At 42.4% G+C, this 72089-nt stretch overlaps 1 protein-coding gene and 1 long non-coding RNA gene across 2 annotated transcripts; one reads left to right on the top strand and one right to left on the bottom strand.

Annotated features, from left to right (window-relative positions):
* Positions 1–16312: 16312 nt before the first annotated feature.
* LOC129695400 (uncharacterized) lies at positions 16313–51144 on the bottom strand. The gene is made up of 3 exons (XR_008723154.1): positions 50809–51144; positions 41091–41254; positions 16313–23466 (listed from the first exon to the last, which is right to left on the bottom strand). It is a non-coding gene; the product is annotated as an uncharacterized LOC129695400 (long non-coding RNA).
* Positions 51145–53158: 2014 nt separating this feature from the next.
* hand2 (heart and neural crest derivatives expressed 2) lies at positions 53159–56147 on the top strand. The gene is made up of 2 exons (XM_055632313.1): positions 53159–54403; positions 55391–56147. Exons 1-2 carry the CDS (start codon positions 53858–53860, stop codon positions 55487–55489), a joined length of 645 nt encoding a protein of 214 aa, XP_055488288.1. The 5' UTR covers positions 53159–53857; the 3' UTR covers positions 55490–56147.
* Positions 56148–72089: the final 15942 nt, after the last annotated feature.

Genomic DNA, 72089 nt, shown 5'->3' on the forward strand with positions numbered 1-72089 from the left:
CTGTGATGGAGGCAAAAGTCTTAGGTCTGTAGTCTCTTCCCTCCTCTTCTCTCTCTGCGCTGGGGCGATACCCCCCCCCCCCCCGGCGATGTTAAGAACAGTCCCGCGGCTCAAACACCGCGGCCTGGGGTGGTTGAAGCTGCCGCCCACCAGTCATATTTCATGTCAAGACCCTTCTTCGGACTGAGATTTGTTAATCGGTTTATTGGCTTCTGTAAATTTCCCCTAGTGTGTAACTTGCGAAAGTAGGATAACATCGAACTAGTGAACAGGTGATCGATGGTCGGTGTGGGCTCGGTGACAGCAAAGGGTCTGTTTCCACACTGTATCTCTGAACTGAAATAAAATAAAATAAAATCCGTTCTTGATAGAAATTAATGTTCACCATTTGTGTGGACTTTGCCAAATGTGCTTCTTGATAACTGTAAAGAAATGAGACAACAAATGAAAATAATTGCTTGTTGTAAGAACAACTCATCAAAAAACATCTGCAAATATTATTTTTAGTTTATTTTAGCGACACAGTATGGAAACCGGTTCTTTGGCCCACCAAGTCCATGCCGACCATCGATCACCCGTTCGCACTAGTTTTATGTAATTTCTTCATTCCTTCATGAGATGTTGAGATACCCATCCCTTAGATACATCGAGAATCATCATAATCATTGTTTAAAACATCAACGGGCACGGTGCCTTACAATGCTATGTACAACAGTGATCGCAACTTCTACCGAAGTGTGGATGGCCGTTGGTTTGCTAGAAGCTCATCTGCCCTTTGACAGGTCTTGTTTTTGGTCCTGTTGGGGATCCACAGCCCCCTCCTCACCTGGCAAACCAGGTGGGGGAGACGGTTTAGTCGCTGACTCTCCGACCATGGAGCAGGTGGCACGGGATTTCATGGCACCCGTGGCTGGGGGAACTCCACCCGACCTGACTAATAAGAGAAGGTAATGATGAGCTGCATTGTTTCACCATCTCAAAGAGAAGCTTCTATAGATTTTAGAAAGCATTTTATTAGAATGCATTATAGTATTCAAGGCTACAAACCAACCTTCCTTCCATTGACTAAATATACACTTTATAGTCTCTCGACTGGATCCGTTCATCTGGACTGGAGGGTAGCCTATGTAACCCCACTTTTTAAGAAAGGAGGGAGAGAAAAATTGAGGAATTATAGACCAGTTAGCCTTACATTGGTAGTAGGGAAGATGCTTGAGTCAATTCTTAATCAATCAATCAATCAATCAACCTTTATTGTCATCTTGCAAGCAACAGTTGTACAGTGCAAAATGAAAAGACGTTTCCCAGGGAATAGCGGAGCATCGCACATGAAATTTAAAATGTTTCACACATAATAACACTAAAAACAATCCAGTCCCTGATGGAACAGTATAAATAGTTAAAGCAGGTAAAACACAATGTTAAAATACAATAAACCAATCATAAAAATGTCCGGGGCAGCTGATTTGAGTGGCCAGTGCCAGTTATTAAAGTGTCCGTGCCAGCCGCAGAATCAAGTGACTGTGAGTGCAGAGTGACTGTTTAGCAGCCTCACAGCCTGTGGTAGGAAGCTGTTTAGCAGTCTTGTAGTCCGGGCTTTGATGCTTCGATATCTCTTGCCTGATGGCAGGAGATCCAGGTGTATGTGGAGGGGGTGCAGTTTGTCCTTAGCAATTCTCTGAGCTTTTTTCAGACTGCGGCTCTGGAACAGTTCTTGTACCGAGGGTAGGGAGACGCCAATGATCCTCTCTGCTCCCCTCACTACCCTCTGCAGAGCCTTCCTGTCCGAGCAGTTGCAGGTGGAGTACCACGTATTTATGCAGTACGTGAGTACAGACTCCACCGTACCCCTGTAGAAAGTCCTGAGGATGTTGGTGGGGATTGAGGCCTGTTTTAGTTTCCTCAGGAAGTGCAGTCGCTGATGGGCCCGTTTGACGGTCCCAGTGGTGTTCCTGGACCAGGTGAGGCTGCCTGTAATTTGCACACCGAGGAACTTTATGCTCTCCACTCTCTCCACTGTGGTGCCACTGATGTTGAGGGGTGTATGCTTTTGCTGTGCCCTCCTGAAGTCGACAACCATTTCCTTCGTTTTGTCGACATTTAATTCTAGATTATTTTTGCCGCACCAGTCCACTAGTTGTTTTACTTCCTCCCTGTACATTGATTCGTCATCTCCGCTAATGAGTCCCACCACTGTTGTGTCATCCGCGAATTTTATGATCTTATTGTCCCTGAATCTGGCAGCACAGTCATGTGTGAGCAATGCGAACAACAGCGGGCTGAGCACACAGCCTTGAGGGGAGCCGGTGCTCAGCGTGATCGAGCCTGAAGTGTTCTTGCCAACACGGACTGACTGCGGTCTCTCTGTCAGAAAGTCCAAGATCCAGTGACACAGGGTGGTGTTGAGGCCCAGCAGGGTTAGTTTCTCCACAAGTCTCTGTGGGATGATGGTGTTAAACGCTGAGCTGAATTCAATGTACAGAATTCTGGCGTATGTGTTATTGTTTTCCAGATGCGTGAGTACTGTGTGCAGCGTGGTAGAGATGGCATCCTCTGTAGGACGGTTGGGGCGATAGGCAAACTGGAGGGGGTCTAACGATGAGGGGAGGCTGGCAGTAATGTGGGGTTTCACCAGGCGTTCAAAATACTTCATTATTATTGGGGTCAGGGTGACAGAGCGGTAGTCATTTAGGCAGGCAACCACTGGTTTCTTCGCTATGGGGATTATCATGGAAGTTTTGAGGCATGTGGGGACAATGGCTTGACTAAGGTAGATGTTAAAGATGTCTATTAGCACATCTGCTAACTCCTCAGCACATTCCTTGAGCACACGTCCTGGGATGTTGTCGGGTCCGACTGCTTTCCACGGGTTGACCTTAGACAGGATTCTCCGTGTGTCCATTGAGTCTATGGTCAGGACTGGCTGGTCGGTTTGTAAGCAGGGGCTGGCTCTCCCCTTGGGTGTGGTGTTTGCTGCATCAAAACGTGCAAAGAAGTTGTTCAGTTCATCTGGGAGAGAAGTGTCCGTGTCGGTTACCTGCTGCCTTGTCTTGTACCTCGTCAGTGTTTGGATTCCCTTCCACATCCTCCTGGTGTCTCCTGTGTCACAGAGGTGTCCCTGGATTTTCCCCGCGTAGGCACGTTTCGCTGCCCTGATTCCTTTTTCCAGTGCAGTCCTGGTAGATCGAAGAGCGGCTGTGTTACCGGCTCTGTAGGCTGCATCACGAGCCCTCAGCAGCGAGCGCACCTCTGCTGTCATCCATGGCTTTTCGTTTCCACGTGCAGTGAAGGTTTCCATGATAGTGACATCCTCGGTGCACTTGGCAATGTAGCTGGTTACAGTCTCTGCGTACTCCTCGATGTTGATGAGGTCATCATAGGATGCTGCTGTCCTGAACACATCCCAGTCAGTGTGCAGGAAGCAATCCTGCAGCAGTGCTGAGGCTGCTCCCTCTGGCCAGACCCTGGTGTGTTTTCTCTCCGCTCTGACTTGTTTTTGCAGAGGTCTGTAGGCTGGTGTTAAAAACACTGAAATGTGGTCCGAGTGGCCCAGGTGAGGGCGTGGGGCTGCCTTGTAAGCCTCTGGGGTTAAATATGTTACATCAACGCATTTGGAAAGCAGTGACAGGATCGGTCAAAGTCAGCATGGAATTATGAAGGGGAAATCTTGCTTGACTAATCGTCTGGAATTTTTAGGGGATGTAACAAGTAGAATAGCTAAGGGAGTGTCAGGGGATGTGGTGTTTCTGAACTTTCAAAAAGCCTTTGACAAGGCCCCACGCAAGAGATTAGTGTGCAAATTTAGAGCACATGGTATTGGGGATAGGGTATTGACATGGTGAGAGAACTGGTTGGCAGACAGGAAGTAAAGAGTAGGAATTAACGGGTCCTTTTCAGAATGGCAGGCAGTGACTAGTGGGGTGCCGGAAGGCTCGGTGCTAGGACCCAGTTATTTACGATATATATTAACGATTTAGATGAAGGAATTAAATGTGATATCTCTAAGTTTGTGGATGACAGATTTTACTGTGTTATCTTGCACTAAAAGTTATTCATGTTATTCCCTTTATTATGTATTTGCACACTGTGGATGGCTCGATTGTAATCACGACTAGTCTTTCTACTGACTGGTTAGCACGCAACAAAAGCTTTTCACTGTACCTTGGCACACATGACAATAAACTAAACTCAAGGACTCAACTCAAGCTATGAAAGTCCTAGCCTGCAGTATCACAAAACCTGCAAGAGACTAGAGCTTTCACATTTACATATGCCCCACCTTAGTGAGTGGAAAGTGGTCAGGATAAAGACAGTACCCTAAAACAATGGAAATCACACCACAATGTTTAAGAAGGAACTGCAGATGCTGGAAAAATCGAAAGTGGACAAAAATGCTGGAGAAACTCAGTGGGTGAGGCAGCATCTATGGAGCAAAGGAAATAGGCAACGTTTCTGAAGAAAGGTTTTGGCCCAAAACGTTGCCTATTTCCTTCGCTCCATAGATGCTGCCTTACCCGCTGAGTTTCTCCAGCATTTTTGTCTACCTATGATTTTCCAGCATATGCGGTTTCTTCTTAAACCTATTTTAGGTATGTTACAAAACCTACCTGAATCGTGGCTGAGCATCTGCCCCACCCCTTGTGTGTGATTTTGGCGCTGTTTGGAGGGGGCGGGTTTAAAACGTGATTTTTACTAGGCTGTTCCAATCGCAGATGTTCAGCCTAGTAAATCATTAACGGAGAATCGCTGCAAGACCCGGTCGCAAAAGCTATTATTAGTTTTATAGGCCTCGAATAATAGATATAATAGTTTTAAAAGCTCTCGTTCACTCCGCAACCTCTCGCAGCCCCAGGGTTTTATAAAGCAAACAATTAAAGGTATGTACCTTATTTTTACATTAAATGGGGCATATATATAACCCTGTATATCAAGTTATCTATAGCGAGTAGTTCATTTTGGGCTTTTTATATCCCGCAGTATTTTTCTCGACATTTGAGGGCACTAATCCAGCGCGATGTCAACGTTCTAAACCAGCGCGTTCCACATGAACCCACTAGAAAGCCGATTTAAATGGGCATTTATTTACAGCAATTGAACACTAAATTCCTTCCATTTGGCCTATAAATTAATGTAAATTAGATATAAAAATCATGTTATATTGTGAATTATTTGTGAATAATCTTTGGACACTTAGGCTATTTAAAAATGTTAATCTTTCCTTAAGAAATGGGCTTTTGACTATCCAAGATCACAGCTTTTTTGTAATGTCCATTGAAAATCAATAGGGAACAAGATGCTAATTTCTGAGTATGAAAATGGCCATAACTTTTTTAATACTTGAGATATGAAAGTGAATTTGGTGTCAAATTAAACTTATTGTTATGCTTTATCTGATGGGATAAATTGCAGACTTGATTTTTAAAATCTCAAAATTTTGTAACATTGCTACCTATTGCTGTTTTTTAGTAGTGGGGGGGGGGGGGTGAGGTGTTTTAAAAGGAAAGATACTTAGGCAGAGGTTTAGGTTTACATTTACCATGGTACAGTGAAAAGCTTTGTTTTGCATGCTAACCAAGCAGACCAGATATACAATTTATATATTTCCAATAATTTAATATTTATAATAAAATAATAAATTAATAAATAAATACAATAAATAAATAAACAACGTTACTATAAATGTACAAATACAATTTGTTCAAACTCAGACCAACAAGAGTTGGAGAAATGTCAGTAAAGTAATGGCAAGGCATTTCACCTGTAGACCACAAACCCCTTAATGCCCAACTAGAATATAATCCTCCTCTTTATCTTGACGAATATGAACCCAACTCCCTCATCCTTGGTCCATTATAAATTCCTGAAAGCCAGACTCACTTTGCGTAATTCAAGACAAAGACATAACAATTAAGAAAAAAACTCTGGCAAAAGAAACATACAGTGAATGCAGGATATCTGAAATAAATTTGGTGGAAATGCTCTGCAAATTGGGCAGCGTCGATGTAGAAAGAAACAGAGGGAGAGTTCAGGCTTTCAAGTCCTGTTAACGGCTTCTGAAGAAAAACAACTTAAAAAGGACCGAGGCATTGGTTAAATCGATTGAAAAATAGGTTTGGATTTATTATTGTCACATGTGCCAAGGTACAGTGAAAAGCTTTGTTTTGCCGGCTATCCAAACAGAATAGTTACACCATATGTAGATACAATCAGTCCAAACTCAAGTTAAATAGATAGAGCAAAGGGGAAGATTCAGAGTGCAGAATATACTTCTCAGCATTATGATCAATTGTATCACATCCGTTCTTTAACTAGCTTAAATCAGGCTCCCGTGGTATAATTTAACAGCCGCTGGCTGGTTTTCCAGAACTTAGAAAGCTTGACAGGAGTACTGAGACAGGAGCTGCTGTTTCCAGAAGATAACCCCTTGGCAAGATGTGCAAAGGTGAGTCACCTCGAAAGGACACAAAGTGCTGGAGTAAATCAGCAGGTCAGGCGACATCTCTGAAGAACATGGATAGGTGATGTTTTGGGTCGAGACCCTTCTTCAGATTCTGAAGTAAGGTCTCGACCTGAAATGTCATTTATCTCTGTTCTCTAGAGACGCTGCATGACCTGCTAAGTTACTCTAGCACTTTGTGTCCTTTTGTGCATTGACCAGCACCTGCGGTTCTTTAAATCTACTTATTTACTTCTGTCTGCAAGAATATATTTGTGAAGTCAAGTCAAGTCAAGTTTATTTGTCACATACACATACGAGATGTGCAGTGAAATGAAAGTGGCAATGCTCGCGGACTTTTGAGCAAAAGACAAACAACAAATCAACCAAACAAATTATAAACACAATCAAAACACACATATTCTTTTGTCCTCTCTTTTGTGAATCAGTCAGTTTCCAAACAAATTATAAACACAATCAAAACACACATATTCTTTTGTCCTCTCTTTTGTGAATCAGTCAGTTTCAACGCTGCCACAATCAGTACACTATTCTTGCCCAGTAGCCTACCTCTAATCCCAATCAGTCACTTGCACAACGTTAGAGAAGAATAGGAATAAAATAGGACCAGGAGCCAAATATTCCCATAAGCGTACACCACCATTTAGTTTCAGACTTGACGATATTCGAAGACTCAACTTCTACAATTCTTTGGAGCAGACAATTCTAAAATGTAACATCTCTGAGATGAACTCGCTCATTATCTCCACCTTAAACAAGTCACGTTGTTCTAAATCTATGCCTATTTGTCCCTAATTAATCCCTAAATTGTCCCTAGTGTGTGGGATAGTGTACGGGATGATCACTGGTCAGCATGGACTCAGTGGACCAAAAGGTCTTTTCCATGCTCTTTCACTAAAATGTAAAGCTGCTTGTAGTACTCATAGACCTGGACTCAACATTGTGTATATTGTTGGAGGGAGACTTCTCTACATTTATATTACTTTCATTTTACAATAAAGGTCAATATTCCATTTGCCTTCCTAATTATTAGCTGTACTTACATGTTAACTTTCCATGTTTAACATACAAGGGCTCCCATATCCCTCTACACTGACCATTAGCCCAACATTTTGTTTAATATTCCTCTTACCAATGTGAATAATGTCAGGTCACATCAGTAAGAATGACAAATTTTCTTGCATCTGTCCGTACTGTGTTTGTACTTTCTCCCTGGGACCACGTGGGTTTTCTCCGGGGGCTCTGATTTCCTTCCACACTCCAAAGATGTACAAATTTGTAGGATAATTGACTTCAGTAAAATTGTAAATTGTCCCTGGTGTGTAGGATAATGTTAGTGTATGGGGTGATTGCTGGTTGGCGCGGACTCGGTCGGCTGAAAGGCCATCTTCTGCGCTTAATCTCTAGTCTAAAGCCTAAATCGAACATTCAGCGAAACAAGTCTATCACAGGATTAAGTTTCACTCCTCCTCCCGTTTGCTCCTCCCTCCATACCTCTCTTCTAGATTCCTTATTATTTCTCCCCTCACATCATTTTTTTTCCTGAAAGCCACCTACGGTATCTGCCTTAAATGCTTCAGGGGCTGCGAGTTCTGCCTTCTCGCCATTAACAATCTCCAGAGAAAAATCCCAAAAAGCAAACCTCTCCTAGTAAGTGTAGCCCGAACTGGAACATAAATTAATTGCGCTCAAAATGAACTTGAAGCGAGTAGACAGTTTTCTTTCTTCTTTCTCCCAGTTGCAAGTGAAATTTAATCTGTTAAAAAGGAATTCGACAGAGATGTTGAAATGTTGGGAAGTGTTTTGATACACTTCCATTTGCACAGGTTACACCAGCCTAACTGAAACAGGTCATTTGTTATACAGTTGCAACAGCTTCGTCACATCAACTCCTGAGCTAGTTTGGCATAAAGCAAATTTTTGAAGCTCTGTATTGCACTAAATACTGGAGGGAAGAAAATGAACTCCAGCAGACTGCTGAAATAAATAACTTACAATATTTCTTCAGTGGGAAATCTTGAAGTTGGTGAATGAAGCGTAAATCAGCTTAAGCAATCAAAATCTTCTGATTTTAAAATTTCTTTGGAGAGTAGGGTAGCACAGTGGCACAGCGGTAGAGTTGCTGCCTTATCAGCTCCAGAGACGCAGTTTCGATCTCGACTACGGGTGCTGTCTGTACAGAGTTTGTATGTCCTCCACGTGACCATGTGGGTTTCCTCCGGGTGCTCCTGTTATCTCCCACACCCCAAAGACATACAGGTCTGTAGGTTGAAGATAGACACAAAAAGCTGGAGTAACTCAGCAGGTCAAACCGCATCTCTGGAGAAAAGGAATAGGTTACATTTCGGGTCGCGACCGTTCTTCAGACTGAAGAAGTTCTCTGGAGTCTGAAGAAGGGTCTTGACACTAAACGTCACATATTCCTTTTCTCCGGAGATGCTGCCTGACCCGCTGAGTTGCTCCATCTTTTTGTGTCTCTCTTCAGTTTAAACCAGCATCTGCAGTTCCTTCCTACACATACAGGTTTGTAGGTTAATTGGCTTCAATAAAAATTGTAAATTGTCCCTAGTGTGCAGGATAGTTTTAGTGTAAGTGGCTCATTGGTCGGCGCGGACTCGCTGGGCCGATGGGCCTCTCTAAAATTACACTTTCTCTTTTCTCTGATAATCACTCCCTCCCCCCACCCCAATCCACACACTGGTAGTGCCTCTCCATATGTCATCAGCTCCACCATTTCTACTCCTGTATAATTCCACTGGTTCACCCCATTTCTCCTTCACAACATAAACCAGCACAGCACAGGAACAGATCCTTTGTCCCAACATGCCGAACATGATGGCAAGTTAAATTAATCTCCACTGCCTGCATGTCATCCAAGTCCCTCCATACCCTGAATATCTATGTTATGTTTAGGTTAGACAGACTGTCTTGGGTCTGAAGAAGGGTCTCGACCAAAGAAGTCACCCATTCCTTCTCTCCAGAGATGCTGCCTGTCCCACTGAGTTGGTCCAGCTTTTTGTGTCTATCTTCCATAGCATCTGCAGTTCCTTCCAACACATTATGTTTAACTTAGTTTGGTTTAGAGATACAGCATGGAAACATGCCCTTTGAATCATACCCAGTGCCGACCAACGATCACCCGTACACTAGTTCTATATTATCCCAGTTTCTCAGCCTACACGCCAGGGGCAGTTTACAGAAACCAATTAACCTACAGAGCTGCACGTTTTTGGAATGTGGGAGGAAACTGGAGCACCCAGAGAAAACCTACACAGTCACAGGGAGAACATACAAACTGCATACAGACAGTACCCGTGGGCAGAATTGAATCTGGCTCTTGGGCGCGGTGAGGCAGCAACTCTACCACTGTGCCACTGGGCCTATCTAATAGCCTCTTAAATGCCACTATCATACCTGCCTTGACCACCACCCCTGACAGCGCATTCCAGGCCCCCCACCATTCTCCGCATTTTTTTAAAAACCTGCTCCGCACATCTCCTTTCAACTTTGCTCCTCTTACCTTAAAGCTATGTTGTGGAACATGGTTTACATCCAACCTATGATCTTCAAACTTGGATATTTTGAATTCCTCAAGGCGCTCAACTGGAAAAAGATGACAGGCTTGCGTTCACATCGCAATTTGTTCAATCCTAACGCATCTCAAAGTGCTTTACAGCCATCACAGTGCATGTATTTGAAGTTAATCCTCCATAGCAATGTATGGAATGCAGCAGTCAAGTTGCCATTGGAAAGATCCTGCATGTATTAATGGCCAATCATCTATTTTGATGATGCTGGATAAGGATGCTGCAGTGATCATGAAGCAAGGGCATATTGCTATCATTGTGTGTGTTTATAATGTGAGGTTATTGAACAGAAAACTTCAAACACAGTTTAGCTTAATTTAGAGATAAGGCGCGGAAACAGACCGCTCGGCCCACTGAGTCTGCACCAATCAGCGATGCCCGCACACTAGCACTATCCTACACACTATGGACAATTTACAATCTTTGCCAATTAACCTACAAAACCATTTTCTCCAGAGATGCTGTTTGGCCCGCTGCGTTACTCCAGCTTTTTGTGCCTATGTTCTTTACGGTCAGGGTAGCAAACAAGCCTTCAAGTAGTGTTTAAGAAGGAACTGCAAATGCTGGAGAATCGAAGGTACACAAAAAAAAGCTGGAGAAACTCAGCGGGTGCAGCAGCATCTATGGAGCGAAGGAAATAGGCGACGTTTCGGGCCGAAACCCTTCTTCAGACCTTTTGAAGCCTTCAAGTAGTAATGTTCATTAATGACAAATGCTTTCATGCAAATGAATGCTGTTCAATGATGAGTCTCAGCACATGGTTTCATTTATTGTCCCGTGTGCCGAGGTACAGTGAAAAGCTTTTGTTGCGTGCTAACCAGTCAGCGGAAAGACAATACATGATTACAATCAAGCCATCCACAGTGTACAGATACATGATAAAAGGAATAACATGAATAACGTATAGTGCAAGATAAAGCTGGAAAAGCCCGATCAATGATCGAGTAAGTTCAGCTGGATGTGATTGTCAGAGTACAATCAAACTGCAAAGTGTTAAAGTTCTACAGGTACAAATGGAGTTCATGGTACACAAAAACAAATATATATAGATATATATCGAGCCTGAAGAAGGGTCTCGACCCGAAACATCACCCATTCCTTCTCTCCAGATATCTGCCTGTCCCACTGAGTTACACCAGCATTTTATGACTATCTTCTTATATATAGACATATACAGTATAGTTGCAGCAAGTTATGAAAGCCGACAACTTAAATGGTTTAGTGAGATAACTCAAGCGAGATGGGAAAAATATTAATGCTTCAATGTCACATTGAGACAGATTGCTGGAGAGAGAGAATCAACCCTTCAGAGATGGTTGTAGTGGCATAGCAGAACACAATGCACATATACTATATGCATCAAAACAAATATAAAGCCAACTACTGCAATTCCAGAAGATCCCACATGTCAAGAGAGAAGAGACTGGATGGCTAGAAGAAAAAGGTGTGCTTGCACTAATGGAGCCAAGATATTTCTGTCGTAAGAAAGCTGCAAAGGCACACTAATCTATTGAAGGTTATGAATCCATATGCAGTGTTAAGATCAAAACAAAGCACACAAAACAAAGCTTTTCATGGTCGCTCAGCATACATGGCAATAAATCTTAATCTAAAACTAAAGTATTCTCAAAACTCAAAAGGGAGAGATTGTTTTATTATCAAATACGAAACGGAACGATGAAACTGTCACTTGAACTCCTAATCTTGACAAAAATGAGTAATGTGACCATTCACATGTGCAACTCACCATTTGTACCCAAGAGGATCCGATAAAGTTGGGATTTTCCAGGCAATGTGGAATAAGATAATGCAAGAAGTGGATCATAACCTGTGTAACCCAGATACGTTGTTGATTGCAGCAAACACAAAAATCATCTGATTTAAACTTTAGAGATTACAGCGCAAAATAGGCTCTTTGGCCCGAAGATAGACACAAAATGCTGGAGTAACTCAGCGGGACAAGCAGCATCTCTGGATAGAAGGAATGGGTGATATTTCGGATCTTGACCCAAAACGTCACCCATTCCTTCTATCCAGGGATGTTGCCTGTCCCGCTGAGTTACTCCAGCATTTTGTGTCTATCTTCAGTGTAAACCAGCATCTGCAGTTCTTTGACCAACGAAGGTCCACGCCGACCAATGACCATCCTGTCCACTAGCACTATCCGACACACTAGGGACATTTTAACCAAAGCCAATTAAACCACAAACCTGTACATCTTTGGAGTGTGGGAGGAAAGGAAAGCACCCAGACAAAACCCGGACAGTGACAGGGAGAACGTACAAACTGCGTACAGACAGCATCCGTAGTCAGAATTGAACCCAGATCTTTGGCACTGTAATGCAGCAACTCTACCTCTGCACCATTGTGCCGACCTTTTGGAGGAATTCTTCCAAAGATCAGAATGCAAAGCTGAAGCAAAACAAATGCACATATGGTCAACAGAAATTAATGTATTTGGTTTGAAAATTGATGCCTAGCAGTGAAGAAAAAATATTAGAGGCCACTACCAATGTGGCAAAGCATGAAATGCAACAGTAACAAAGGAGCCTCAGCCTGACCTCATTCAATAGGTATGAGGTTCTTGCTTCAAGTCAAGTACAGTCAGGTCGTACAGTTTTCCGTCATCTGCACAAGTCTGGTGAGATACAGGTACAATGAAAAGGTGTCATTTGCAGCAGCATCTCATGCAGGGACACTCAGGCAAACACACAAAAACAAATTATATATAAACTACTGTCCATTCACAATTTCTAAAAGAAAGAAATGTGCAAAATACAAGACATGGGGGCAAAGAAAGACAGATTTAGAAAACAATCAAGTCCATGCTAGTGGAAGTGGTGGATCGTAATGTTCTTTTGCAGGGGTAGGAATAGAGTTGTTCAAAAAATACACAAAGTGCTGGAGTAACTCAACAGGTTCAGGCAGCATCTCTGATGAATATGGATAGTTGATGTTTCGGATTGGGACCCTTCTTCAGAAACATAGTTGTGAAAGTTGCTTCAAGAACCTGGTAGTTGTTAGGAAAGTAGTTGTTCCTGAACCTGGTGGTGTGGGACTTTAGGCTCCTGTACCTCCTGCCAGATGGTAGCAGCGAGAAGAGGGCATGGCCCATATATTGAGGATTCTTGATGGTAGAAGCCCCTGTGTTGAGGCAGCACCTCATGCACATGCTTTTGATGGAGGGGAGCACTGCGCCCGTGATGTATTGGCCCTGGCCCTTAACTCCAAGAAGACCAAGGAGCTCATTGTAGACAGGAAGTCTAGGGGCGGCACGCACACCCCCATCCACATCAACGGGACGGAGGTGGAACGTGTTTCCAGCTTCAGGTTCCTGGGGGTCAACATCTCCGATGACCTCTCTTGGACCCACAATACCTCAACTCTGGTCAAGAAGGCTCACGAGCGTCTCTTCTTCCTGAGGAGACTGAAGAAGGTCCATCTGTCTCCTCAGATCCTGGTAAACGTCTACCGCTGCACCATCGAGAGCATCCTCACCAACTGTATCACAGTATGGTATGGCAACTGCTCTGTCTCCAACCGGAAAGCACTGCAGAGGGTGGTGAAAATTGCCCAACACATCACCGGTTCCTCACTCCCCTCCATTGAGTCTGTCCAAAGCAAGCGTTGTCTGCGGAGGGCGCTCAGCATTGCCAAGGACTGCTCTCACCCCAACCATGGACTGTTTAACCTCCTACCATCCGGGAGGCGCTACAGGTCTCTCCATTGACGGACCCCCCCCCCCCCGGACAATCCTCCCACAGGAAAAACACTATGTCTGTATACATGTAAATAGATTTATTTGTTGAAATCATATTCTATGTTGCTCTTCCAGCATGTCGCTCTAACTGCATTTCATTGTCTCTGCATTGTACACTGACAATGACAATTAAAGTTGAATCTGAATCTGAATCTGAATCTACTGGGCTGAGTCCACCACTCTCTGCAACCTCTTGCATTCCCGAGCTTTAGAATTGAGGTAACAGGCTATGATACAACCGGTCAGGATACTTTCTACAAAACACATGGTGGCGCCGCAGAAGAGTTGGTGCCTCAAGGGCCTGTCGTACTTGGGCGTCATTTGTGCATCATTTACGCGACAGGCCAGTAGTGACTGTCGCGCGAAAATCGTCTAGCAGTACGACAGTCGCGTGCCAAAGGCTCTTGAGGGTCCTGCTCCTTTTGGGAGCCATTTGCGATGTCGTTCGTACTTAGTCCGATCTCCGTGGCAAGGGTTATCCCAGTGAAAAAATTTCAAAACAACGCGCACTTTATGCCCGGACGGTCACGTGGTGCGACGCTCAAATGACGCGCAAATGGCGCGCCGACGGTGTACAGGCGGCGCAAGGTTACGGACGCTGACGCATGGTCGTGCATAATAAATTAGCATAGGCAACGTTTGTGTGCGTCATCGTGCGTAACCATGCGTCACCACACGTTACACATACACCATCAGTATGTCAGCGTGCGCAAGGGATACGTCACACAGGTGGCGCGCAAGGATTTTGAGCATTACAAAATCCTGGGACGCCGCGCGTTACTGCGCATCACTACAAACGCCACCACGTCTCACCGCTCACCATGCGCGCGTCACGCACGCATCACGACGCACCAACCGATTTTTAGGATGTCGCGTAAATGACGCCCAAGTGGGACAGGCCCTTTACCGTGCTTTCAGTGGCGGAGACGCAGGTTCGAATGTGACTGCGGTGCTGTCTGTACAGTGTTTGTACCTTCTCTCCGTGACCGCCTGGGTTTTCTCCGAGATCTTCGGTTTCCTCCCACACTCCAAAGTTGTACAGGTTTGTTGGTTAATTGGCTTGGTATAAGTGTAAATTGTCCCTTGTGTGTAGGGTAGTGTTAATGTGCGGCGATCACTGGTCGGTGCCGGCTCGTGGGCCGATGGGCCTGTTTCCGCGCTGTATTTCTAAACTAAACTTAAACATCTATAACAGTTTGATTGAATTTTTGGACACATGCCAAATCTCTTTAAACTTCTAATAAAGTGGAAGCCTTATGAATATAAAATGGGGGGAGGGTAGGGGGAGAGAAAAGAGAAACGACATAGTCATAGAGATCAGACAGAACGTTGGGTGAACCAGATTAAATTTATGGATAGGTGAGGTTTTGGATCGGAACCCTTCTTTCATCCTACTTTCTGAAATATAGAATCAGAGAACTGTAGATGATGGTTCACAAAAGAAGACTCAATGTGCTGGAGGATCAGCGGGTCAGGTAACATCTCTGGAGAACATGGATAGTTGATGCTTTGGGTCAGTACCTTAGTTCATTCAGTGCCTGAGTAATAGTCTAGTGAATGGTGCCAACCCGAAACGAGTCCTGTCCATTTTTTCCAGAGATACTGCCTGACCCATTGAGTAACTAGCATTTTGTGTCTTTCTTTGGATTAAAAAAGCATCTGCAGTTAATTTTCATTACAGATACAGTGTCCTGCACTGTTGCTCTCAGGAATGTTGTGGAGATATAGATGCACAGAGTCTCTTGCCCAGTGTAAGTAAATCGAAGACCAGAGGATGTATGTTTAAGGTGAAAGGGAAAAGATTTAATAGTAATCTGTGGAGTAACTTTTTCACACGAAGGGTATATGGAACGAGCAGCCAGAGGAGGTAGTTGAGTCAGGGACTATCGCAAAGTTTAAGAAACAGTTAGACAGTTACATGGATAGAACAGGTTTGGAGGGATATGGGCCAAACACGGGCAGGTGGGACTAGTGTAGCTGGGACATCTTGGCCGGTGTCGGCAAGTTTGGCTGAGGGACCTGTTTCCACACTGTGTCACTGTGACTCTGTGAGTCTATGACTCTATGTACACCAATTTCCCTCTGCTCCTGTGTAATTTCTAGGGGGTTATCATTCATAATTGGTCCTCCCAAAATGCATTGCCACACATTTTCCAGGATGGAATTCCATCTGCCTTTGCTCTGCCCATGTTAGTTGGAACAGTCACCCTCTATATAGACTGCATCACGGCAGAGATATGCATTCTCCACACATTTATGACCTTACTGCGTTGGAAGGAACTATAGATGCTGGTTTATACCGAAGATAAACACAAAATGTTGGAGTAACTCAGTGGGTCAGGAATCATCTCTGGAGAATAGGAATAGATGACGTTCCACCTTTCATTGATCATCGTTGCTGACTTTGATTTGTTCTTTTGCATACGTTTCATTCATTTTTTCTATGCACCTTTTCATATCTCTCGTTTCCCTTTCCCCTGACTCTCAGTCTGAAGAAGGGTCTCAACTCAAAACGTCATCTATTCCTTTTCTCCAGAGATGCTGCCTGACCCGCTGAGTTTCTCCAGCACTTCGTGCCTATCTTCTGTATTATCTCAGTGCATTTAATATTAAAAAAACTCAAAATATACATGTATTACTCATCCAGACTCATACAGGTATAGGCAGAAATATCCTTAATTTAACAAAGAAATGGGATGCTGTCTGAGATTTATTGTGAGTATTCCTTTCCCAAACGATCTAATTTGGATTAAGTCACCCTGAAGTGAAATGTATCCCCCTGAGTAGATGGTCTGTAACAGGCTACTCAGAAGCAGCGGGCATGACTGGGTAACCAAACGAACGATCCCAAACATTGGAGCCCTGACTCCAGACATACATGATCTCTGCAGGCTGGTGCCGAATAGCGATTGCCATGCAAATGTGTAATCCCTTTTGAAACACTGTCTGCAGATGCCAGTTAATATGTACCCACATTTTGTAGAACTCTGACTGTAGATGGTATCAGTTAACTTTCCTCGTATGCTGACTGGTCCCATCAAAATGTTGCTTTTAATAATCACAGATTTTATTTTACTTTATACTCAGTGGATTCAAATGGAAAATCAATCTGTTTTTCATTAAAGTAATTGATATCTGACCTATGGCAGAGGGAAACATTTTGGGTTAATTATGATTTTATAAGATTTTCCCTTCAGAGTATATCTTCAATGACTTTTTTCCTAAATAAAATGTGCATTGCCCATATTAAACCATGATTTTAACCCAAATGCTTCCAAAAACAACTTCAGAAACTCACCCATATTGTTTCCAAGTAGTTGATACTCTTTGGTGTTTAAAGAGGAATAAATGTTTATTATTCAAACGCATTGATAGAACAAAAGATCGTGCAACATTAATGTTGATAAGAACCATCTCACAACATTTACATTCAGCAAATAACTTTGAGACTTAGTCACTGCCTATTTGCAGTAAAAGGTGGCAACCATTTTATACACCACGCGATCATGATTGAGATGATTGGCCACTTTAACTTATAGTTGTATTGTTGAAAAATAAGTTTTTCAGTCTCAGAGAACTCCAATCTTCTGCAAGTCACATTTTAGAACCTCCAGCAAAACAAGATGGTTGCTAACAATGTGCTTTAGAATTGTTGGTGCAGGAACCGTGGTGGACAACTTGCAGGTTACGAGACACCATTATTTACAAGATCCTCTGTCAATTGCAGGATAAATGAAGGCCAAGTCCCACTGTTTATCTTTTGAATGTCTCTTATTACATGAGGCCAAACCTGGCTTTTATTGTCCATCCCCTGATAGTCATAGAGCCATAGTCATACAACATGGAAACGAGCCCTGCAGCCCAAATTGTCCATATAACCTAGATGCCCCCTTCTAAGCTAGTCCTATATGATCCACATCCCTCTAAACCTTTCCTATCCATGTACTTGTCCTGCTTGTTTCTGAATGACACTGTCTCTGTTTTCCTTGTTCGTAGCTTTAAAATGCATTTTGAACCATGTTCACCTTTGTCGTAATGCTTTGAGTTGAAACTTGAATATTAAATCTGAAGGAGTATTGCATTGCCTGACGTGGCTTATTTTTACTGAAGTGTTAAAATAAAGCCTCGTTCCACTAACGGGGTGGAACATATACGTAATGAGCTCCTGGAGGAACTAATGCAGGTGAATACAATTGAAATATCTAAAAGACATACAAACATAGAAACACAGAAAAATAGGTGAAGGAGTAGGCCATTTGGCCCTTCAAGCCAGCACCATCATTCAATATGATCATGGCTGATCATCTAAAATCAGTACCCCGTTCCTGTTTTATCCCCATATTCCTCGATTACCTTTGCCCTAAGAGCTAAATCTAACTCCCTCTTGAAAACATCCAGTGAATTGGCCTCCACTGCCTTCTGTGGCAGATGATTCCACAGATTCACAACTCTCTGGATGAAAGGGTTTTTCCTCATCTCAGTCCTAAATGACCTACCCCTTATTCGTAAACTGTGACCCCTGGTTCTGAACTGCCCCAACATCGGGAACATTTCTCCTGCATCTTGCCTATCCAATCAATAGACAATAGACAATAAACAATAGGTGCAGGAGTAGGTCATTCGGCCCTTCGAGCCAGCACCGCCATTCAATGTGATCATGGCTGATCATCCCCAATCAGTACCCCGTTCCTGCCTTCTCCCCATATCCCCTGATTCCGCTATTTTTAAGAGCCTTATTTAGCTCTCTCTTGAAATCCCTCAAGAATTTGGTATGTTTCTATAAGATCTCCTCTCATCCTTCTAAATTCCAATGAATACAAGCCCAGTCGACCCATTCTTTCATCATATGATTGTCCCGCCATCCCGGGAATTAATGTGGTGAACCGAGGTTAACTTAGATTTGGATTGGTATTGGATAGAAAAGGTTTAGAGGGATAAGGTTGAATGCAGTCAAATGGGACTAGCTCAGATGGACATCTTGGTCAGCATGAATAGGTTAGGCTGCTTAACTCTGTGGCTACGATTCACCAAAGTCGTCCAAGGGAGAAAAACTACTGCTGCCCTTATCTAGTCTGGTCTAGTGTTGAGAGGGGCAAAGTTTAAAGTAGTTCACATTGTAATGGAAGGCATTTCTTAAAAACACAAGTTTGTGTTACAGAAACAGCACCACCATGCCAAAGTTCCTTTCTGCACGCGACATAGATTAAGATCAGCGCCTTTCACCATCCTTGCCAATGGCTCAGGGAAATCAATGCTAATTAGTCAAACCAAGCGATTTTATGGATTAAAAGCATATTCAACAAATATGCATCACTTGCATGTTCGGTTACAAATAGATAATACTACGGTGATGGCCTATATTAACCATACGGGCGGCATAAAATCGATATCATGCGACAAATTGGTAAACCCAATCTGGCAATGGTGTGTCGACAGACATATTTGGCTATCAGCAACTTACCTGCCGGGTAAGCTAAATACAGTGGCAGACACCAGGTCACGCAAATTCAATGACAACACCGAATGGATGTTAAATCCCAAAGTATTTGCTAAAATTACCAAGCAATATGGTACGCCAGATATCGATCTATTTGCATCCAGACTAAATCACCAGGTTCCTATGTATGTCGCTTTGGAACTAGACCCTGGGGCAGCAGCGGTAGATGCGTTCGTGCTGGACTGGGGAAATTTCTTCTTTTATGCATTTCCTCCCTTCTGCCTCATCAGTCGGGTACTACGCAAAATACAAATGGACTCTGCTTTAGGTATTTTGATAGTACCCGACTGGCCTACTCAGCAATGGTTCCCAGTGCTCCTCGACATGATCGTTGAGACCCCTATGACTTTTCCCAGTAACCCAGAATTGCTAACCCATCCAGTATCTGGCACAAGCCACCCATGCCATGATAAAACAAACGCCTGGGTTGTAAATTTTGAAAAGGCCTTTGCTGGGCCTGGGATTGTCAGAAAACACCATCAACACCATGACAGCATCCCACCGTGTATCCACAAGGAAACAGTACTTGTCTAGTATCAAGAAGTGGGAGAAATACTGTTTGGATACAGGAACAACCTATTCAACCACAACAGTCACCGATGTACTGGAGTTCCTGGCAGGCCTTTACCACAATGAAGGACTCAGCTACAGCGCCATCAACACAGCCAGAAGTGCTCTGTCTGCCTATTTAATACAGGCACCAGGGCAACAGGCCATGGGGTCCCACCCGCTGGTGGTCAAACTCATGAGGAGGATATTCAACTCTAACCCCCCTAGACCTAGGTACACCCATATCTGGGATGTCAGTGTGGTCCTGACATACCTCAGGGGATGGTCACCAGCCAGGTCCCTCACCCTGGAACAATTAACTCTCAAGCCGATCATGCTGATGGCACGTGTGTCAGCACAAAGAGTCCAGTCACTTCACCTTTTACGACTTGAAAACATGATCATAACTCCAGACCATGTCTCATTTGCTATCCAGGGGCTGGTCAAACAGAGCAGGCCAGGAACATCTAATCCAGTCATGGAATTCCGGGCCTACCCACCAGAACCACGGTTATGTGCCATAACCCACCTACTGTACTATATAGACACAACTAAAATCCATTGAGGGAGTGAAAAAGCCTTATGGGTCAGCCACAAGAAACCTTATGGTCAGGTGACGAGCCAAACCATTTCTAGATGGCTCAAGCAGGTGCTGAAAGCTGCTGGTATAAATACTAACATGTACAAATCGCACTCCACCAGGGCAGCATCCACATCGGCAGCTAAGAGAATGGAAATACCAATAGACCACATCCTGGCTACAGCGGGGTGGCCTGGGGAAAGAACGTTCAGAACTTTTTATAATAAGCCGTTGGCAAAACCTGCTTTATTTGCAGAGAAAATATTACAATCTGCAAATATATAATTTAAGCTCGGGGGAACAATTTGTTTTTTTGTTATTGTTAATAAATACCATTATTGTTTTTACAAACAGATTCATTGGTTGATTACGATAACACACTTCCTCCCTCAAGTGGCTTCGGCAGTGAGTGAAGTATGAACTGTTACACGGTTTGAAATCACAGTGCTTTAAAATCTTCACGTAGTCACTCACGTGATTCCGAAGTAAAATAGTAAGATTAATCGAGAACTTACCAGTTTGAAGTTTGATCTGTATTTTATGAGGAGTTACGATGAGGGATTACGTGCCCTCCGCTCCCACGCTCAATAATAGAGATCAAACTGGTATCTAAGCTCTCCTTTTCTTTACTATGTTTATTTCGATTACTGTGTCTGTCTGTGATTCCACACCGCTGCTTTGAAGTATGTCGCGCATGCGTGCTGGACGGGTTCTTCACGTAATCCCTCATCGTAACTCCTCATAAAATACAGATCAAACTTCAAACTGGTAAGTCCTCGTTTAATCTTACTATTAAAACATATTCCCAACCATCGTAAATCTGTGTGAATGACACATCCTTGTTGATAGAAGCCTTGAGGACACGACAAAGAAAGGGTTAAGACTGCAGGGGAGATTTATGTCCACTGCGGTGAGGCAATCATCCTCCTTTGCCTTAATCTTATTAATATCCCTTCATCCCAGTGCATTCAGAACCAACCTCCCCTTCGTTCTATCTTCCACATCAGACCTGATTAATGGTACTGGCTTTTCAAATGGTTTATTTTGATCTTGAATTGCTTATGTTATGAAAATATTCTTTTGAAATGTCTATGGTTTTTTTACTTCAATTATGCTGACATATTTCCCCCAAAATGTTTTCCAGCAAGTGCTTCACGAGGGAGCCCTGTACATTTGCCCTGACTCGTGGTAATGGTGTTTACGGGAGAGGTACAACCCTATTTGCTTCAAGTAAAGACAGAATGTATTGGAAATACTCTGAAGGTCAGGCAGCATCTACACAGATATAAACAGAATTACTATTTCAGCTTGCCCTCGTTTCATCAGAGCAGGATAAACTTTGGCGAGAGGGTTGTAAAGGCTTTCAGGGCAGCACAGTGGGGCAGGTAGAGGGAGAGCGTGCAAACTCCACACAGTCAGCACCTGAGGTCAGGATTGAACTGTCACTGGAGGTGTAAAGCAGCAACTCTACTACTTCAGTCATCACATATTTCTATACTTTATCTCACCTGTACTTCTCTAAAGACATCTATGCCATTCATCTCTACACACCATGTGGCAGCAGATATCATTAGTTTAGTCTAGTTTAGAGATAGTCCAGAAACTGGCCCTTCAGCCAACCGAGTCCGTGCCGACCGTCGATCCCCATACACTAGCACTATCCTACACACCAAGGACATTTTACAATTTTTACTGAAGCCAAGTAACCTACAAACTTGTACGTATTTGGAGTGTGGGAGGAAACCAGAGCACCCGGGGAAAGCCCACGTGGTCACAGTGATCACATACAGACTTTTTTCAGACAACACCCATGGTCAGGATTGAACCTGGGTCTCAAGCACTGTGAGGCAGCAACTCTACCGGCGCGCCGCCGTGCCACATATCTCTTTCCTTCAAGTCTCTACCATGTTAGAGGGAGTTAGATGTGGCCCTTGTGGCTAAAGAGATCAGGGGGTATGGAGAGAAGGCAGGTACAGGATACTGAGTTGGATGATCAGCCATGATCATATTGAATGGCGGTGCAGGCTCGAAGGGCCGAATGGCCTATTACTGCACTTATTTTCTATGTTTCTATGTTTCTATGTCTGGTGAAGAGAGAATTGAAAGTAGATCCTCTCTATCACCCGAACATGGCAATATTCTTGGGAATTAACTTGGTAATATTCCAACTGTGATCTGAGATAGGCTGGGTTATTGCAAACATTCACGGCTTAGTTAAGTAAAGGTGTCAAGGATTATGGGAATCAGGTAGGAATGTGGAACTGTGGCCAAAATCACAGCAGGTTGGGAATCATACTAAAGGACACAAAATGCTGGAGTAACTTTGTGGGTCAGGCAGCATCTCTGGAGAACATGGATAGGTGACACTTTCCTGTCAGGACTCTTCTTCAGACTTCGGGGCCATACTGGCTGTCTCAGTTCCCATATCTTTGGTTCTTTATTTTACTTAGGTTCAAAATAATATCTTGGCTGTTAAATCCCATGCGCCTTAGTGTAGAACAGTAAACACATTTACACTTCATAGGCCTGAAATGTCTTGAAAACTTTTCCCAATGTTTCCCCACATTGTGTTATCAAAATACATTACTTCACAAGTACTGAGATTTAATCCCAGATACAATTATTTAGGTAATTATCTTATCCATATTTTCTTGGTGGTTCCTCTTCATTTCATGTGGCACAGTGGTGCAGCACATAGAGCTGTTGCCTCGCAGTGCTGGAGACCCGGGTACGATCCTGTCCTCGGGTGCTGTCCGTGTGGAGTTTGCACGTTCTCCCTGTGGCTGTGTGGGTTTCCTCTGGCTGCTCTGGTTCCCTCCCACTTCTCAAAGGTGTGAAAGTTTGTAGGTTAACTGGCCCTCTGTAAATTGCTCCTAGTGTATATAGCGTAGATCTTCTTCTTCTTCTTGCGTATGGCGTGCACAGCCGAAAGTTGTAGGATAAGTTGTTCTATTTGATCCTATTTCATTGTGCACGCCAGTTTGATTGCATTCGTCGAAACAGGGCGGACCACGTGAAGGTTGGAATCTCACACCCCTAAAGAGTAGATAAGAAATGGGGTTAATATAGACCTAGCGTTAACGAATGATTGATGGGCGATGTGGGCTCGGTGGGCTAAAGGACCTGTCTCCATGATGCATCTCTGAAGTGAATAATCCAAATCTAAGACCAGAGTTCTGAAATTCCTTAATGTCAGTTGTATTATTCACCAGCAGAGGGGGTTATGTGCAAGTTTCCTGGTGAAGACAAAGCTTATGTCCTTGGGGCAACTCTGGTGCAACTTGAGGCTTGAAGTTGTTCACATTGTTGATCAAGGAAGCGCCATGTAAGCCTCCGTGATCTCGTGCAAAATACTCTGCATACAGCAATCAGCATATTGGGGACTGAGAATTTCCCAAGTAAACACAAAGGGAAGAGAAGGAGTGGGCCATCCAATATTCTGAAGATGGGTCTCCACCCGAAACGTCACCCATTCCCTCTCCAGAGATGCTGCCTGTCCCACTGAGTTACTCCAGCATTTTGTGTCTACCTTCGGTTTAAACCAGCATCTGCAGTACCTAGCTACACAATAGTCTCCACTGTTGATTAAGACCAGGGATGATCTTTTACCTCTTCCTTCTGCGTTAACCCTTGATGTCCAGAAATCTCTGTTTTGAAATGAACTCAACAATTCAAACTCTGCAGTCCTCAGGGTTAAAGTTTGCCAAATACTCGCCATCCACTGAGTAAAGAAATATCTCCTCAACTCAATCCTAAGCACACTGTTGACGGCGGATTTTGCCCAAGAATTTGTGCAGATGGTGCCTCAAACTCAACGGGGGTATTGGCCATGTACAAGGGCAGCAGAAACAACTGTGCAGAAAAAGACACAAAGTGCTGGAATAACTCAGCAGGTCAGGTAGCATCTCTGGAGAACATGGATAGGCAACATTTTTGGTCAGAACCCTACTTCATACTCTAAAGAAGGGCCCGAACCAATACATTGTTTATTCCATGTTCTCCAGAGATGCTGCTTGACCCGCTAAGTTACTCCAGCATTTTGTGTCTTTTTTTGTAAACTTGCATTTGCAGTTTCTTATGTCCACAACCTGAGCAAAGGTTATTTCTGACACTCAACTCCTTTTGTCCTTTTTAAGTTCACTGATTTCATACCCAATGCTGCCTGTGAACCTTTCCTAAGACTTCCATAGATTTCACTGTAAACCACTTGGGGTGACACACTGGGCGCAGTGCCAGAGACCCGGGATCAATCCCGACTATGTGTGCTGTCTGTACGGAGTTTGTACGTTCTCCCCATGAGAGCATGGATTTTCTCCGGGAACTCCGGTTTCCTTCTTCATTCCAAAGATGTACACGTTTGTAGGTTCATTGGCTTTGGTAAAAAATTTGTAAATTGTCCCTAGTGTGTACGAAAGTGTTAATGTGTGGAGATCGCTGGTCGGCGCAGACTCAGTAGGCTGAATGGCCTGTTTCCGCACTGTATTTCTAAAACTAAAACTAAAAACTAAATCCCTCCTGAAACGCATAGGTCAGCAAATTCCCATGGGAATTCACAAGAATACATTCAACTCCTTTTGTCCTTTTTAAGTTCACTGATTTCATACCCAATGCTACGTGAACCTTTCTTAAGACTTCCATATATTTCAATTATCTTTAGTCCCCTAAGTAATTTGTGGCTATAATATTTATTTAAAATTATATTCTATAAACCTAATACCCCATCACTATTTTTTGTGAAGGTGGGCCTGAATTAGACAGCAATAACGCTTTAAACACTTGTTGAACTACAAGATACAAGATACAAGATACATTTAATTGTCATTAAATGTATGACAATTAAATGTAGGTCTGTAAACTTATCTCTCCACTGCACTCTCCCCCCCCCCCCCCCCCCCCCCCCCCATAAAATAATTTGCCAGATGTCAGAGTCAGAGTCAAAGCCCCCGGCTGGCGATGGCGATTGTCCCGCGGCCATTAAAGCCACGCCGGGTGGTGCGAGGTCGCACACCGGGTCTTGGTGTTAGAGCCCCCGGCTATTAAAGGCAAGTCATCTCTTGAGTCTGAAGAAGGGTCTCGACCCAAAAAGTCACCCAATCCTTCTCTCCAGAGATAGTGTATGTCCCTCTGAGTTACTCCAGCATGTTATGCCTGTCTTCTCTTGTAAATCTTTGTTTAGTTGTACACCTTTCACCAAAGGTTCTGTGCTTTGTGTTAAATTTCCTTTGCCACCATCAGCTCAATTGCTCGGTATTTGCAAGACAAGTGTATATCCTCTTCTCTGATTTCTCAGGTTTTCTCTGCACATTTTGTAGTTTCCATTCGTCATATCTTCATACCAACGCCCCAGACTTAGTAATCTGATGAACAGCAAAGGTTTTACAATTTGTCTGTCAGGCCTCCGTCAACCAGTTATCTCATGTTCTCATAGATCCAGTTTAACAATCCATGAAGATCTTGATCTGTATTTTTGAAATAAGGGTGTGTGATAATAGTTGATAACTCCACTTATATTGTTTCATATGATAAGCAACAAAAGAATAAGATAAAGTAGACAGGCCATAGGCAATTCCCATTATCTCATTTATCACAAAGTCAGGTTATTTAATGTCTATAACCTCGTTTCAATCACCTCCCCATAGCTATTATTCAACAACGGCCGCTCCCTTGTTCTTAGTTTCACTGTAAGCAACTTGGCGTGGCACAGTGCTGCAATGCTGCCTTACAGCGCTAGAGACCCGGGTTCAATCCTGAATATGGGTGCTGTCTGTGTGGAGTTTGAACATTCTCTCTGTGACCATGTGGGTTTTCTTCGGGTGCTCCAATTTCCTCCTACAACCCAAAGACGTGCATGTTTGTAGGTAAATTGTCCCAGGTGTGTAGGATTGAAAAAGTATACTGGTGATTGTTGGTCGGTGAGGACAAGATGAACCGAAGGACCTGTTTCCACACTGTAACTCTAAACTAATCTAAATTGAAACATTCAGGTTCACTCTCAAAGGGTTCTGTCTTCATGAAGTGCTAGGCTGAATTAATCTATCGTAACCTTCTCTAAACACGATAGCAATTTATAACAAATCTTGAATCTTTCCATTCTTCATAATTATCACCTCTTCCTTTCACTCAGAGCTTTGGCAATACAGATTCCTTCCTTAATCATTCCTTGTCTTTTCCCATCTGTATCATTGAAGATAGACACAAAATACTAGCGTAACTCAGCGGGACAGGCAGCATCACTGGAGAGAAGGAATGGATGACATTTCAGGTCAAGACCATTCTTCAGACTGAAGTATTTTCCTTCATGTCAAAATTTGTAAAGTCTAAACTTATCCAAAGGTTTAACACTATGTTGAACATAGGGTGGCACAGTGGCGCAATGGTAGAGCTACTGCCTTACAGTGCCAGAGACCCGGGTTTGATCACGACGACAGGTGCTGTCTGTACGGAGTTTGTACATGCTCCCTGTGAATCACGTAGGTTTTCTCAGAGATCTTTGGTTTCCTCCCACACTCCAAAGACGTACAGGTTTGGAGGTTAATTGGCTTGATATAAATGTAAAAGTGTCCCCAGTGTGTGTAGGGTAGTGTTAATGTGCAGGGATCACTGGTCGGTGAGGCACGATGAGACGAAGGGCCTGATTCTGCGCTGTATCTCTAAACCAAACTAAGCTAAACTACAGTACATGCTTCTCTTTGTTGAGACTGAATCTGCTTCCATCACCTTTTTCATCATCTTTTCAAGTAAAGCATAATAACTGATAATAACTGGCAAGTCCACACCTGGAAGACAGTCCTACAAGGTTAGAACACATGGGATTCATGTTAAGTACACAACCAGGACACCCAGCAGGCCTTGACAAACTAAGCACGTGTTTGGTATAGGTATTGGTGCTGTTCGTAATATCCGTGATTGAATGGTATAGATATTGGAGACATGACCAGTAATTAGTCTGTAATTGACATGAAGATTAGTGGTTGCTGATGTGTTGGAAGATAGTCCTAAGTAGAGGGAGATATCAATGTGTTGATGAACACGGCTGAAAGATAGCAAATGAATTTAGTGCTGTCTGTATGGAGTTTGTACATTCTCCCTGTGACACTCTCACACTCCAAATACGTACAGGTTTGTAGGTTAATTGGCTAATGAGCACTAATGAGGCTCGGAGATCCATTAGGGCGGTCATGGTGGCGCAGCGGTAGAGTTGCTGCCTTACAACGAATGCAGCGCTGGAGACCCGGGTTTGATCCCGACTACGGGTTCTGTCTGTACGGAGTTTGTACATTCTCCCCTTGACCTGCATGGGTTTTCGCCGAGATCTTCGGTTTCCTCCCACACTCCAAAGACGGACAGGTATGTAGGTTAATTGGTTCGGTAAATGGAAAAATTGTCCCTGGTGGGTGTAGGATGGTGTTAATGTGCGGATTGCTGGTCGGTGCGGACCCGGTGGGCCGAAGGGCCTGTTTCCATGCTGTATCTCTAAACTACACTAAACTAAAAATGAATGGTTGAGTGCTAAGAAATATTGAAGAACAGAGAGATTTTGATGTACAAGTCCACAGCTCTTTCAGCTTTGCAGGATAGGTAGAAAATATTGGTTGGACCCAGGCTGGAGTATTGTGTGAAGTCCTGGTCACCACTAAGTATGTGATATCACTGGAGAGAATACAGAGGAGATGCACCAGGATACTGGTTGGCATGAAGCATCTCAGTCATGAGGAGAGTTTAGTTTACCTTAGAGATACAATACAGAAACAGGCACTCAGGCACAGAGTCCGCGCCGACCAGCGATCCCTGCACATTAACACTATCCTACACACACTAGGGACAATTTACAATTTACCAAAGCCAATTAACCTACAACCCTGTACTTATTTGGATTGTAATAGTGTCACAGGGAGAATGTACAAACTCCATACAGACAGCACCCGGATCGAACCCGTAGTCAGGATCGAACCCGGGTCCCTAGAGCTGTAAGGCAACCTCTCTGCTGCGCCACTGTGCCACCCCGAGAGATGAAGAGACTAGATTTGTTTTCCTCCATTGAATTAAAGTGTGTAGATTGGGTACAATGCATTTCGCCATGTCAGAAGTTGATAAAACAAGAGGACATAGATTTGAAGGGTAAGCGTCAGATTGCGTGTGGGAGGGAGAACTGAAGTGACAGGCAACAGGAGATCCAGAGTCACTCCTGAGGTCTGAAAGCAAGATTGCTACAATCATTCTGAAGAAGTGTCCCAACCAGAAACGTCACCTGTCCATGTCCTCCAGAGATGCTTCCTGACCCGCTGCATTATTCCAGCACTTTGTGTTTTACTCGTGAAAGGACAAGTGTTCAATCACCAATGGTTGCACGAGATCACTTTGATATTTCCTCTTATAAGAGAATTTAGAACGAGGTTATCATGATTTAATAACTAAGCCCACCTCTTTCAGACAGAGATAAGGTGGGTTTTTTTTTCCTCAGAATACTTGTATATTTTTGGAACTCTCTTCCCCAAAGTGAAGTGGCATCAAAGTAGATATTGATAAAACAGTGGTACCGCGATCCTTGATAAGTTGAGTGAGATGGATTAAAGGGTATAAATGGGAAAGCGGAATTTAGGTAACAATCAGATATTAAGATCTTATTGGATGATTCAAGGAACAATAGACAATAGACAATAGGTGCAGGAGTAGGCCATTCGGCCCTTTAAGCCAGCACAGCCATTCAATGTGATCATGGCTGATCATCCACAATCAGCATCCCGTTCCTGCCTTCTCTCCATTTCCCTGAACTCCGCTATCCTTAAGAGCTATTTCAAGCATCCAGAGAACCAGCCTCTAAGGCAGAGAATTCCACACACTCACAACTCTGTGTGTGAAAAAGTTTTTCCTCATCTCCGTTCTAAATGGCTTACCACTTATTCTTAAACTATGGCCCCTGATTCTGGACTCCCCCAACATCGGGAACATGTTTCCTGCCTCTAGCGTGTCCTAGTCCTAATTCCTACGTGGCCTATTTCTAATTCATGTGTTTATTTAAATTCAACCTCAAACCTATATAACCTCAAAGTATTTTTGGCCAATGTCTCGTACTTTATTTCAATAAATGGAGCTGGAAGACGTATTATATAGAAATAAAGAACTGCGGATGCTGGTTTATACTGAATCTGAAGAAGGATCCCGACTCAAAACGTCACCTGACCTTTTTCTCCAGAGATGCTGCCTGACCCGCTGAGTTACTCCAGCACTTTGTGTTTATCTTGGGAAGACATATTATCTCAATTGTACACTTCCTTGCTTTCTCATACTAACAATTGTAGCATTTTTAAGAATATAATTTTGGCCTCAGAAAGGCTGGCTCCAAAACAAGTTAGAAACTAGATTTGTGTTTCCTAGGCTGAAGGTAGTTTAACAATAAACACTTGAGTTGAGGTTGAAGTTCTCCCCATGGCTACTTATTACCAAACTCAGTTCCAGCATCATGCACGGATAGCAAATTGTTCTTCAGTTCTTCAGTTGATCATATTATGAGGCAGAGTAGGTTTGCATGCTGAAAAACTGGGATCATATTAAGGTTTACGATAATTTAGTAGCAAACAATATTTGTCCCAAGTTTTTGGGTACTTTTAAAATGGAGGTTGGCAGGTTCTTGATTAGTAAGGGTGGCAAAGGTTACGGGAGAAGGCAAGAGAATGGGGTTGAGAGGGCAAGGTAGCTCATCCACGATTGAATGGTGGAGTAGACATGATGGAGCAAATAGCTTAATTTTGCTCCTATGACTTATGATCATATGAACTATTATTATGCTTGGACTATGACTACTCAAGAGTGCCAGTGAATATCAATGAGAGACCGTCAATATTGCATAACTATTTATCCATAGTGATAAAAGGTAGTGAGTCTGACGAAGGGTTTCGACTCGAAACATCACCCATTCCTTCTCTCCAAAGATGCTGCCAGTCCCGCTGAGTTACTCCAGCATTTGTGTCTATCTTCATAATAAAAGAACACCTCAGTACTAGGTTTGTACAGTACAGTATTGCAGCTGATGCAACAATAAGCACAGAATCAGTTCTACGATCAAATGTATTTGGACTTGATTGGATTATGTCATATGGAACTCACTAAGCCTAGAGTGTCTCATCTCCTTCCCATGATTAAAGTATTTCTTGGGTTTTCTTTTGCATGCACATGCATTTATTTGAGTCCCATGTAATGAAACTCCTTATTTCTCAGCAAACACCATCCCCGAAAAATGCTCCCAGCTGTAAGTATTTATCCAATTGCCAGTTATGTTTGGGGCACTCGAAAAACATTAATCATGTTGTTTTAGGCAGCTACTGTTTTGAATAATTTAATGTTCTGCTTTAATAAATAAGTAAAATTAAAACGAGGATGGATAGCAGTTCCTGTAAGATGAGAAAGAGTGTTTTCATTGTCACCAAGCTTTTCAACTGTAAGTTGCAGTTATTCACACTGAAGTAACTTTAGACCAGTTCTCCCTCAACCATCATCACTCAATGTCAACATAAAAGCTTTTGAATAGGAAATCACTTTTCTAGCAATGTTTACAGAAAGTAAGCCAAGTGAAATTGCACAAACTAAAAATATCCTGGCTGTGTTTTAACATATTTGCATTAAATAGGTTAATATGAGAGACAGGTTCACTGTTCCTTAATGGGGACTTCCTCAGTACAAAGTGCAGCCAAAATCAATCATATTTCTGAATCAATATATTATGTTTATGCCTCAATTCACTATGAACATTTGCAACCCAGAAGATGATGCTCAGAAAGAGAGAATTTGAATCTATTTCTTGTCTTTTATGATCTTATGGTATCATAAAGCAGTTTGTAGATTGGAATTTTTATCATAAACTGTTATTAATATCGTGGGCAGAATTGCCCACAACAAAGTTACGAATATTTAATGTTTTTTAACCATGCTCCTCATTTCCTTTTAATGTGCAGAATCATACAGCCTAAAGCCTTATGTAAAATAGCGGATAGCAAAATGCCATATGAGTGTATTATGGGGGGGGGGTTCAAGAGCAAACCCAAACTATTAGTTTTCAGCCTACGTATTGATTCGAACAATATGTTCTTCCATTTATAACCAAAGGCCAGGCCGCCAATGATACAGTGATTACATTCCGAGATTATTAACAGGCCAGTTCTGGAGGAGTGCCACAGCATATCTCAGAGAATTCGGGGCTGGAGTAGATTACAGAGATAGGGAGGCAGAAGGCCATGACACAAGCTCAAGACAAAGATGAGAAAAAAATGTTACGGCATCATTATAAATCAAGGCATTACTTAACCAATCTGTCAAAGGCACACTTCACCTTTATAAAGGTAAGGCAAGAAGAGTGATAGTAAATGGAACTTGTCACAAATTAGTGTATGAAGGAACTGCAGATACTGCTTTAGACCAAAGGTAGACACAAAATGCTGGAGTAACTCAGCGGGACAGGCAGCATCCCATTCCTCCTCTCCAGAGACGCTGCCTGTCCCGCTGAGTTACTCCAGCATTTTGTGTCTATCTTTTGTCACAAGTTAGGACTTGTACTGTAAAGTTTTGGATAGTGGAAGAAGGGATGTCAACCAACCAACTAAAGAGTACATCAATAATGAAGCTCATCTTATTTTATGCGGCCCAGACTACTTGTAATTTTATGAATGAATTTGCCTGTGCTAACAGTTGGGCATAACATTTCATAAGCCAATTAAACTGATTTGAATACATTTGCGAAATATTCTTTGATACGTTTTCAGATTAACTGAAATTTAAAACAGCCAAAAGATGATAAAAACAAAATGAAATGTAGAAAGAAAGCTGTATCTTACAATTAAAATTAATTGCATCCATTGGCTTGTTCTTCAACAACCATTGAAATTTATATTTTCGAGCTATCAGCCTTCTCGTAAAACGTGGGGTTCTCTAGGGTATTTCTATTTCTCAACAGTTGTGGAAAGTTGACAATCACAATTTTGTAATATGAGCAAATGCAGTTTGCAAAATTTCCCAGTTCCAAAACGACAAGAGTTAAAAAGGTATTTTTCTCTAGGAGTGAAGCATGGGAACTGGTTGCAAATAAAATTACAATCCTATCCCCAAGCCAAAACTGGCCCCCACTATCGCAACCCACTTCTGAGCCCGAGGACTAAACATTTCTGTTACAGACCTGCTCCAACTCGATTATCACCATATCTCAAACATGATATGACAATCTCATAAAATATGGAGGAAAATAATTGTCACCTGAATGAGGTAATAGGGGGCGCCGTCCTGTACGTGTATGGCTGCCCAGCCTGCAGCTGTCTGTTTTTTCATCTCTTTTTTTAAATTTTTAGTTAGTTGAGTTTTTGTTTTCGGAGCTCTAGCCTTTTTTATGTGGGGGTGGGGGGGGGAAACTGCTTTTCAGGGTCTTGACCTGGTCGGAGAGGCGGCTTTTCTCCGGGCTGCACCATCGACCATTCCTCGCCGCCTACCAGCGGGCCTGGAGCAGCGTTTGCTGATGGGACCGCCCCCAGAACCTCGGCTTCGGTGGCGGTGCAGCGCTGAAGCGCTATCGCGGAGCGGAGCAGGCAATGCCTTGCCCGGGTGGCCGCGCTGGAGCTCCGGTATGCTGGATTCGCCGACTGGAACATCGCGGAGCTGCGGCTCTGTGGAGAGGCGGCGCTCAACATTAACATCGGGAGCCTGGGATCTCTCGGCGAGATCGCCAGTGGTGGAGCTCCGTCCAGCGCGGCCTGTTCGCTTCGGAAGCCGTGGTCTCTGGTAAGGAAGCGGCCGTTCCAGGCATCCCATGCAGCTGAGAGGGTTCTCCCAACGCCGGTGCACCATCACCCGGCGAAGAAGGGCCTGTAACATCGGGCTGTCGTAGCGCCGACTGCGGAGGCCTCAATAGGCCCGACTATGGGTGGACATGGGGATGGGGACTGGACCTTGTGCCTTCCCTCACAGTGCAACCATTGTGGGGGGTTGTTTTTATGTTTATTGTTAATAGACACAAAATGCTGGAGAAACTCAGCGGGTCAAGCAGCACCATTAAACTCTAGACTTTAGCGCATAAACAGGCCCTTCAGCCCACCGGGTCCGCGATGACCAGCGATCATCCCATACACTAGCATTATCCTACATACTAAAGACAATTTACTATTTTTACCAAAGCCAATTAACCTACAAATCTCTATGTATTTGGAGCGTTGGAGGAATCCGGAGCACCCAGTAAAACCCACACGGTTACAGGGAGAATGTACAAACTCCGTACAGACTGCATCTGTAATCAGCATCAAACCCGGGTCTCTGGCGCTGTAAAGCACCAGCTCTACCACTGTGCCATCGTGCCACTCCTGTGTTTCTGGAGAACATTTCAGGTTGGGACCCTTCTTCAGAGGGTAAGGGGTGGGGTGGGAGGGGGTTACTGAAAACAAGAAAAGACCAAGACAAATCAGGGCCGACAACAAACAGTGCCCCTATTTCCAAACAAGCCAATTTTTGACTATGGACTGTGTGACCCCAAGAGTGATACATCGTTGCAAACCGTATAACTTGTGAAACAACTTTTAGCGGAGGTAGGGGCAGGTGCAGGGGGGGGGGTGCAAGATGAAAGGGCAGGGGAGTGTGTGTAGAAGTTACCTAAATTTAGAGAATTCAACGTTCATATCATGGGATTGTAAGCTATCCAAGTAGAACATACCTCCTCCTTTGCCAGTGTGAGGCCACATGCAAATTGGGGGAACAGCACCTCATATTCCACTTGGGTAGCTTACAACCCAACGGTAAGAATGTTGAAATTTCTAATTTTAGGTAACTTCTACCTACACTCCCTTCCTCTCTCCCCTCCCCTCGCCCTCCCCCACCCATCTTCCTCCACTAAAAGTTGGTTAACCAGTTCCACAGTCCACAATGACATATCCCTCTTGGGATCACACTGTCCCTAGCCAACAATTGGCCTGTCAGGGGACCACCCTGCCTGAGGTCATGTTGCCAGCCCTGATTTGTCCTGTTTTTTTTCTTGTTTCCAGACCTCTTCCCACCTTACAATCAGTCTGAAGAAAGGTCCTGACCCGAAACATCACCTATCCCTTTTCTCCTGAGATGCTGCCTTGCTCTCTGAGTTATTCCAGCATTTTGTGTCTATCCAACACAGACTTAAATGTTCATTCGGAATATAAACTCAGCACAATCCAAATCTAATGCACATATTTGGAATGCCAGGGTGATAAGAGTCTAGAATATGGAGATATTATAGATTATCAACTCCCCATTCACAATCCCCTCCCAAAAGACTTTGAGAGGAAATTGGAGCCTGAACACAAGCAATTTCATAAGGTGTATTGAAATTGAACTACTAAGGAATAATTAGCACGTTAGAATTTAGAGATACCATGTGGAAACAGGCCCTTCAGCCCACTGAATCTGCTGGCCAGCCATCACCCCATACACTAACACTATTCTACACATTGGGGACAATTCAAAATGTTACCGAAGCCAATTAACCTACAAACCTGAATGTCTTTGGAATGTAGGAGGAAACTGGGAGCACCCAGAGAAAACCCACGCCGTCACAGAGAGAACGCACAAACTCCGTACAGACAGCACCCGTAGTCAGGATCGAACCTAGGTATCTGGCGCTGTAAGGCAGCAACTCTACCACTACTCCACTGTGCTGCCCCTGATGAAGATAGCTAAATTTGCAGGCATTCTGACGGGCTGGAAAAAAACCACAATGCTTTTAAGAGATGGTTCGTCTTGATGTTAAACATCCATTTCCTCCACTGCAATAAATAATGCCTTTTTGAGGATATTATGGAATCATTTTCTGGTTATGGAAATTTATGTTTGTTAAAGACTATATCTGTCAGCAAGCTTACTGATAGTACACTGATTTTTCTACATCTGTCCTCCTGTCGTGGGTCGGGAGAGAACACCAGGAAATTACACAGCCCTGATCTGTGATTTACAGTCCATTAACTTTAAGATGCAGAAAATCTAAAGCCTGAGGCAGGAACATAATAATTGGTTGAGGAAAATTATTAAGGGAAATACTTCTGATTGCAACAAAAAGGGGCTGAAACCTGGTCAATGCAGGATTGCTGATTAAAACACAAAGTGCTGGGGTGACTCAACAAGTGAGGCAGCATCTCTGGATGACCTGCATTAGCTGTTGCTCCAGCACTTTGTGCTTTACTCCAGATTCCAGCATCTGCAGTTCCTCGTGTCGCCGTGTTAATGCAGGGTTGTGACTGGAAAACAACTCATTTTGCGATCCTGCATTCAAGGCTACTGGACTGTGCTTTCCCCAATATAGAGTCGTAGATTCATACAGTCATAGTGTGGAAACAGGCACTTTGGGCCAACTTGCCCACATGGACCAACATGCCCCACCTGCACTAGTCCCGCCTGCCTGCATTTGGCCCAAATGGCTCTTAAACATTGCAATAGTCCTTGCCTCAACTACCTCTTCTGGCAGCTCGTTCCTTACACCCTTTGTGTAAAAAAGTTACCCCTCAAGTTCCTATTAAATATTCTCCCCTCCCCCCCACCTTAAACCTATGTCCTCTGGTTCTCAATTGCCCTACTCTGGGCAAGAAACTCTGCGCGTTTACCCGATCCATTCCTCTCACGATGATGTCACGATTCTATAAGATCACCCCTCATCCTCCTCGGCTCCAAGGAATAGAGTCCTAGCCTTCTCAACCTCTCCCTATAGCTCAGGCCCTCGAGTCCTGGCAACATCTTTGTAAATCTTCTCTGCACCCTTTCCAGCTTGAAATATCTGCAGATCTTCAGATTCATTGCGACATTCAATACTTCCCCCAAAGTCAACATACTCCACACGAAACCCAGAGCCTCCCAATACACTTCATCCAAGTACATATCTTGTACATACGATGGGTGCTGGGTTTGTGGAACGAGCTTCCAGAGGAGGTGATTGAGACAGGTACAACATTTTAAAGGCATTTGAACATGTACATGGATAAGAAATCTTTAGAAGAACATGGCCCAAAGGCGGGGAGGTGGGACTAGCATTGATGGGATACATTGGTCAACATGAGCAAGTTGGGCCGAAGGGCCTGTTTCCATGATGCCAGATTCTATGACTGTGACTCTATGACAAAGCCCTCTGGCAGTACAACAGTAGGTTGTAGTACCAGTGCAAAGCTATAATGGCATAGTGCAGTCTTGCTATTCACAAATGGCAACTGGAATACTGCAGTACTTCCTAAGTACAACATAAAGGGCAGCGAGAACCAGAGGACATAGGTTTAAGGTGAGGGGGGGAGTAATGGGAACTTGAGGGGTAACATTTTTACAAAAAGGGTAATGGATGTATGGAACAAGCTGCCTGAGGATGTAGCTGAGACAACGTTTAAGAAACATTTAGACAGGTACACGGATAGGACAGGTTAGAACAGGGATATGGACCAAAAGCAGGCAGGTGGGATGTGTATCTGAGGTATGTTGGGCAGCGTGGGCAAGTTGAGCCAAAGGGCCTGCTCCCATCCTGTTTGACTATAAGCCTATGACTCGATAAGTAGTCACTCATCACATCCAAGCCTACTGACCTATCTGAGCAAACCAAAACCTTTAGGTCCTAATGCAGGATCTCGACTCAAAATGTCAAGCATCCTTCTGCCTCCACAGATGATACCTGACTCACTGAGTTCCTCTGGCAGTTTGATTTCACTGCAGATTTCATCATCTGCAGCCTATTGTGTCACTGAATTATATGGGCTCCCAGATCAGTACTTTATTGATTTTAAATCCCATGATTCATGAGAGGAATGGATAGGATAAAGGCACAGATTCTTCACTGTGAGGGGATCAAGAAGCAGAAGACTGAGTTTGAGGTGAGGGGGAAAGATTTAACAGGAATCTGAGGGGCAACCTTTTTACACAAAGGGTGATGGGGGTATGGAACGAGCTGCCGGAGGAGGTAGTTGAGGCAAGTACAATCATTACATTTAAGAAACATTTAGATAGCAATGTTACAAAATTTTGAGATTTAAAAAATCAAGTCTGCAATTTATCCCATCAGATAAAGCATAAAAACAAGTTTAATTTGACACCTAATTCACTTTCATATCTCAAGTAATAAAAAAGTTATGACCATTTTCATACTCGGAAATTAGCATCTTGTTCCCTATTGATTTTCTATGGCCATAACAAAAAAGCTGTGATCATGGACAGTCAAAAGCCCATAACCTTCTTAAAAATTAAGAGAACTGAATGAAATTTTCAGTTATCATAGATTGAACCATTCTGAAACAAATATAAAATAATCTTACTTGGGTGACCTGAAATTAAAGCATATAATTAGTTAGTTACCCAATTGTAGCTAATTTCAAACTTCAATTACTAGATCTAAACTTCTATCCATTTCTTAATAAATGATTAACATTTTTAAATAGTCTAAGTGTCCAAATAATATTCACAAATAATTCACAATAAAACATGATTTTTAAATCTCATTTACATCAATTTATAGGCCAAATGGAAGGAATTTAGTGTCCAATTGCTGTAAATTAAAGTCCATTTAAATCAGCTTTCTAGTGGGATCCTGTGAACGCGCTGGTTTAGAACGTTCACAATGCAGTGGATTTGTGCCCTCAAACGCCCAGAAAAATACTGCGGGATATAAAGAGCCCAAAATGAGCTACTCGCTATAGAAAACTTTATATACAGGGTTCTTAAGAAGCCCCTTTTAATGTAAAAATAAGGTACATACCTTTAATTGTTTGCTTTATAAAACCCTGGGGCTGCAAGAGGTCGCGGGTTTAGAGAGTGATTTTTAAACTACTATAACTATTATACAAGGCCATAAAAACTAATAATACCTTTTGCGACGGGGTCTTTCAGCGATTTTCCGTTAATGATTTACTAGGCTGAACATTTTCGATTGCAACAGCCTAGTAAAAATCACGTTTTAAACCCGCCCCCTCTAAACAGCGCCAAAATCACACACACGGGGCTGGGACAGATTCTCAACGACGATTCAGGTAGGTTTTGTAACATACCTAATTTAGACGTGTACATGGATAGGACAGGTTCTGAAGGTAGGTTTTTAGAGGAATATGAGATATTTAGAAGAGAGGTTTAAAGGGCAATGGGGAGGTGGGACTAGTGTAGATGGGACATGTTGGTCGGCGGTTCCATACTGTATGGCTCTATGATGCGGTGACTAAATTTCTCATCATTTCATCCAATAAAATCAGAAGAAATGCGGGTTGCACAATGTCACAAACAGAGAACTGTTGCCTCAGAGCCGCAGGGACTTGTATTCAACCCTGAACTCCGTTGACGTTTGTGTGTAATATGTACACTCAACCTCTGGATTTCCACTGGCTACACCTTTTTTCTCCCACAACCCAAAGACTTGCAGGTTGGTAATCAAGACGAAATAGAACACAGAAGTAGGCCCTTGAGCCCATCGTGTCCATGCTGCCCATTAACCAATCATTGTAAATTGCCTACTGGTGGGTTTTGTGTAAAAGAACAGGTGCTTGATGGTTGCCATAAACCATTTCTTAACTATTTACCCATCACTTCCATGCCTGCTCAACAATATGTCATCTTTCTGCCTCCACAGATGCTGCTTGACCTGTTGAGTTCCACCAGCAATGTTTTGTCCCAAGTCCACTGAAAGATTCTCTTTCTTTGCCGCGAGACTCTAAGAGCACCAGAGCTTCACCTTGTGACCCCTTATGCCTGCCTTGCCTTTCAGTAAGCTCCTGGTTGATCTGACCTCAGCCTCAGCTCACATTATTTGCTGCCCCCTTGATCTTTGACCATCCAAACATCTGTCTCAGTCTTGAATATCTTCAATCACCACAGCCCTCAGTCAAAGGCATCTGAACTGTTTTCAACTTTCTCTGATAATCTGAGACATAATTCAAAATAGATTTAAATAAAGTCATAGTCAAAGAGTCATACACCATGGAAGCAGGTGTATGACTTTGGCCTAATTTGCCCTCAGCAACCAACTTGTCCCAAATCTACAAATTTAGGCAGGGGGTCCCACCTGCCTAAATTTGGCCCATATCCCTCTAAACCTGTCCTTCCCCTCATATTCTTCATTTCCCCGTCACCTTAAACCAATGTCCTCTAGTTCTCGATTCCCCTACTCTGGGCAAGAAACTCTGTGCGTCTACACTTTCTATTCCTCTCATGATTTTGTACAGTTCGATAAAATCACCCCTCATCCTCCCGCACTCCAACGAATATAGTCCATGCCTGTTCAACCTCTCCCTGTAGCTTAGAACCTCGTGTCCGGGCAACATCCTCGTAAATCTTCTCTGTACCCTTTCTAACTTGACAAACATCTTTCCTATAACATGTTGCCCAAAACTGAACACAATACTCTAAAAGCAGCCGCACTAATGTCTTATATAACTGCAACATGACCTCCCAACTTCTTTACTCGATACTCTAACTGATGGTCAATGTGCCAAAAGTCTTTTTGACCACCCTATCTACCTGTGGCACCAATAATGTAGATATTATTTTAAATTACAAATATCATTTTTTACAAAAAGAAAATAAATGTGATTAAATACACCTTAAACTACCAACAAATAATCAAAATACGCTAGTTTTATTTGCACTTGCATTTACCATTTGCCATAATGTTGGTGGCATATCCAGAGGGACGAGATTGTAGTCTGTTCACCAGCTCTCCCTCAGTCAAAAGTCTAGTATTTCAATGGTACAATGGGGCTTTTATTATTGCATGTGCAAAGTGCAAATGCACACTGAAATTCATTTCTTCCAAACAGTCCGATAGAATACTGCCATACCCAAGTACATCCCCAATTAGCAAATGTATAGAAATAGTCCACTGATCCCGCATTAAAAGGCACCGTGTTTTGCCGTCATTTTCAAAGTACAGTCCCCACTCTAGTTGTTATGAAACCAAATAAAGTTGTTATGAAACTGGGAAATCTGGTCTATGTGATGAGTTAGGGTTGGAACACTCTTGTGATCTTAGGCAGGGCTGTTCCGAAACCAGGCTGTGACGGAACCCGACAGTATGTTTCCCATGGTGCATCTATATAAGTGTGTAAGAGTCATTGGAGACATGTTGAATTTCCTCAATCTCCTCAGTTGGTAGAGTCGTACATTCTTAGCTATTGCACCCATGTGCTTGGGCTATGACAAATCATTGGTAACATTAATGCAATGTATCAAGAAAAAGGGAGGTGCTAACACTGGGTATAACACTAGCAATATTGAATGTATAAGCACACCAAGCGACACAGTGGCACAGCGGTAGACTTGCTGCCTCATGGCACCAGAGACCTGGGTTCAATCCTGACATCAGGTACTGTCAGTGTGGAGTTTGTACACTCTCTCCTGAGACTGCATGGGTTTCCACTAGGTGCTCCGATTAGCTACCACATCCCAAGACGCAAGGTGTAGGTTCTCTATAAAATTGTACGTCGTGTGTTGTGAGTGGAGGCGTAAATGGGATAACATAGAACTTGTGTGAATGGGTGATCAATGGTCGGCATGGACTCGGTGGACCAAAGGGTCTGTTTCTGTGCTGTATCTCAAAAACTAAACTAAGAATGTATTACAAACTTTGTATAGATTTTGTTTTGCATATATTTCCTATTATGAATAAAGTTTATTTTTTTAATTTTAAAAAATGGTAGGTTAGCATACAAGCTCACCTCAGACCTCCACATTTAGCTGAGAACAGGCCAGGTCCAAGAGATGTTGAGTCATGAATAGTTGAAGGCAAGCATTGCCCTGCAGAATCACCAGCTCTCAGTTGGCTGGATGAGGGATAATGACTCCATCCTTGCATTGGCATCAAATGGTTTGGTCCGACTCCCTAGGAAACACATTAAAGGCACCCTGTAAATACACATTGTTACTATGGTTGAATGTATGCTTTGCTTTGCTGGAGAGACGATGAACGATTTTTGGGATTTTGACAAAGAGAAATTGATGTGCTTAGTGAGAAGGTTCTTCACATTTTTTGTAATCATTTCTAATTTATTCCTGTACTGTACTGTTCCATGTTTGATAGATTATTTTTACTGGGCATCGTGTTTGGCGTGGGCATTGTGGGCTGAAAGGTTTGTTCTTGTACTGTAGTGCTCTATGATTTATCGATTAGTTTAATCTGGCATCATGTTCAGCACAGACATTGTAGGCTAAACTATAGTAAACTGAACTAACTAAACCAAACTAAACTAAATTAGTTTTGTTTAGTTCCAGTTGGCAAAAGTATTCATGCTTAATTCTACTTTAGTCAAGAATCAAGACAAGAGTGTTTTATTGTCATACTAGACCAATTGCAACCCCCTTGGAACCGCTCCCTACCCGTACCCCCATGGGAGACGTGGTCCTCCAACACAAGCCATTCCCGAACGTAAGATTCCAGCACTCCCCTAGCGTACCTCAGCAGTGATCTTTTAAAAAATTCCAATTGCACTTGCCCTGCGTGTTTCAGTGTGTATATACACATACACACACATACTCAATAAATAAACAAATATAGTGCAGTAATAATAATAATATGTTGTAGTTCAGAGTTTATTTGTTGTCGTGTTTAATAGCCTGATGGCTGTAGGGAAGAAGCTGTTCCTGAACCTGGACGTTTAACGGCTTATGTCAAAATGTTTTGTTTTTTGTCGTATAGATCAAGTTAAAAATTCTCCGTCAGATGAACTTTAAAAAGTTCTCAGTTGGAAGAATAGTAGGGAGATTACCCCTGGTGTTCTGGTGAATTATCTGGCCTGATTTCTAATGAAAGATTATTAACTTGAAAAAAATAACTCTGTTTCCCGCTCCACAGATGTTGCCTGACCCACTGTGCATTTGCAGAATTTTCTGATTTTATTCCGATTTCCAGAATGTGTTGGGTTTAATATGTTTTAGAACAGGTGTTGCATCATGGACAATGTCCAGTTGAATTTTCTCCACACCCTCTCTGGCGATATCACATCCTTATGTTGTTTCTTCTTTGCCTTCATCCACCAGAATAATCTTAAATTCATCTCCTTCAACATTGGTTTAATGTGCTCATTAAAAGTTTCCAAAAAAGTTTAACATAAATCAACAACATATATATATCCTCACCAACTTCTACCCTCACCAACTACTTGCAACATAGAAAGCATTTAATTGGGATGAATCACAGCCTGGTTTGGGAAGAGCTCCTTCAAAGACTACAAGAAATTGCAGAGTTAAGGATGTAATCAGGCTTTATCGGATTTTATCTTGCACTAAAGTTGTGCCCCTCATCCTTTATCCGTGCACTGTGGATTTTATTGAATTCAATTAAGTGCACCACAAAGATATTAATGTATTCATCATAGACTTTTCTTTGACTGGATAGCATGCAAACAAAAGCTTTTCATTGCACTTTGGCACACATGACAATAATAAACTAAGTTAAATATGTTACACTATTCACATTTTATTATTTGCACAACACATTCATGCAATGGGACACGTTTCCAGAAATACTTTAATGTATAAAATTAGCAACAACAATAAAAAGCTGATTATGTTGCATCCATACTGTAGAAGGCACACTGTTGTAAAATTTAATATCCTCTGTGCATGTGGAAGTCATTAAGAATTCATAAAATCATAAGTGATAGAAGTAGAATTAGTCCATTTGGCCCATCAAGTCTACTCCGCCATTCAATCATGTTTGATCTACCTCTACCTCCTAACCCCATTCTCCCCGTTACCTCTGACACCCGTACTAATCAAGAATTGTGGTGTTATCAACAATCATCACAGCGTGCCTGCTTTACGTTATTATAACTTCTTCAATTGATTAGATCTTAGTGATTTTATCAGATGTCCTATTCCTGATTTTGATAGATGTTTTAACCTGTTATTTATGAATAATGCCTGAATCACAACAGTAGGCAAGGAAATGTCATAACTACACATTAAGTGTTTATCCAACGACATATAGATATTTCGGACAACGTTTTAATGATAGCTAGTTATAAGGACAGGCATGTTTAATTGTTGAGGTTAGGTTAAAATTCTAAAACAACCATGTGAAAAAGTTACCCCTCAGATTCCTATTAAATCTTTACCCCTTCACCTTGAACCTATGTCCTCTGGTCCTTGATTCCCCTACTCTGGGCAAAAGACTGTGCATCTACCCGATTTATTCCTCTCACGATTTTGTCTACCTCTATAAGATCTCCCCTCATCATCATGCACTCCATGGAATAGAGACACAGTCTCCTCAACCTCTCCCTGTAGCTCACAACCTCTAGTCCTGGCAACATCCTCGTAAATCTTTTCTGAACCATTTCAAGCTTGACAATATTTTTCCTCTAACATGGTGCCCAGAACTGAACATAATATTCTAAATGCAGTCTCACCAAAGTCTTATACAACTGCAACATGACCTCACAACGTCTATACTCAATACTCGTGACTGATGAAGACCAAAGTGCCAAAAGGCTTTTTGACCACGTTATCTACCTGTGACTCGACCTTCACCTGTACTCCTAGATCCCTCTGCTCGACAACACTACCCAGAGGGCTAACATTTACTACCATTTAGTGCCTATGTAATCTCAGTCCTAAATGGCCCACCCCTTATTCTTAAACTGTGATCCCTGGTTCTGGACTCCCCCAACATTGGGAACATTTTTACTGGATCTACCCTGTCCAATCCTCTAAGAATTTTATGTTTCTATAGGATCCCCCCTCATCCTAAATTCCATCGAATACAAGCCCAATCGACCCATTCTTTCATCATACGTCAGTCCCGCCATCCCAAAAATTAACCTGGTTAATTTATGCTACACTCCCTCAATAGCAATCATGACCTTCCTCAAATTAGGAGACCGAAATTGCACACAATACTCCAGGTGCAGTCTCACCAAGGTGCAACTGCAGTAGGACCTCCTTGCTCCTAAACTCAAATCATCACGCAATGAAGGCCATTGACTTTCTTCACTACCTGCTCTACCTGCATGCTTACTTTCAGTGACTGATGTACAAGCACACCCAGGTTTCATCGCACCTCCCCTTCTCCTAATGACACCACTCAGATAATAATATACCTTCCTGTTCTTGCCGCCAAAGTGGAAAACCTCACATTTATCCACATTATACTGCATCTACCATGCTTCTGCCCACTTGCCCAGCCTATCCAAGTCACCCTGCCGCCTCATAGCATCCTACTCACAGCTCATACTGCCACTCAGCTTTGTGTCATCTTCAAACTTAGAGATGTTACATTTAATTCCCGTGTCCAAATTGTTAATATATATTGTTAACAACTGGAGTCCAAGCACTGAGCCTTGCAGCACCCCACTAGTCACTGCCTGCCATTCTAAAGTGTACCCGTTAATTCCTACTCTTTGCTTCCTGTCTCTCCTGTCCTGTTCTCTATCCATGTCAATACCCTATCCCAAATACCATATGCTCTAATTTTGCACACTAATCTCTTGTGTGGGACCTTGTCAAATACTTTTGAAAGTCCAGATACACCACATCCACTAACTCTCCCTTATCGATATGTGTATACGTGTGTTATATATATATATATATATATATGGGCGTGTATAACACACATGTGTACACATATCGATAAGGGAGAGTCCATATATATATATATATATAATAGACCCAGGAAGGGTCTCGACCAGAGACGCCAGCTATCCATGTTCTCCAGGGATGCCGCCTGACCTGCTGAATTACTACAGCACTTGAGCGCCTGTTGTGCATTAATTAGCATCTGCAGTTCCGTGTTTCTACAGAGATGTTATCAAACTTTCAACCAAAAATAGAGTTCACGACTGATGCACAAGTGATCCAATGAAATTGCCGAACCCTTACAGGTTTAAATTTTAAATAACTACAGTGGGTTTTATGCCGGATTCCTACAGGAAGACAACGAAATGTATTGTGGCGGAGCGTCCGCTAACATGATTTGTGATGGGTTTTCATTCAATCCGGATTGACTGAGGGTGAGACGGGGAGAAAAAAAATTAAACCGGCATCGCCGTGCTGACAAAGCCATCGGACTGCAAAACCAGTGTCAACCTTCTGAAATTATCCTGCAAAAACACTTCAATGCCAAGTTATGATGAGCAGCTCTGCAGTCTTCAAGGTGCCTGCCCGCCCATCGCCTCCACGTCTGCATGGCAAAAATCATTCAATTTTCATTCTCCATCCTTTTTGTGACGGGGGTGTGGGTGGGAGGGGGGGGGGTGGGGGGGGGGGGGGGGGTCACTAGAGCAGCTAACTTTTTTTTCCCTGTTCATTTCCCGAATTTGTATTACTGTTTTCGTGCAAATGCGGCTGCCGTCCAGAAAATGATCAGTCTAAGTGGGTTTTTTTTTGCTCTCTTTCATTCCCTTAAAGAGAGCCATATGTATTTGCCAAAAAAAAATCCCCAGCTTTTTTGACGTGCAAAAGGGTGTTGATCGGTAAAAGCAATGACCAGAAGTTGCAAAATAATCGTTTCCATTTTCTGTCTGCAGTTTCTGATGGGTAACAATGGTTGCGGCGAAAGGCCTGTTACCTCCTAAACTGTTCTCTTTACATTTAACTGGGTCTCAGCGGTGATTATAAAACGTAGAGTTTATTTTGTTAAATGTTCCTCTTTGCTATCCAATGTGCACTAACAAAATAAATAAAATTATATTATTGCAGATTTTGCTGACCAGTTATCAGAATTTTATGTGTAGGAAGGAACTGCAGATGATCTGTCCTTTTAACACATTACGTGTTCTTTGTACCCTTCCATATCTCTAGTTGAAAGAAGGGTCTCGACTTGAAACGTCACCGATTCCTTCTCTTCAGAGATGCTGCCTGTCCCGCTGAGTTGCTTCAGCATTTTGTATCAAAATTGTATACCTATTTAGGTATTTGTACCACATTTAACATACGGTACAAACACTGTATTTATTTATTTCCAAAACTCTATCAGTTCTTTCTTTTCTCCAAATATGTAAATATTTAAATGTATTTTGATTTTACACAACTCTTCCAGTTTCCACATTCGCCTAGCTCTTCTCACCGTTCCCAACCTATCCAGCCCCTGCTAATGATGCCCAGTCATCCGGTCGTTTTGATATCGAAAATCTGAACCTATGCTAAATATCCTACAAATTTAAGTGCGTTAGAATATTCTTGTTTTTAATAATGAGATTTGGTTAATATCATAAGTTTTAACTCGCCAATCACACCCACACTAAAACCAGGATAAATATCAAACGGTCCAATTACTTCTATATTACCTCTCCCCAACACTAAATCTGAAGGGTCACTCGTTCCTTCTCTCCAGAGATGCTGCCCGACCGTTTGAGTTACTCCAGCATTGTGTGTTTGTCTTCGGTGTAAACCTGCATCTGCAGTTCCTTGCTACAGTCTAAATACAAGTGCGGTTTCAATGGGATATTCAGTTTCTTGTAATCTCCACCTTTAGCGTTGCGGGTATAAACCATCTCTGGTGTGTTTCGCAAAACCATAATAATAAGCCGTTAGTTAAAAGAAATAGCCCTTGATGCCAATGAGTTATATCGGTATAATTTCATCTCATTCCATATTTAACTGACATTTAAACCAGTGTATATCTCGGTGCTATATTGAAAGGGTGTGTCCATTCAGTGCATTTCAGTGAAATTTGTATATTATTTTAAGTTAAGTTTTATGTTAAAAAAAATTGTAATTTCTCTTTTTTATTATTATTAGCGAGCCAGGCATATCTTGATTTTCTCCGTTTGTTTTGTTTAAAATAAAACTTGAAAGTACATCAGAGAGAGCTGCAGGAGTGTGCATTAAGAGAGTGGCTCTGACCCTTGGAGTTGATTACACGCAATTACCTGGAGCCTCTGCTTGGCCGGAGACCGTGCGAGGGAACGGGGGCGAGGGGGGGGGGGGGGGGGGGGGGGCGGGGGGGGGTGGGGGGGGGGGGGGGGGGGGGGGGGGGGGGGGGGGGGGGGGGGGTGGGGGGGGGGGGGGGGGGGGCATCTCACTCTGGGTAACTGAATTAAATCATGAATTGGAAAAGTAACTAGACCAAAAGGTCTAGGTGGCAAGGGAGGATAACACCTAATGGTACAATTATAATTTTAAATCTAAACATTACATTCTTTGAAATTTTTAAGGGGAGATCGACTGATCCTTATGTGTAGGAAGGAACTGCAGATACTAGTTAACACCGAAGATAAACACAAAAAGCTGAAATAACTCAGCGGGTCAGGCAGCATCTCTGCAGAAAAGGAATAGGTCACGTTTCTGGGGTCTGATGAAGGGTCTCGACCCGAAACATCACCCATTCCTTATCTCCAGATATGCTGTCTGATCCGCTGAGTGACTCCAGCTTTTTGTGTCTATTGACGGATTCTTGATTAGTACGAATGTCCGGGGTTATGGGCAGAAGGCAGGAGAATGTGGTTGAGATGGAAAGATAGATCAGCTATGATTGAATGGCGGTGTAGACTTGACGGGCCGAATGACCTAATTCTGCTGCTCCAACATATGCAGCACAGAAGCTACAAGTGTGTACCGAATGTAACACCAGGTATCAGACACCATTTAATTACAAATATTTTTCGTTGATTTCTTGAAGCCATCACTAAAGTTCTAAACAAAAAACCTTCCAGCATTGTCAGTTAAGATGCATCTCGACAGTGTATATTATTGCAGGCAAATTGTGGCAACGACGAGGCAGGCATCTTCTTGGTTTGAAATAAAGAACTGCAGATACTGGTTTATAGCAAAGAAATACATAAAGCACTGGAATAACTCAGCTGGTCAGACAGCATTTGAATCTGAAGAAGGGCCCCGACACCAAACATCATCTATCCTTTTTTTTTCCTGCAGAGATGCGGGCTGGCCCGTTGAGTTATTCCAACGTCTTGTGTCCATCTTCTCCCTTAAGCAAATTCTCAGTTCTCAAGCCAAATCATGAATTTTAAAAAATATTTGACCAACAGTATGATGTGGATATTGAATGTTCCTCGCCTCGCAATAGTTGGTGAAAAGGCACAATTTAAAAAATACATCAAGAATGCTATGCCTCCACAAGATATGTGTTTGCATTCATAGCATAAAGTGTTTTGTTTCACACTCAACGGGCAAGGGTAGACACGGTCTGGAATTCATTCAATACAGACGATATCACAAAATATACCGTTTCTTGTTTGTTCCAGGGTAATGTGTTTTATTATCAATACTGCAGTTTCTGGATATATTCCATCCACCAACCCACAGGGAAAACTAACTTTATAAATTTACACAAAGTGCAGAAGTGACTCGGCGACCCATCTGAGTTACTCCGGTACACTGTGTCTTTCTTTTTGTAAACCGGCATCTGCAGTTCCTTGCACCTTCAATAGATTGACACATGAATTCCAAACTGTTTAGAATTTTTTACACGATAAGTGAACCAACAGATTGGAACTACATTTGCTTTTGACTCCACACATCTCCCCTTGCCCCCCCCCCCCCCCCCCCCCAACTACCCAACCCCCTCCAATACGAATACCCATCTCAGCAATAAAAGAAACACAGGGTGTTAATATTTATCAAGGCCAAATGCATTCGTGCGTTTAAATTTGCTTCCTCTGGGTTGCTTATCAAACATTGAAGTTGAAACCAACTCCAATATAAATATAAATTCCCCACACGTTGTTAACCCGAGCTTAGGTTTAACGTGCCATTGATAAAAAAATATATATATAGGGGGGGGGGGGGGTGGACACTGCACAGTTATTAAGGTACCCCTGTCTACATTTTCTTCTTAACCAGCTGGCACTATATTGCGCCACCTCACGGGAAAAGACTGCAGCGCACCACAATAACTCACTCCTTGATGACACAGGCACATATATACCTGTTATCTCTTAAGGGGAAGGAACTGCAGATGCTGGCTTACATCGGAGATAGACACAAAATGCTGGAGTAACTCAGCGGGACTGGCAATATCTCTGGAGAGAAGGAATGGGTGACGGAAGCATCTCGACCCTTTTCTCCAGAGATGCTGCCTGTCCCGCTGAGTTCATCCAGGAGTTTGTGTCTATCTCTTAAAGGGACCTTTGCATTTGTGTGATATTTGGTGGATTTAGAGAGGAGGGCCATTTCATCTTTGCTCGGGATGTCAACATTCATGCTTTGAATGTTCATTTATATGTTTTTTTTCCCCAAACGATACAGCAACCCAACGTGTGGCGTTGACTTCAAATCTACGGTGGCAATCCGTCGATGGAGTGAGAAGCAGAAGTGAGAATGGGTTTTACTCTTTCCATGTAGGCTATTCTCGCTTACTGGAGATATATGGTGCATTGATCTCTGTAGGCGCCTCGTTCCACACCTACAACTCAGTAGATGAGGCGAAACATATGTCAGGTTACATCCCCAGACGGAATCTGATTTTGTTCTAAGGTTTGCGGCCAAACTTTTTAACTGAACTGTGTTCAGAAATAATTTTCCCTTCATATTTCAGAATATGATCACAATTCTAAGACTAAAGTTTGGAAGTCATGGAATTCTATCTATTTATGATATTAGTCCATTAGGCCCACGTTTTCTATTATTCAGTCCTGTAAATAATAACCAAATGAATTGCTGTGAAATACTAAATACACTACCTATAACCCTATGCCTGTGTATGTACAGGGAAAAGGGTCCCTGATAAATAGGTGGGGCAATAGATGGATTTCGCGCAGATTAATTGTTAGTTAAAGCTGCATTATATATACGAATTGAGTTTAGTTTATTGTCATGTGTACCGAGGTACGGTGAAATACTTTGTTGCGTGCCAAACAGTGAGCGGAAAGGCAATACATGATTGCAATCAAGCTGCCCACAGTGCAAATAATGACAATAACGTCAATAACGTTTAATTTAGCTTACGAGTTGAACATCTGCAATGAGATGTCTGTACATCTTTACAATTGTTCTATGCAAAATCCTCGTATGAATAGCTTGCACCCCCAACTTGTTTGTTATGAATACATTTCTTGTAAACCTCAATGAGCTTCTAGTTTTAAAAAAAAACTAGACACAAGGGTATATTGTCCTTTGTACTGTTTTTTCTTAATATGTGCCATTAATTTATTCTGGCGATGACTGGAAAATAAAAGTAATTTGAGCTGACTTTTTAAGTGCACTTCGCAGATATTGTTTTATTTGATGAATTAAAGGGAGGTAAATATGACCATTCATGCAATTAAACTGTACCGCCTTCACGTTGGAATGGTTCCTGGGATCGGCTTGGCAACATGGGTTCACTCTCAGTTTCCATTCACCCACAGATAGCCGATTTATCTCGCAATATGTAACTCCTTTGAATTCGTTGCTGCCCGAGTTTAGTTCTCATTATGTGAAAATGCTGACATTGTTCGTGAACCATGCACATTGAAAAACAGTAAACACACATACACTTACATGGTGATCCTCGGGAGGACTCTGTGATGCACGTGGACTCACGTTCCATGCCTTCCCTTGTACCAAATGGAGCCGCCACATTCAGCATGATCTTTCAACAAGATATTTCCCAACTCTCACTCCTTAGAACCTAGAGATAACGTTGAATTTCCAATCGCATTGACGAGCTGGTCTACTCGCTGCAAATCATTCCTGCTTCGTGTTGATTGTGGCTGATAACTGCAAGAATTGAGAGGCAGCATCTCTTTGTGTCTGCAAGACCTCAGCTCAGGGTATGTAATGTTTAGGCTATTAGCTAATGTTGCCGGTTCTGTTCTCTGCAATAGATTCAATGTTCTGTTGCACATTGTTGTACCCGCCGGCTGAGCGAGGACACAAAATGCACCCCCCCCCCCCCCCCCCCCCCGCCAAAAAAAATCCTGATTTCTGGACAGCGAAAACTTAACACATAACTGAGCTGACTCGTGTTTATCTCAAATCCAAACAGTCAAAGATCAGGATTTCTGCTTTACACCAATCATGCAATTGTTTTAACATTTTAAAATCGAATGCCCATTTAAGTAAAAAAAATGATATATGCCCATTGTATTGCTGAAACTAACTTACTTTTGCAATTGGATTCATTCTTGTTCGGGCATCACTAAAATGCATAATTTCCCCGTTTTCTACGTTGAATAGCAAAATGAAACACATGCAAAATAAACTCCCCAAAATACTGTATTTGTCGAATGTATGAGTGTTTTCATTGACATCGCATCATAAAGCTGATTGCATTAAATAGTGCTCTAGGCTGATTTAATGACACATATTCTGATCAAATGATTTTCAAAACTAGAATAAATACGTTAAAGGCATTCCGTGTGCCCACTCGTTTCATGTCTCCAAACATGCCCACTCCAAACATTGGCTGTCTGGCTTTGAAAAAAAAATAGATGTAGAAAGAGAAATCGCATCCAGTTGGTTGATGTTTATTGGAATAAACATTGATTATAGGAAGAAAGATACAAGATTCCTTTGACATTGCAAGCCTTCCATGTAGAAATATAATGAACCATTGCTGCATGAAGCAAATTAAATCAACGATTTCTCAAAGTTGGGACAAGCCGCCAGTTAATGGTTTCTTCAGGTCCATCTATACCTCCATGCATTCATATCAGTTATAGATATTATGCTTGCTTTTCGTACCCTGCCTTTTTGGTTTTAAAGGTAGCATTCGTTATCCAAAGCGAATCCCTATTGGGACAATTTCTGATATACAATTATAAACAAAGGTGAATTATGCTCAGCAGACATTTCTTTTCTTTTTAACAAGAAATTCGATTTCTCCTTGGGTCCACTGAATCTGATTTCAGTGTATTCCGTCTTGCTAAGTATCTGAATGACTTACCTTGGCCCGTCTGCGAATCTGGAAGGAAAATTAAAGATTATCCTCTCTGAGTGATTTACACATACTGTGGCAGTTGGTTTACATTCAAAATAAATCTATTTTAATTTAGTAGTCTGATAATTCGCGTGTTGGTCCAATTGGCTTAACTTCAAACTGTGGAATAACATATTAGTTGTAAAATATTGTTACCATGGAGTTATACATTTTGATTTCATGTGTTGCCTGTTCCAAGTAAAATATTACAAATTAAGATACACATAAGGGGGGTATTCTCATAATAAATATCGTTTCCTTCCTTCGATAGCTGAATATGATGTTTGCCCTAAGTTAATGATGAGGTGCCATGCATGTTGTTCTTAATCACAATTTTACATCGATCTGCTACTGGTACCGTGGTGAATTTGATCAGGCGCCGTGGCCTTAAAAACGATCACCAACACAAAAACAAATATCTATTCTCAACATACAATATATCAAACTCTTGAAACGAGAGTTAAGAGAAACACTGCAAGCCTTCAGTTAGTTACGCCAGTGTATGTGCGGTCAATTGAGTTTTATTAAAGGGAAGAAGAGAACCATCGAACATTTAAAAATAAAGTGTAGTCAACATCTTTTCGCCATGTCTGTTTCATGCATTAATACACTCACAGGTTTTGCCTCACTCCTTATGCAATAGGTAGACTTGTCTCCATACTCATGTGTGGGGGGAAGGGGGGGGGAGAAATTACAGTTATCTTTTAACGACCTTTTCAGAAACAATCGTTCAAGATGTTGCGAAGAATACCTGTTTACGAGATTTTTTTTTGCACATTGTTAATTTCATGATGCAAAAAGAATTGCAAGCCAATCCAAAAGTGAGCTTCGACAATTAGTAAAGTAAACAGTCGGGAGGGTGAACATTTTAGTGGTGATCTCTCAGACCCGCCCCTTGTGCAGACTCATTGGCTCCTGGCTACTCTGACGACATATATTAACCCAAGCTACCCTAAAGATGTAGCTTTACATGGAGATCAAATTCGGAAATATGTACTGCTGCCCTGCTCGCTCGTGACTGGATCCAAAATATTGGAGCACCGTTACTGATAAGTTTGTTTTCCTTCCCCGTGTGTCTTATTGTGAGAGAGAGAGATAAAGAGAGAGAGAGAGAGAGAGAGAGAGAGAGAGAGAGAGAGAGCGAGGGAGAGAAAGAGAGTGAAAGAGAGAGAGAGGCGGTGGGAACGAGGAACCACAACTGATCCTTTTCCCCAAAGTCGGCTGAAGAAGATTATTTAGTGTGGGTGCATGCGTGAGTTGTGGGGGGGTTTGATGCTACTTGCAAGGACTGTGGGCTGTGCACACGCAATCTTCAAAGAAGAATTTTTTCTCTCCTGTTGTTGCCAGTGACAGTTATTTAATGCAAAGAATCCCGTCCGGGGAAAGACTGTACAATGGAGGAAGTCGATTGTAAGTAAAGCACCGCGATATTTAAAATAAAAAACAGCAACAATATCCTTCATTAGAGACCGATTGTTCGCTCAACATCAAAGGGGCGGGAAAAAATTAATATTTGCGAAGATATTATCACACAATTTGATACTTAAAAAAAATCTTCGTTCAATACATTGTGGAGAGAGGGAGAGGAAGGAAACTAAAGGACAGTGAAGGGTGGCTTATAACCGAAAGATGAGTTTAGTTGGAGGATTTCCTCATCACCCTGTGGTACACGATGGTTATCCTTTCGCCGCGGCCGCAGCAGCAGCGGCCGCCAGCCGCTGTCATGAAGAGAGCCCATATTTCCACGGTTGGCTCATCAGTCACGCCGAGATGTCCCCGCCAGACTACACCATGGGTCCCAACTACAGCCCCGAGTACGCGAACGGCGGCGGCGGCCTGGATCACACGTCGTACGGGGCAGTTTCCTCGGCGGCGGCGGCGGCGGCGGCGGTGGCTGCGGGCACCAGACCGACCAAGCGCAGGGGGACGGCCAATCGCAAGGAGAGGCGCAGGACTCAGAGTATCAACAGCGCCTTCGCCGAGCTGCGGGAGTGTATCCCCAACGTGCCCGCGGACACCAAGCTATCCAAGATCAAAACCTTGCGCCTAGCCACCAGTTACATCGCCTACCTCATGGACCTCCTGGCCAAAGATGAGCAGAACGGAGAGACTGAGGCCTTCAAAGCGGAAATCAAAAAAGTCGATGTCAAAGAGGAAAAGAGGAAGCGAGAGTTGGTAAGAACCATTCTGATGGCTATTTGGTTTAATTTCACCCTAGTATTTAAAGGGGCGCCTTCCCCAGCTTTACGGCTGCATTGCATTCGTGTTGAACTAATTTTGCACATATTTCATTTTCAAACTTAGAGAATCTAATACCCAGTTTTTTTTTCCTGAAAAATCGAATTATTTTGTCCGTTTTATTTAACTTCGGTTCAAATATCAGGTCATTCGGTTTTTAGTGCACGCTGCGTGGTGGCAATGGGATCGATAGCACTGCGGGGATTTGTTTTTTTAAAGAGCCGAGATACTTGGAAGTACTGTAACGAGTTCAATTTTCTCGGCCTAGAAAGCCTGACTTATTATTGTCGCTATCTTCTCTCCCCGCTTAAAAAAGATGTGGAGCATTGTATTTTCCAAGAGGGTGCAGATTTAGAAACATCAGCCCCCGGGTTTTGCAAGGAATCTGAACGATTTTAAGAAGTTTGCCCACTGACATATATATTTGAAAGTACCTATGGTTCATGGACAGTAACCCAATCGAATGCAAAATCTATATTCACCATTTCTTTTTTGAATCGCTAACAAACATAATCGTTAAAGGGAAAAGTACACGTTTTCTCCTATGTTGCTAACGCGGTTCCAGGGGGAAATGCTTATTAACACTGGGGAGAAAAAATCTGGTAAAACGACCAAGGTCATAGGCTAAATGTGGTTGTGTTTATTCAAAAAACACATATTATCCTAAAAGCAGAAGTATATGGGGCTCAGTCGTGGCACCAGACTCCATTTTCCAAAGTATGTGTGCAAGAAAGCAAATATATATTGCAAGTAAAGGACAATTGCTTTAAAAACGTTTACCCCCCCCCCCCCCCCCCCCCTCCACTTCCCTCGCCGTGCGTGTATATATTGTAATGGAAGCGGGATTTTGTTGTTAATACAACGCGGGCGAAGATTGCATCATAAATAATCGTCTTGCGTTTTACTTTGCTGGGATTTTGGCAGAATGAAGTTCTGAAGAGTACAGTCAGCAGCAGCGACAAGAAGACAAAGGGACGGACTGGTTGGCCGCAACACGTCTGGGCTTTGGAACTGAAACAATGAAAGATTGAACCTGACCTTAGAAGGTGGGGGACAAGAGACGTACAGATTTGTTTCCCCGAGTATTTGTCACGCAAACTTTCGCACGTCGACAGAAGCTATATATGTTGAGAATCAACTTTATTTATATGTGCAATTTACCCAAACCCTAGAGAGAGAGAGGGAGTGCGGGATGTTGGAAGAAAACCCATTTCACTATGGAAGAGAAAGGCCGAGTTGGTAAGGGGTTGTGTTGTTTCATAGTAGATGTGAATGTTATTCTCCCGTTCCTCCTTTTTTTTAATGTGTTAAAAACGTTTATAGCACGCACACACACACACACACACACAACATATTTCTCGGTAAAGAATTATGTATGTGCAGCCTATCTTTCAAAGTACCTGGCAGGTCTTTTTGAGGTATAAATATTCAAGATTTGTTTTTCTAATATTGTATTGGGACGAAAAGTAGGTGTACCAAAGTGCAATTTGGTCATGTTAGTGTGCCGCATTTAGTATTACGTTGTTGTGTTGTGGTCTTGCAGTATTTCGTTCGGTTATTTTCCAATAATTGTTTGATTTGTGCACTTCCGTCCAAAAGGTGGAGATTAATATTGGAGATGTAAACGTTGTAATTATTGTCAATAAAAAAAAACACTTTTTTAATAAAAACTATACACATATATATTGCATCATTTCGACTGTCCATTGGCGCTGGTAGATTAAAATCAGTCTGCGTGTTAACCACGATCAAATTAATAATTAAAATAGGGGAATAATTGTGATATCGCCCACGGAAGTAACTGTAATTTGCGCTATTAATAAAAGGAATCCAATCCAATCTTTAAATGCTTACCTTCAACTGACCAGGGTTGCGAAGTTTTAAAAATGGTTTGTAGCATTGCGGAGGGAGAGGAGGGGTTTTTTCCTGTACTTTAAGTCACAAATGGCAATCATCCAACACATTAATTATAACAGATTTGTAAAGATTTCCAAACATTCCCCGGCGCTGAGTAAGCGCCCTTGTCTCAGAAACGTGAACTGGTCCCTATAGGATTTTTTAAGTCAAGCAAAAAATAATAATAATAATTTGTTTTGCTTTTAAATAATTAGCTCCCCGGGGAGTTTTAGTCGCCGCAACAATAGTTCATTTTAAATAAATGTATGTTAATGAAGCTTTGGGTATATAATGGAAAGAAAATTGAATAATTGTAACCTGGTAAGAAATAAAAACAAGCGTTGAACAGTCGCCCTGCTTAGTTAAGCACTAAACTTCCACTGAAGGCCCAATCTGACAATGATAGCTGGATAACAGTATTTTGAATTTAGTGTTTATGTAGGAGTGGGGGTAGGTGAATACTTCAGAATGCATAGTCAGAAAGGCTTGTTGTTACACAGGCAATCTAAGGATTCGGCGGGGGGAGGGGGGAGGAGGAGGGATTCTACATTTTCTCGTCTTAAACTGTTAAAATTGTAATAAAACGGAGTTCTATTTTTTTAAGTTTTGAGAAGTCACCTACATAGTGATAGCCTTGCAGTGCAACCCACCATAAAACGGAAAACCGAATAAATGCAATGTTTATAAACCTGCCACAAAGACAGTTTGTGCAAAAGCACCGTTCGAATTGTGTGTGCGTGTGTGTATGTGTGTTTAACGTTACGTAGAAATCAGCAGTCGTTGAGTCGTAGGTCTCAGGGCTAAGTCACTGTCATTTGCAGGTCTCAAAGACAAAACTGAAATTGGTCAATTGTGTGGTGGATCATATGAGAGAGATTTACTGTGAGATCAGTAAGTTTCAGCATCCCGAGTTATTGTGTGGCAACCCGGAATATCTCAGTACTTGCGCCGTGGGTGTGTAACAAACCATCTCCACTTTTTTTTAATGACACGCACTACCAATTCGGATAGGTACATCTGCAATTGCCCATAAAAGATAAGAGAAGCTTTACACCAATCTGCAAATAGGTTACAAAGGCAAAGGTTACGGGGTTAACAAAACTGGTTGTGGATGGGCAAAAGTGATGTGCCCTAAAGGGTCATATTTTATGTTTGCAGTGTTTACATTAAAGTGCATTTGTTGCTAATACGGTTGATGGTCACAGTCTATCTCGCACTTACTGGGAACATGATGCACTTACTCGCTCCCTATTTGGCCAAGTCGTGCCCTTGCAAGGCGCTTTGCTTATCTTACAACACTCGCATAAAATGCCGGACGAATTTCGGTGAAAGACATATTTTCACCAGTAATAAACATCCCTCAATGTGGGGATCTAAAACATGCTAGTTGTTAGTTCCTTGCTTGCTAACAAAGATAGCGAACAAAGATAGCGCCGGATGTATTGATCTATATTTTTTAGCAAGCAAGGATTCTGCACTTGTAACTAGCTACCAGCTTTCACGTAGTATGACAATAGAACAGTACAGCACACCTAAGTTAAAACTCATCTCATCTGCCTTATACGATCCATATATCCCTCTGTTACCCGCGCTTCCATGTATGTGCCTGTCCAAAAGCCTCTTCAACGCCATAGTGGTATCTGCCTCCACCACCATCCCCTGGCAGTGTATGTTAAGTGGTGAACAGCCGTGACACTGGCATTTATAATTGATAAAGCAATTTCGCCCATATCCAAGAACGCTTACAAATGCATGAATTAATATTCCCCAGTATTCTCAGCATCCGTGACAAAATTCATACCCTGCCTGCAATTCAACAAAATAAATCCACGTTTTCTTGGAGTGTTGCATGGAATGGTCCCGACAAAGATCAGACTGTTGACTCAATAGTACAGAGTGGCGTAAATCACGATTTGCACTGTACTCCGTGTGTTTATTTGATTAATCCCTTTTTAAACAGCACAATGTTCCTGGGTGCCACTAGCTTGACACATTATGATCGAGGCACTGAGAAAATAAACAACAGTCATTTACTGATGATCCATAAAGCTACTATGTTTTATACGGGGGGGGGGGGGGGGGAGGCGGGAGGAGATATAAATATATTCCTTAATATACAGGGTAATTGTGATTTCGGTCGTTTCATTCATAGATTAATAGCGTATGTGCAAGTGTATAAATATAGAGGCCTATTCCTGTGCTATACTGTTCTATGCTCTGCGTTTGTGATCGCCGACTCTTTGTTTAATGTGGATGCTGTCTTCTTTAAAACGGTCTTGTGCAGAGCTAAAGCATTTGGGCCCTAGACATGACGGAGCCGAAGCACATGCCCGGTTTGACTTTGAAAACTAAATGATGCAGTGAGATGGGTTGAGGTAAATTGATGGGCTATCGGGGATGTCAGTGACATGCCCTCGATACAACATGTGGGCTTGGTGTTATCGACAACACATTTATTCCAGTGGACATCTCCCCGCGTCCCCCCACTAACCCGCGCCACATCCCTTCACTCCCTCTCATGACCGACACACCATTTTCAAAGAATTAGTCGGGTGAACCCCGAGCAGCGGCTGTCAAGAGTCAGATTGATCTTTTAAGGCCAATCTCATTTTAGGCAGAATGCGCTCACCCACTTCGCCCTTATCCGCCATCACTATAAACCTCAAATGTCAGCAACGAGAGTACTTGCAGTACGGCCGGGAGATGCAAGCTAAACTTTCCCATCTTGCTGGATTAGATCTAAGGTGTAATTTTATTACTTTATTTAAAGTACTTCAACCTTCCTTGCCTGCGGAAGGCTGTAAACCACGTTATTGAAGGCCGCTATAATTGAATTAGTTGAATGTGATAATTGAAAATTGTATTTTAAAATTAAGCCGAGTTGCCCCCCATTCCGTTTAATATTAATATCGCTCCGCTAACTCGTCAGATTATAGAACTACCGCTGTTTAAGTAGAAAGGCATTTATTTCCCCGTCCTGTTTCTCACCATTGAGATCAGGGCGGCGTTTTAGAACATCACCTCGTCCATTGTCCCTCACAGCGCTTTTAAAAGTGCACTGCAATTCTCCTGGAGTTCATCTACAACTGTAGCATGGTCCCAACACTTTCCATTCATACTGGTGTGGTGCCTGCAATCGTTGTGTGCGTTTGCCAGTACATTATTTAATACGTTAGCCCACAGAATCGATGCAAATACTGTGCCAGAAAGATAAGAGGTGAATAATAACGTATGGAGAATGTCTGGAGTTTAGCTGGAGACCGGCGACCAGTTATCAGTGACAAGTATACGGAGGGACTGTGGCAAATGAATAGACTTGTTATATGCAGAGAATGTTTAAGACATTTTGATTAATTGGGGCTTTAAATCATAATTACCTCAACTGGTGCGGCCACCAACAAACACGTTCTCCATTTATAAAACACAATCAAACAATCCATGCGACAAATAATACTATTCCGTGGAAGCAAGTTTGTATTATGTCCCTGTAAACAGTAAAGCCTTCCCTCCTACAACGAGATCAGAAAGAAACCAGGTCACTAGTTACTCTGTTCCAATATACCTTTTGTAAAATACACCAAGAGGTTTAATTTTAATTCAATGTTTTTTATAATAACACCCTAAAATGTCTTAAAGCGATGCAGGCTAATGGTTTCAATTGTCTTTGTAAGTTAACTTGAAGACTTCTCCCGTCAATTCTGCCTGAATCTTTTTTTTTTAATATGTATACTTGACTTTTCCGTGAAGAATGGTTAAATAGATAATTTGCGTGATTGATTATCTGATGATATATTTGCAATTAGTCGCGTGTGTCACATTCAGCGGGGAATGTTAGGCGCGCATTTGATTGGGAATATTACGATTCAATGCATTGTGGTGTTTGTTGGTTCATATCTGGCCTCAGTTGACTGAAGTAACAGGCGCGCAGAAATTGGTAACGTCCCCATTATTCTGTTGACAATTCCGCCATCAATGTCTTCCTCTCTCGCTGCCTTGTCTACTTTTTTGCGCGACATTAACCCCATTCCCCCCCCCCCTATCCCCCCCCCCCCCCCCCCCCCCCCCCCCCTCGACACGCATATCCCTGAAGGCATACCAAATGATTAGGCTTTTACATGATATTAGCAGGTCCCAATGGCTCCAATAACCAGATAATTGCTGATAATTTGTTATCAGTGTCAAGATGGCGTCAAAGATAGACTCGCGGGCCATTCCCATCCGATTGCCGCGGTAGATAATACTTGACCTTGGAACGACCTTTAGGCTAGATGCCAACGGAACCAAAGAAATAAAATTGACCTTACAAGCAGGTGGTTCGCTTTTCCATGCTTAACATTTAAACGTCCCCATGCATAACAAAACAAAACAAAACAAAACGCAATACTGCAATTCAAAGCTTGTCATTTCTATCTTGGCGGTTTAAAAAAAACTTAACTAAAGCATTCAAAATCATTCAGTCCCAGAGCTAACCTTTACCAAACCTCGAGTCTCCTGAAATTGATTTATTTCCATTTTTTTCTGTTTTGGTAACAAAGTTGTTAGAAATCTACATAACAATTGACAGGGCTCAAGAAAATCTTGTTCGTACAAACGTGTCCATTTAAGTGAGTGGAAAGCAATATTTTGGTCGTCCGGGCAATTTTCGCGACACTGCTCGTCGTATTTTGTACGAGTTGGTTTAAAGTTTGATCTTGCGACACCGAACAAGTTCTTATTTCTGGTATTACAGACATCTGGGAGTGATTACTCTGCCAGGCCCATCCCCCGCGGTGCATTCTCTATCTGTGCAAAGTTGCCTATAGACATGTTGACGTCACATCAGACGGTCAGGAGCCATCCTGTTCTCGAATTGGGTGTAATCACCCCAACTCCTTCCATTTGGAGGCATTGAATTTCAAAATACGGAATGCGGATGTGTGTGTGTGTTGCAAAAAAAATGTACAAATGTGCCATACGGGAGCCTAATCTAAAATTGGCCCGCCCGGGTAACTGGAAGCGCAGAGAGCGCTTTGTCTGCCTTAAGTGAGTTTAAAAGCAAAAACGGATGCTGTTTATGGGCGAGAGAAAATGAATGCAGGAGCGGGAAAGCGAATGTACCTGTGTGTATGTGTGTGTGTGTGTGTGGCATAATAGGTCGGGATAAGGTGAGATTTAGCTAAAACGCGTGCCTGCGTAAATACAGGGATATGTGTAGAGGGAAAGGGCTTGTGGAGAGTCCACATATCCGGTTGGTTAAGAGAATGTTTTCGCTGAAGCGGCCCTTCTGTGCCAAATGAGAATTGATTGAGAAGTTGGCTTGTTGCGATGTTAATCGCACGTTTCCAATTCCAGTTGAAAAGTGGGTCTGAGTAGCAACAATGGCTTTTTAGAGGTGTTGAAGAAACGCGAGGAAACCTTTGCACACACTTTTGTTATTGGTGGTGCCGTGTAAATGTAGATGGCCTCATTTTTTTACATGCTACAACCTAGTAATCCAGCGAGGAGTGGACTGTTAATTATGAAATAGTAAAATAATAATCCTCAATGGCCGCTTGTCAAAACTAAAACAAATGCTTGTGATTATCCAAAGCGAACGGATGGCACTGAACGATATACAAACGTCAAATAAAGAAACAACTCTCCCGCCCACCCCGGCCAGCGCGCTGTTATGGATTCACCATAAATCTATACTTGGAATAAAAGCAAAAAGAATGCGCTGGTAATATTGAGCAGGTCAGGCAGCAACTGGTCTCGTGAAGTCGCTTTGTCCGGGTCCCCAAGTTTCTTTGATTTACACTGGCGGCCTCTTGTTCTTAATTCCATTTTGAATTGTTTTCCTAAAATTATGAGCTATAGGGACTGGTTAATTGTGACGAATGAGGAACTCTCCTTAAAATAGATTTTGGAGCCTCCAGCAATTAGCATCCCAGTTATAAAAAGAAACGGTAATCGGGTTCTTTAGGTAAATACATTTAAACACGTTAATTTCACCGGGGCATCCGCGATACCCTTTAAAAAAGAACATTTGCTGATCTAATTGATAGTCTGGCGTATTTTTCCAAGCACTTTATAAATTTAAGAAATTACCCAAAATTTCTCGACACTGAATTCCTTTGTTATCTAAACATCTAATTTATTCATCTAGAAATATTCGACCCCTATGTGAATTGTTGGAAATTATGGTGATACTAACACACCAGAAAAGTGATATAAAAGTCCAAGCTAAACATACTTATGTCGACATTGGAGTTAATTATATCCTGAATAAACTTCTTTAGACTGACTCCCTGTAATTTGTTCGGGGTAGTGAGCGAAATGGAAGTGTAACAACAAGGAATAAATCCTAATTGTACATTATCCAAAATTATAGCTTTACTTATCCATATTTCGCCCACTCTTCTACTTGTTTGCCGCAAGAAGGTGGACACTGACCAAAAGCAATTGCTAAACATAGGCGTGCTGGAGTATTGCTATAAGGTTGGCCGTGTTCGCACTAGGTCTGTGTGCGGGGAATCTAGCTCTTAGCTAACAACTTCCATATATCAGGATATTCATATACGTGCGCTGGCTGTGGTCTGCAGAATATGTGGAATTCAGTATATGAAGGGTTGAACGCAAAAGCCTACCAATCAAGAGCTCAAATTAATTCCCATCGTTAACGCATCAAATGTCTGTCTAATTGTCCGCGTTAGGCGCCACCATTCTAGATATTTAAAGCAAGTCTAGATATGTTTGGAGTGGCATTCACAAAAGAGGCTCAAATGTACCACCTCACATGAGAAGCCAAAACCATGGACATTTATTGAATGAATAATGGGAAATAATAATTTAAAAAATAGGTCAGAACTCATATGTCTGATCTTTGTATCACCTCCATTGGGTATGGTTGGTGTGTTTCTAAACAAAATTTGGTATATTTACTAGACGTTTAAATTGCATTTTAGTATACGTTTAAAATGTAGTAAATGATGAATATGAATGCAAAAGTGACATTCTTGAATCCATGTGGGAAATGCTGCCGATTTGCTTGGTGTTAATTCCTAATAAGACAGTGGATATTACTCGACGGGAGAGTTAGATTGGACGGTGTCTCGCTATGGTCTGATATGCCGGAGATGCTATGTTGTGTTTTGGGAGTCTGTCTCCGACCTATAGCGCTGTCAATGTGACACATCCCAGATGGAGCAGAGACCTTACCGCTACTGTATGTGAGATTGGGTTTCCGCACTGTCCTGTGTGTCTCCACAGCCCGACACCCCCGTCGAAAACATATCGTTGTGACAAATCAGGATGGCCTGAAATTCATCAGAGGTGGAATTTTATATCCAAACAACCTTACTCATTCCTTACAGCCCTCATCTATCCACTCAAAGCACTTCGTTTGTGAGAACTTGTTATATGCATCTAGTCAACAAAACTCGTTTTTTTTATTTTGGCAGTGAGATTCTAATATTAATTTGGCCTTAAATATATTTTTTAGGTAAGTAAACCATTGTCAACAAATTGTACTTCACATACAGATACCTCACACACACGTGTGTGTGTGCGCGTATCTATCTGAGTCTGCAAGTATGTTACTTTGCATTGATTTCGGCACCATTTTGTCCCAAACTCTCAGGGTTACAATCCCTTGATCGGTAACGAAACTAGAATTGATTTCGACCTTCATTTCTAGTTTCCGCGCCCACGAATTATTGGTGAATTAGGGGGAAAACGATCAGAGAAACCAATTCTTTGACATCCTTACTGTTAAGAAAAAATGTCCAGGAATATGAGCTGCTATTATATAAACCCGTGCAAAGTGTACATCTATTTATATATGTGGCATGGGTTTGTGAGCGCCGGTATGTTTGCAGTGAGGCTCAGAAGGCAAAGATTGCCGCAAAAAAAAATAGTCGTGTATTTTTAGAGTGATGTGCGGATGAAGCGAAACCAATGACTCTTTGAGACTGAAAGTAAAATGATCAGTGGCCAGAAAGAGTCTCAGAGGACAAGCGGTTGAAGGTCCATTAGACACCAAGCACATAACAGGGACTCACGCCTGCCAAATTCATTCTTTTAACCAAAATAAAAACAGAGGCTTCCCGCGACTGTGGTAACTACATCAAAGCGGAAGCCATCTGGATCGGACTTTTTAAAACATTTTTATATATATTTATAATTGCGCGTTGGGCGAGAAGGGTCTAATCCTCAAAATCTGGACGCGGCTTCGGTTACTTTGTGAACGGGTTATAACAGTGGCGGAGTGAATCATTAAAAACAAACCTGACAAGACAATTTCTATCAAGAAGATTTCAGGCGGATAGATTCTTCCTGGTAGCAGAAGCGAGAATTTCAAGGGGCAAGAGTGTTTTATTGGCATATGCCCTGCAAGGGCACAATGAGAATCTGACTTGAAGCAATTTCAATATCCTGGCGTGAGTTGAGATTTGATTCAAATCCTCTCTTTAAAATATTCCTCCTTATAACGGCGGCGGGTGTGCGGGTGAATATTCTAAACTAAAGCATCAGTATAAAGTACTCACCTCCAACGCGGCCCTGGAACGTATGAGGATCTCCCCCAACTAAACCGCCGTCTCTTCCCCCCTTCTGGCGAAGTTACAGCAGTTTCGCTCTAAATTCATCAACCAAGTATCCGAGCGCACGGTTTCTCTATTCCAAAGTTCTACCCTCCCCGTTGCTCCCAAGGCCACACCATAACGAGCCGAACCTCTGATATTTTATAATAATATGCATTTAATATGTGCGCGTGTGTGCATGTGTGCGTGTGTAGAAAGGCCCTTTCAGTTTTGAGGTACCGCATAGACCTCCCAAGTCGCCGAGGTCTGACTGCCACGGTGAACGGTTCTGCAGTTTGTCTGTATTCAGTCAAACTAGCCAGAGTCAGTGTTTGTCAATGGATTTTTTTTTCATGGTAATAACTAAATAGTAAATATTTTGACAAGAAAAGTGGAGCATCGCATCGAATACCACTTGAAACCCCTTGAAAGGAAGGAAACGGGGACCATATTTCACCGCGAGAGAAATATATAGGAGTTTTTAAACGGTGTCACCGATGTTTTCGATCACTCGGCAAGGGATTCGTTCACTAATAATTTAATTAACAAGTGCGGTATGAAGTACTCCGTAGTTTTCGCTCGCACTGTTTCCCGAGTAGAATTTACATCCCGCGGTTAGGTCTGGTAGTTATATTTCACTATCTACGGACTCGGAATACTAGTTTGAAAAAAAAAATCATTAATACTTTATATGATGTTATAAATATTTAAGGACTGGAGTGTAATATTTTAAATATTGTTTGAAGCAATTCTCATGCAGATTAAACAATGATATAGGCTAATAACAGGTGAAAATTTCATGGCAATAAAAGTCCTTCAGATTTAATGGTTCGCTTGTTTGCACGCCTTTCTGGACTGTGATTCCAAGGCATGTTATACATTTATTTGATTTTTATCTTATATGATTTACAAACTCTCTCCAAACGAAACTACAATGGTCTTTATGTCTGGAATTTGCACGGTGCTTTTGCATGGTCGGAATGCCTCAGTTCTAATTTGAATTTTCTTAAAATGCAATGCAATATAGATAATATTACAAAATACACCGTGACAGTTTATTTAAAAACTTTTTTAAAAAAAATACTGATCATGGAAGCGTCCTTATTCGTCAATATTAATTCCCTTTAATTACGGATAGGGTGTCCCAGGTGTTGCCGACACGTTTAACCCCGTGCAGGCTGATTGAGTTAAAACAAATTCTACATATTTGTATTGTATTTAGTGTGGGAGATGGAATGGAGGACGAATGTAAACAGCAACTGACACTCCAAGTCAGGGCCTTGTGTTGACTCGAATACGTAGAAACATCTGTAAAAAAATCAGAATGTTGCTTGGTTGAATCTCTGTCCAAACTCGGGCCCCGTTCACTTTAAAGGGGGTGAATATTTAAGCCCTCGTTTGCTGGTCAGTTCTATTAGTTTCCTAATAGTTCTGTTGGTTTTGCTAAACGTTCAGTTCTGACACCCGATGACCCCTTGGTCGGTTAAGTCCATTTTCTACCATTCCTTTCGGAAAAAAAGCGAGTCACCAATAATTGTTAGCATGCCTAATGATATATTGAATACTTTATCTTTATTTGTTCGACATTGGGACGTGAGATCACGGTGGTTTCAATCGACTATAATAATTATCAAACTTCAGACAGCTTATTCTTCATGAAAGTCAGACAGATGTTGAAATCAATCAGAATTAGAGCCAACTTCTTTATTCTTTATTTAAAGTCGCGGCGGCTACCTGGGCAGTCTGGAAATTGCTCGGGAAAAATTCAGCCTTATTGGGGAACAAAGAGAAATTGTCTGGGCTTGTTGGAACTGTGGGGACAATTTAACAAATGGACACCCGCTGGTTTTTTTCCTTTTTGGTTAACATGCCGGCATCGAAATGTTCTGTGTTGAACACACAAAACAGTTCCGAGAGAGAACAGTCATTAAAATTAGTCAGATGTTGGTTATGGGTGTTCCATTACTAATGGGTGCATACAGGAATTTCAAAAAAGAAGTGAGGCCAGAACTGAAAATGCGCATTGCAAGGAAATGCATAAAGTCCAGAAGAATAAAATACTTCCTGGTGTAGGTTTCAACGCAAACTAATTAGATCTATAAGAGTAACAGTACCTTTGAAATTCCCATTGAAATGTTACCCCGCGTGCCACATGTCTGAAATATACTTGGAATGTGGTTTCGGGGCTGAATTTAAGCATATCTTTGAAATAAAATTGAAGGAAACTAACGAAAATTAAGCCCAATTTAAAGCTGGTTTCCAACCGTGTTGTACATTTCAACGCTTGAGTTTAGATTTCTGCACTTTGATGGTTTAATAATATACCAGAATTGTTTTTAATGGTAGCCGTGCATTTTGGTAAAGATTTCATTTTAGTAAAGATTACAACAAAAATCTAACTGAAAAAGTGCGGTAAAGGCCTCAAATAACGCATTATTTAATTGGATATTAAAACAAAACAGTTTTATTATTAAGACATTGTTGTATTTTTGGTAGATTTCATTTCCAAATAGCAGTATATTGTATTCACAAAGCGATCTAATTATTAGCAACATTGCAAGTGCGTTAGAAATCCAAGTAGTAACTCCCCCCCCCCCCCCCCCCCCCCCCACCCACATCCCAACCTTTAATGTTGCATGTATTCGTTATAGCAGGGGCTACTGACATCTAGCGGCAATTTCGCAATATTAATGTAACGTGGCTATTTTAAATTAGTTTCTTAAATCGACAACCGAAAATATAATCGCGTCCCTCGACATTAAAATGAACATTGTTGGGTTACAGGGAGGGCGTTCTAAAATTACACGCTTCAGGAGAGCGGTACCGTGGCGCAGCTGGTAGAGCTGCTGCCTTTACAGCGCCAGAGACCCCGGCTCGATACTGACCGCGAACGCTGTCTATGTGGAGTTCGCACATTCTCCCTGTGACCCCGTGGGTTTCCTCCGGGTGCTCCGGATTCCTCCCACATCCCAAAAGACGCGAGGATGTGTGGGATTATTCGGCCTCTATAAAATTGCCTGTAGCGTTTTGGGAGTGGTTGAGAAAGTGGGACAATGTAGAACTAGTGTGATGGGTCGGTGGTCTGCGTGGACCCGGTGGGCCGAAGGGCGTGTATCCGTGCTCCATCTCTAAACTAAACTAAATAGTAAGTCAATAATAACTTACGCGCATTCTATTCTGTGTTAAATATACCCGCATTTCCAAGTATCTTGGCATAATATTTTTGTTCATCTTTATAAAGGCAATGGTACAAGTTAACTTGCCATTCCTGTATTACAACATTCGTTTGATGCATTTGGTAAATAAAGCACGCTGGCATCTAACGTCTGAATAATGGCCCCATAAAAACATCACAACGAATTGTGAATTTTGTTATCTCTCTTTTTAGCTAAACAAGCATAGAGAGATACTGTCAATAGTTTAACACGGAGGTAGGCCCATAAACGGGTTCACACAATTACAAATGCTTGCAGACATTTTATAGAATAACAAAAGCAGAGACTTGCACATGAATGTGTCGCCCAGTTCCTAATGCTAGCGTGTACGTGTGTACCTGTACTCTGGTCCAAGCGGAAACACACACAACTATCACGCGCATCCAGCATATCATAATGAGAGAGTGGAACAAGATGGCAAAGAAAAAGCCTTGTTCTTTTGCATACATTTGTGTTTAATTCGCCATTTTTCAGTTGCGTGCAGTAAGGATAATATGTGTAATACAAATCGTCACAGATTCAGACATTGTTATATACAGATAGTCAGATGTCCATAAACATATTCCATACAGGTCAACACATACATCCTTGCACACAAATGGTTTTCAGTCGCCGCCTCAGGCTCAAACTGATTGAATGCAATCGCTGTGAATAATATACATATCCACATGTAGGTATAGAATTTTTTTTTTACACAAAGGGTAGTCTGAAAGCTTTTTTTGTTTTGAAAGAAAACGGCGGGTCAAATGCAATTTAAAACTCCAGAGAATATCCTCCAGAGGTACAAGCGATTCTGAGACTTTGCCCGATTCTCGAATGCTACAATGTATGCACTCTGATGTACACGCTAAAGTGCTCCGCGTCGCTTCGGGTTAGTGAAGTTAATGTATAGAGATTGTGCGAGGATTAAGATTTAGGAGTAAATGGTGTAAAGTTTGAAGGCGATGTTGGGGAGGGTTAAGCAAGGTTAAAGTTTTCAGAGTGATAACATTTCATTTGAGCGCCAGTGTCGTATATAACTTGCAGGCACGGCGCTCATCCTCCGGGTCTCTAGATTGCCACCCAGTCTGCATTCTGCTTTGGAAATATCAAACTCAATATCTGTACACTGTGGATGGCTCCATTGTAATCGTGTACTGTCTTTCCGCTGACCGGTTAGCATGCAACAAATGCTTTTCACTGTACCTCGGTACACGTGGCAATAAAATAAACTGAACAATAATCAGAAATTGCAGAATTTAACGTAGATAAAAATCAGCATCAAGCTTGCCCACACAGGTCACTGCATTATGTGTCTAGACGAATCTAAAAGGTGGAATAGGACGCTGGAGGAAGACCGTTCGCAAGTGGGTTCGCACATTTTTAGCTTTTCCATAAGTAATTCGAAATGAAACCATGGCAAAACGGGACTTTCATTTCACTTTTAGCCTGCGACGAAGATATAAAGGGAATCAAATAGGGATGACCGGTGCAGACAACGCCAGTAGAAAGGGAAACGGGGTGAATGTTTCAAAGCGTCAAAGGGCCTTCGACCTAAAACCTTTAATATATTGGGGGGGGGGGGGGGGGGGGGGGGGTTCACACTTGCTGCCTGGCCTGCTGAACATTTCCAGTGTGTTCTGTGTGTTATTAATTTCAGATTTCCATCCACTGCGGTTTTGCATTATGTTACATGTCTGTAAAATGGCATTCAGAATGTCACCGTCGCCAATCGCTGCCCGCCAGAGGTAGAGGAAACTGTATTCTTGAACCAACTCACGTGTTCTTTCATGGACATCTCCGATTTAAGAGGAAAGGGGGCACTACATTTTAAGAGTAAACATTAAAAAATGCTGGAGTAACTCAACGGGTAAGGCAGCATGAAATGGATAGGTGAGGTTTCGGGTCGGCACAGTTTTTCATACCCAAAACGTCACCTATTCATTTTCGTATCTAAGATGTCCAAGTGATACAGTACAGTGATACTTGTACTGAGTCGGAAGAAACTGCAGATGCTGGTTTAAACCGAAGATAGAGACAAAAAGCTGGAGTAACACAGCGGGACAGGTAGCATCTCTGCATGCTCCAGCTTTTTGTGTCTATCTTCCATACTTGCACTGAACTGTATACACAAATGAATTTCACTGTACCTAGGTACGTATGACAAATAAAGTAATATTGAACATTTGAACCATTCTCCAGAGATACTGCCTGACCCGCTGACTTACTCCAGCGTTTTGTGTCTGTCTTCGATACAACCAAACATCTACAGTATCCTTTTGTTACATTTTAAGGGGACTTTGTTTACAGCAGGTACAACAGGTGAACAATATTAAATATAAAAAAGAGAAGTGGTGTTTGGCAATTGTCGGTACAAACGGCGTTGGCTCCCGGATTTTCTTAAAGCTATAATGCTTTGATTGGAATTATATTGGGATCAGGGTTTCTATAAACTACAGTTATAATCACCTAGTTCAAAGCTTGGCGGAGAGAACTTGTGCCAATATACATTCCGCGATTCAAGTTAAAACCAAAAAAATAGGCGGAATACCACTGTAAACCTTTTTTTTAAGAGAGAAGAGTAAACTTAAAAGGCAAGCTGCTCTTGATTAGACTGAGAAGGGGTGGGGTGAAGGGGGCAAGTTATAATTATAGTCGATCTTGCGATTAGGGGCACATGTATTTAGACTTTAGAGACACAGCCTGAAAACCGTCGCTTCGACCCACCGTGTCCGCACCGACTAGCGATCATCCCGAATACTAGCAATATCCAACACACCAGGGACAATTTACAGAAGCCAATTTAACCTACAAACATGCACGTCTTTGGAGCGTGGGTGGAAACTGTGGCACCCGGAGCAAACCCACGTGGTCATGGAGAGAACGTACAAACTCCGTGCAGTCAGCACCCGTATTCAGGATCGAGTCAGGGTCTCTGACGCTGAGAAGCACCAACTACACCATTGCACCACTGTCTGCCTTCGTGAGCGCTGGGTTACATTCTATGAATCAAAATTGAAAGGGATCTTATAAATTGAGATTGCATACCTGGATCAGAATAGCTTATGGTGAAATGTTCCTTGTGTCCAGCCTGCCTCCAAAGGGGAATGTTCTATTTTCCAAAAATAAACCTTATTCAGAACGAAAAATAAATGCAAAATAATAAGAGCAGTGGCGAAACTCTTCCGACATTCTCAGCGTTTATGCATCCATTCCTGTGATATTCGGTACTGTTCACAAACTATTTTTAAACTAAGCACCTTTGCCGCTCATGTGCACCCCCCCCCCCCCCCCCCCCCCCCCCCCCCCCCCCCCCCCCCCCCCCCCCCCCCCGGGAGATGTCCCTGGCCTTGTTTGATTGGTGTCCCTACCAAACTCTGCCCCTCAATAGTTTTTTTTCCAAAAATAAATTTTATTCAAAATAATAACAAATATTCAGAATAATAAAAATTGTGTAGAAAACGAGAACAGTGCAAAAACGCTGTCATTCTCAGTGGCCGCTAGCGTTACATGTGGTAGTGTTCACAGTTCTGTTTGAGTTTAGTTTAGATATACACAAAACGCTGGAGAAACTCAGCGGGCCAAGCAGCATCTCTGGGGAGAAGAATGGGTGATGTTTCGGTCGAGCCCCTTCTTCAGACAGATTAGTGTATTAAGTTTGAGTGTATACCAGGCACCCTTGCACTCATTTTGACCCCCCCCCCCCCCCCTCCCGTGTTTATTTCCCTTCCCTTTTTTTGAGGGCGTCTCCGCCGGACCCTGCCCCCCCCCCCCCCCCCCCCCCCCCCCAATGTCTACTGTCCCTCGATGTGGAAATCCACACGGAACTCCCTTCGTAGGCATCCGCGTGTATCTCTAAAACAAATAGATGTGGTCATACTGTGAATGTCAGCCACTACAATGTTTACACGTTATCTCACGTGCCTGTTACGGCGAGCATCAGAGACGGGATCGTTCAGATAATTTACTGATATAATATGCATTTTACACCAAACC

This window comes from Leucoraja erinacea, chromosome 3 (assembly GCF_028641065.1).
Source record: "Leucoraja erinacea ecotype New England chromosome 3, Leri_hhj_1, whole genome shotgun sequence".
NCBI classification, from domain to species: Eukaryota; Metazoa; Chordata; class Chondrichthyes; order Rajiformes; family Rajidae; genus Leucoraja; species Leucoraja erinaceus.

Bases quoted from the DNA above. Each gene is read 5' to 3' on its own strand.
- hand2 (XM_055632313.1), top strand. From the start codon at position 53,858: ATGAGTTTAGTTGGAGGATTTCCTCATCACCCTGTGGTACACGATGGT. The intron at 54,404-55,390 runs GTAAGAACCATT...GGATTTTGGCAG, and splicing joins AAAAGAGGAAGCGAGAGTTG to AATGAAGTTCTGAAGAGTAC.